Genomic DNA, 63,008 nt, shown 5'->3' with positions numbered 1-63,008 from the left:
GCTGCTGAATGCCCCCTGCACTTCTGTGGGATGCTCCATGCACCCCAGCATTGCAGCCTGCTGCCTAGAGATATGTAGAAAAAACGTTTAAAGCTGTCTCTATGTCCGAATCTCCAAATCTCTATGAATCCATTCAGAGGGTTCCAATTTAATTTGGAGAGATTGAAGGGTCCTCTGATACAATTCAGATTTGGAGATTCGGCCACCGAATCGGGCCGAATCTCCACTGAATTGAATCAGGACTGAAGCTTCGCACAGCCCTATTGGCCATTGCCTTTTTTTTTCAGCTCCAATTTCAATAGTGATGGATGAACTACTAAGCACTGCCAAGAATAATCCAGAAGTTCAGATGCTTTCCCATATCATAGCTGAACTACCAGTCTATTTGGCTTAGTGAAAAAGTGCAGTACATAGGGATTGAGAAGGCTGAGGTTCTATTTTCCACATCTACCTCTGTGACCCTGGGGAAGTCACTTTACCTCATCTTCCAATTCAGTTTTTGCAAGTTTAGAGGGTAAAGTCCTTGAAGCAGGCACTCTCTTTTTATTATGTTTGCATAGCACTCAACACCTGTATGTGTATGCAAGTGTAAGTATAGCAATATGATCATTTTGGCTCAAAGCTGGGATGAAATGCCAGAGCTCCTGTCTCTTTAAGGTTTGAAACTTTTCTGAAAGGGTAAGCAGGACCTGGCTCAGATGAGCTGGGTGTAGCTGCACTAGAGGGTCCCTGGAGACATTTAAGTTGGGGGATTTTGGAAAATCATGTTTGCTAGATTCTGGCAAACTTTTTAATAAAATGCTTCAGCTTCAAACAGCACCCTGGTCTGGGAGTGAAGCATTTGCACAGAACATAGCACAATAGAGCCCTGTAATAACTCTTCTAACCCATTCAATATGCAAAAGTAGACTAGAAATCCCGTGAGAATGAGTTTCCTCACAAGACTTCTGGTAATTCTGGCTTCCAGTTAGGCCATAAATAGTGAGAAATGCCTTTCTAGCACTTTTTTGGGGGAATTTGGCTTCCAGCCTGTGCTAGAAAGCTAGAGGCCGTGATTGAAATGAAAAATAATGAGAAAGAAAAGTTGTCCAGACCTTGGGAAAGCTCATGTTCAATACAGGGAAATTGTTTAGGTAGGTTCTTTTGTCTTTCGCCTGAGGAATTGTTCTGTTTCACAGCACAGGCCCCATTGCTGGCGACCGAGGGCCATGGTACCCTGGGAGTCTACTCCCAGGCTACTTGTTCCTGGACTCTCCTGGGTGCTTTTGGTGTCACCACATGGCTGACAGTGATGCCTTTCCCATCCTCTCCTCTTGACAGCAGTCTGAATTGAGTCTGCTCAAACTGTCAAGGTAAGAATATTAGGCAAGTGCTAAGGTCTGGGGTCGTAGCCACAAGTCTGGAGTGTCAAGCTGAGCCTGGACAACACAGAGCAGATGGATGCTGCTTCCTGCAAGTTCATTAAGTGTTTGAGTGTCTTCTGCTTCCTCTGTGCTGTGGACAATAGAAATTGCAGACAGGAGAGCCAATCAGGCCATATACTATGGTAGAAAGAGTCTTCCTAAATGATAAGCCCTCATCTTGTGTGCACAAAGTCATACATGACACAGTCTTGAATAACACAATCACGTGGTATTTTTCTATAGGACCCTCCCTCAGTCAGCTTACAAGACACACAGATAATAAATTTAATAAACTGACACAAAAATTGACCTGAGTGTCTCTGGCACCTAAAGCATATACTTTTGTTACTAAGCTATCCAGGTTTTAGACTGAAGGTGCTAGGACCTTTCAAGTTTTACTGTGCCTACATGAGAGCTTCCCACACATTGGTGCACCAAAAAATAATATTGCGGATAACAGAAAAATGTAGGCAAAACTGAGCATAGTTCTCATGCAAACACTTTTGATAGCTCGTAGACCTAAATTCATGCAGATCACTATAGAACCTAATTCCCTCCTTCCTTTCCTTCTGCAGTTGCAGCGATTTAGGGTACAAAGATTCCCTTGTGCTGTAAAGCAACTCTGCTGAAGCTGGGTGTAGTGTTATCATTTACTGTAGCTGAAGCAAAACTGGGACTGTTGATACTTATGAATCTGATTGTTGTGCCCACAGATCAAAGATTGCATTGTTTGAGCCTTTGATTCTCAAAGGTATAGAGATATTTGAATCCCACAGGTTTCAATGGAACTTAGGTGCCTAAATACCTTTTGAGGATCAGGGTTTAAGAGACTGAAGTGCCAGTTCTGTACCGAACTCTGCATAGGTGCACCCTTCACCAATATAAAGCCCCATTGGTTTCAGTGTGGCTTCACAGTGGCAAAAGGGTCTATGAATAAGATATTGGAGGTCTGAGGCACAGGACTTGGTGTAGAACAGAAGCCTTAAATTGCAAACATGGATCAATCAAGAGAAAATGTTTTGCATTTACAAAATGCTGGAACAAGAATGCTATCTAATGTTTTAAAAAATGGCTCTAGATTTGGTGAGTTATGTTTCTTGATTTGAAAAAGAGATTGAGCTTTCTTCCTTTTCATTTATGCCTAAATGGGACTCCTGTTGAAATGATTTTACGTATGTCATGCTAAAAGGGGTTGTGTTCTCACTCACCCTAACAAAAAAAAAGGTTCTGAAGCTTTGTGATTACAAGACTATACCACAGCCTTTCCATCACACTCTTGTTCTTAATTTTATTACAGGAGGTGAATGAATGCTGTAAAAAAGTATTTGCAAACATGTGTGGGAACAGCAAATATGCAAAGCAGCAGCCACAAGAAAAAGTTCACAAGCAATCCACTGAAATACGCTTGCATAAAACCCTTGTCAAATAATCTTGGTGAGTGAACAAATTTGCAAAGCCTGAGGTTTTCACAGGCAACTTTTGCAAGCAAACAAATGGAACTGTCTGTGATAATTGAGTAAATGATTTCCTATGAATCATTCAAATTCTAATGACAGCTTTCTTTATAACCCCCCCTGTAAAAACTTTGTAAAAACTTCTTTAATATCAATGCTTCTATACTCTCCTAGCTTTTGAGGGACTTGCCCCCTTAAAATGGTTGATTCTTCAGCTTTCATCATCACAGATTTCAGAGGCAGCCACATGGGTCTGCTGGAAGGCATGAGGTGTAGTGCCAACACTTTTTTATGAGAAAAATCACTATGATGGGCTTCCATCTGCAGCCAGTTTGAAGGTTATTGTTATAAGAAGAGAACTGGAAACTTGCTTTGGAAACAATAAAAAGTTTTGTGATTAACAATTTATTCCTTGACAGGTCTTATTAGCATGAGCCATTGTGATATTAATAATGGTCAGATCCTCAGTTGGGCTCACTTGATGTAACTCCACTGGGGACAATGGCACTATGATAGCTCATACCAGCTCAGGATCTGGCCTTACAGCTCTGTGTCTCACTTCCTATTTATATACTGGTCAGGATAGCCTTTGAATGTCCTTTTCTTGTTCTACCTTTAGGGAGTTATCTACTGTAACAGATACTGAATTGTACCAGATCAGTGATCCATTTAGTCTAGGATCCTGTCTTTGGTAGGTGCTTGGAAGAACCCCCTCCCTCCTCCTCTCTCCATGGACAAGGTTCAACAGAGGAGTCTTTTCTAGCCTTCCCCAGCCAGCTAACTGATGCTCCAACTACTCATTCTGGGCTTGGTGGAACATGCTGTTTCCCTATGACAAGGTGTTGAAAGTGGGAACAGTACTGAGGAGGTTTGAAAGTGCTCCCTCCTGACTCTACCTCAAGGACCTGGCTGGGCACAAAACAGGGAGTCAAGATACCTCAAGCAAAGGTAGGCAGTGATGAACTGCTTCAGAGCAAAGAGAGAGAACAGGGCTGTAGTTTTGACAGGGCACGTTCCCAGCTCTGCTCCTGGAGCAATGCAGCTCCAAGTTATAAACTGAGAAGTTGAAATGTTGCCTGCACTGAGGTGCAGATGAGCAGGGAGTAAAATCTGGAACTCCATTAAAAATTGATGACAAATATCTTTAGGATAAAATTAGGACATTTGCCCTGCTGGCTACAGCATCCCACTGCCAGCTTATATTCATACTGTGGTCTGTTATTACCCCCAGGTCCCTTTCATTCGTGGTGCTAGTCGGTTTGGTGCCACCAAGCCTGTAGATGTGTTGGGGGTTGCTCGTCCTGAGGTGGAGCACTTTACGTTTCTCAACAATGAACTTTATCAGGTTCCAATCTGCCCTACTTGCTAGCCTATCTAGGTCTGCAAATGCCTGTATCTGTAGCCTATTTTCAAGCATGACCACACTTCCCCATAACTTGGGGATGTCCGTGAACTTAGCCATTGAGCTCTTTACCCCCCCCCCCCCATCTAAATCACTAATAAAGATGTTGAAAAGTACTGGACCGAGCACTGACCCCTGTGGGACACTGCTGCCCACTTCTTGCCAGGATGACACGGATCTGTTCACTATGACTCTCTGGGTCCTATTCTGCAGCCAGTTTCTCACCTGACTGTCTCGGAGTTAAGCCCACAATCCTCCAATTTTCTTGTGAGGACATTGTGGGATACTAGATCAAAGGCATTTTGGAAGTCTAGGTATACAATGTCAACCTGCTCTCTCATGTTCAGGTGGCGAGTTACCTGGTCATAGAAGGAGATGAGGTTGGTAAGGCAAGATCTGTCCACAACGAAACCATGCTGGCTGTCATTCAGAATCTTACCGTCTGCAAGCTTATCACAGATAGACTCCTTGATGAACTTTTCTAGGATTTTCCTTAGGATGGAAGTTAGGCTGACTGGCCTATAGTTACCTGGGTCCTCCCTCCTGCCCTTCTTGTGGATGGGCACAACATTGGCCCTCTTCCAGTCCTCAGGGACTTTTCCAGAGCGCCACTTCAATGGGCATTGGATCAAGCTTAGTATACGTGCTCCCAGTGAAGCCAACTGGATTCTTTCTGTAAGTAGGACTTATTCACCAGAATCAGTATATGTGGGATCAGGCTGTTAGTGTATCTTATACAGGGTAGACAGGTGTGACATGCTTTTATCCTGTGTGACTAATGTTCCTGTATTTCCTTGCAAGGAAGTTCAATTTGGGGCTGAGATCACATGGAATCCAATACTAGAAGGAGGTATTTTAAAGAATGCAGATTTTTGATAGATGAGTCTCGTTATTAAAACAGACTCTGAAAGGGAAAAAAAAATGAACATCCTTTGCTTTGTACTAGATTTAATTGAACAGTTGACCCAAATATGCTAAAATTTAGATGTATTTTCCTTTCAGTCGGATTATCCTTTGAAACTGTGAACAAACCCTGCCTGACAACACAAAGGAATTTTCCCATGGATCAGCTAAAGCTGACTCACATGAAAGACTTGCCCGAAGTGGTCATGCCCTCTGAGCAAATACCACAGGCATGAGGATCTCTGCTCTTGGCCTAACAGCAGTGTTAGAATTCCAGCGACCCAACCTGAAAAGTGAAATCTTATTGGAGGATGGTAGGTCATTTACCTATGACCTAGCCAATCTGCTCCTCTATTTACTCATGTTGCTAACTTCCAACGGGGTTGAATGTTTTGAGCTGTCACTGCATGTTGGGAGAAATTTCCTGTTCTGCCCCTGGAATACACCACAGAGCACTTGCTGTTTGTTTAAGCAGGTAAAGTACAAACAAAAGTCACTTCTATGACTCAAAGGGGAAAGAAAATCATCTGATTGGGAAAGCTTTCAGCACTTGGTTTAATGCCATAGTGAAACGCCAGAGGAAGCTGTGTGCCTGTCTAAGATGAATGTTTCCTCTGCTGCAATTGTCTAGTGTATCACAGATCAACAGCCAGGAAGGCCTGATTACTCATCCTTCCTATACACTTTTTTTTGGGTTTATTTTTTTCAGTACTGTTTGGGAAAGTATCAACCTTCTTTGATGCATTGACTTACTGGGAAGAAAAACACGCCTGCTACAAAGAAGTGCTAGAAATAACCTGCAAGAGTATTTTTCCCCTTGGGTTATAATACAGAAGCAGCTACATTTTTACAGGATTTTGAGACCTTCACAAATATGGATGAAAATTTCTCTCCGGGTCTCTGTGTTGTGCACACAGAATTAAACCTCCTAACCAGTGTTTTGTTAACGCTGGTTAATAAAACTGGTTAACCTTAACACTAGGAGCATTTTAAAATAGAACTTGCTTTTCCTTCTTTCTGCTATTTATTTTTGCTATTTTGCTCGATGACAGTGAACTGGCCACTTTCAAGTCAAATTCACTTTCTGCTTTTAGCTGGTTTCTATTTCTGGTTCCTTAAAAAAGGTTCCTGCCCTAGAGTGTTCTCCCTTGCAGAATGCCATATTAATTGGTTAGGTCTTCTTGTCCATTTTCCTTTCCCTCTCCTGTTTTGTTTTAAACAAAACCAAATGTTGTAGCCTAAGCTGCTTGCTTGTTTCATTCCCAGTGTTCTGTGCAATAATGAAGGGACTCCTTTTGGACTGTCAGCTTGGATCTTTAGTTTAAGTGCACTGGATTCAGTGCTGCTGCTTGCAGGTGTGTCATGCTTTGTCTGCTCAGAGCTGTGGTGCAGTTTCCCAAGCACATGGAGCTTGCGGCAAGCCTCCTGGCATCACCTTCCAAATCTTCTCCCCTACAGTTCTTGTTTCAACCTGCAGAGAACCTGCAGGCTGTTACATTGATAATGTCCTGCAAATTATCTCTTGTTCCAATTTGCCTCATTTTTATATTTATCACTAGCAGGAAGCAAAACTATATGTAACACACGAGAAACTGGAGCTAAATTCTTTTTCATTGTTCCTCAGTTCTGTGGTACTTTGGTGGAGAGGCTTGGGAATTATGGGGCAGTCTCCTTTACATTTCAAAAATAAGGGATTTTAATGAGTTGTATATAAAATAAAGCAATCAATTTTAATGCTGCTGTTGTTTGTTTTTACACCACGTTCATTTTATATTACTCCTGTCTTTTCTGTTTTAAATATCCAGCAGAATTTTGTACCCACAGAAATGCAGCAGTTTTACAGGAATGGCTGTGGGGAGTGTTGGGAGTTTTTGCCAGCTGGACTAGGAAGGGTTTGTGTTTCTGACTTCTAGGAAGGCAGTTTGAGCTGGACAGGTAAGTCTATTACATGAATGTTTCTATTAAAATATACCAGCAGAAATAATTAGATTGACATTTAAATTTTCATTTTTTAAGTTTCAGAGTTAATGCCACAGATTGGTGAATGGGGTGGTTTATAATTCTCAAGGCTTGTTATTGACTGATTGTAGACTTGGACAGACACTACTGCATTTATAACAGTTGATGGTTTACAGGGTGTGGATAGACATTCATTTGAAATGTTCCAAATTCTGCTCCAGTTTGGAGCACTTCAAATCATGAGTGCTTTGTGTGGACATGTAGCCATGCCTCCTTCTACCTGCAGCACTTCAAAATGTCTGCAAAAGCAAGCAATGGTAGTGTTTTCCAGCCCTGGGGCTGGAAAACAGGAAATCCTTTCATGTCTTTCAGCCTCCAGAAGTTTCTGAGGACAGCCATGCACACAAGATTGCTCACTAGCTGCCTGCCCTGCTTCCTCTTGAGGGGTGGGGAGTGGAGCACTGTGGGATGTTGGAAGATTGAGCAAGCCCCTATCATCCTCAGGGTGAAGATGTTTCAGGAACCTCTTCAAATATGTTCCTTTTTTTCAAGGATTATTATTTTTATGTGCTTTGGCCATTTTTGAACTGCTTCTTTGGAATATCTGTACCCTCACTGCTTGGAGCACTTTAGAGGCACTTGGAGTGCTTCAAACATCATGTCTGCCCGTGGCCACAGATACCTTTACAATGACAAGTGCTAGAAGAATTGTTTTTACAACAAAGCTTAAATTTTAGGCCCCTGTAACCAGTCTCTGAGGACAGATCAGACTTGTATTAAAAATAAAACAAAGCAAACCCCAAACAGTTTGGGGGGGAAACATTTTATATCTTTTTACAACACAAAGGAGATTTAAAAAAAATAATGGCACATATCTCATTTTTGTTCCATTTAATGCTTTGCAACAGTAAGAAATTTGCCCTTCAGAAACCTCATTAACAATTGGTAATCTCTGTACTCTTCCCAGCTCTTCAGACTATGAGATGCTGGACTGGACTGTTCTGTTGAAGCTGGGGGTGCACTTTGTCCCTTCGGCTGAGGTTGCATTTTGGTTTCTGGCAGGTGGGCTTGCCTACTGGAGGCTGGCTTTTTGGTATGTAGAACATAGGCAAGGGCTGGAGCCAAGCAACTCTCCCCCATGGTGGAGAAGCTGGGAGAGGCTAGAAGTGCTTGTCCCAAGGAAAGCTGATTTATCCAAGGCAAAGGCTGGTTTGTTGTGGAAAACCAGAAGTGCTGATTTGGTCTGCAAATCTGTGAGTCTGTGGGATCGTGTAGGGGAACAAATAACCTTGCCTGATTATCCTTAGGGCAACAAGCCATCATCATTTTTTTTTTTTTGTAAATGGTTCTTTACTGAGATGGAGCTACTACCTGCCTTCAAACTAACATGACTTCCTGCCTTGCTCTACTCATGAATATCAGGATGAAAGAGCCAGGGTGAATTCTACTACTTATCTCCTTGCAGAGAGCCACCTGGTGCTAGGAATGCGGCATGACCACTGGTTCATGAAAGGAAGGGAAATGATACTCGATTTATAGGTTTTTGCTGGTTCTGTGCTTTTATAACTTCATGGGGATAGGTTTTCTGGCTTCTTCCTGGAAGGTGGAGCTAAAGCGGCCAAATGTTTTTCAGCAGCTAACATGCATGTACACACAGCTATTCTTAAAAAGAGGTGAAAGGTGAATTGTGGGGAGAGAAACAGACTAGAAACGTCAAATGTCTGGCAAAATGTCTCAAGTGACTCGTGGGGCAGAGTTCTGGTTCTGTACAGAAACCAGAAAGGTCCAATCTGGGCTTGTGGAGGAGATGATTATCTATATAGTTATCAACTAAAGCTTGGGATGAGAGGTTTTCTAAGTCAGATTAATTTGCTTTTAACCAATGGCGCCCCATTTCAATGTACACCTAACTCCTTTCTGCGTGTCCTCTCTTGACTGATTTTAAATACAGCCTACATTTTCAGTCTATAGTGGAAGTGTGACAGCTACCATCCAGAGAAAGGGAGATGAGCCCAAGTGAAGGAGAAATAGAAAAAGCAGGCTGTCTTCTAAACAGCTATTCAGAAAGCCACACAAGAAATGGGCTGAGCATGGGTGACTGTTGCCACCTTAGTCGGGGGGGGGGAGGGCACATGCCCCCCCAGTGACAAGTCAGTGACTGGGGGGGGAGGGTCCCACCACGGCCAATCTCGCCAACTGGGGCAGGGTTGCCCAGTGGCCAATCTCACTGACTGGGGGAGGGGGCAGAGGGAGGTCCTCCCATGGCTGATTGTGAAGTGGCCGCGGCGCTCTCACCTGCCCCCCGCCCATCACCTAAGCGGCATGCATGGCCTGTCAGGGGGTGCACTGGCACTGGGGCTGAGGTGATGATTTTTAAGCATTATCAGTATTTACTTGTTTTGAAGTGCTTTATGTGGGGAGACTTATTAGGAAACCCCCTTTGAACCTATTTATTACTATTCTTCCTTCTTAGTTGTTTTGTTCCTCCTGGTTTCCACAAGTCTTCACTATCCATTCTGTGGCACTGCTTTGGTAGGCGAACATGGCTTTCTTTATACCTTTAGTTCATAGGTAGGGTTTTCTTCCCCTTTTACAGCTATTCCCATGGTCAGTTTGTTTTTTTCTCCACATCGCATGTCAAGTGTCTGATTATTAGCCAAATATGCTGGTTGGTGTGGTTTAAACAAAATAAAGGAGATGGGATTTTTCTTTACAAATCTACAGAAATAAGAAAGAAGTTAAAATTGGTTGAACAAGAGCATAGGTAGATGGATACAATGAAAAGCCTTGCTAAGTGCCCTAAACTGAAATGTACACAATATTGCTAAACCAGCTGGATTTGCATTGTGTTAGAAACCTCTCTTCTGATCCCTTTTAGAGGAAACTGCAGTGGGAGGTGCTTCTGTGAGTGTAATTCTACAGAAAGAGCGTGCCTGTGTGCAGTGCCCTCTGCTTTTCAAGTGGAGGTTCCTACTATGGTTACTTCCTTCCTTTCTTTTATAATAGAGGCTAGGTACAGACATTTAAAAAGCTGAAGGTGGAATCAATCTAACTTACGCGGTTTTCTGTCAGTGGCGTAGTTTAGATTGATAGGAACATTCACACTTTGGTTGGGGGTGGAAAACTTAGTCCAGGTTCTGCCATTCTTAAACCAGTCTACATGTGCTGAACTTCTGTTCTGTTACAGGTATAAACCAGTTTCCTATCACTTATACTGGTAAAAGTGTAATGTCTGTACCTGGCCTAAAAGTAAGTAAAAAAGATGTACTGTTTTCAGCTTCTGACATGAATTGAAGCTAAACAAGGTATTTTCCTGGTATATAAATGCATGCCTTCTGAGATTTGTGTCATTTGACATTTATCACTGGAAAGCAATAATCCCCTTCCATCACATCCCACCCAAAATATCTTGCATATAGAGGGCTAGTGATTTAATTGGAAGGTTAAATATTTAAAGCAGCATCTTTAATATGTCATTACTGGAAGAGGTCCTTGGTACATCATTGTTTGGGATATCATAGCACACATTCTTTTTCTCTCACTAAGGGGTTTTAATGCCACCTGATGCCATAATATCTGTACGCCTTCCACCTATTATTGATAGTAATAAGGACAATTCTTTTCTGAGACGATGGCTAAAATATTTAATGTAATTCAACCCCTGCCTTTGGCCACTGTGGAATAGATCCAGCACCAGTGCCTCTATAGGCATGAGGCTGCTTGGGTCCATGTGCAGTACCCATAGAGAACATTTCATTCATACTTATATAACAGAGAAAATCCTTATCGGGCAGGCTGCTTGCAGTCTTCACCAGAATGAAATATTACAGTTCTCAGAGACAAGAGTTAAAAGGGCTTCAGTAGCTTGATCCATGGCAGCAGGGTACAAGAAATTGCTTTTATCTTGACTATGCCACCTGGCACATTTGCTTTGTTATTGTTCCAAGTACTGATTGCCTGCCCTTTACTTCTTGCTGAGTGAACCTATCAAGAGCTAGGTTAGGAATCAAAGGTACAAATGAGTCCCAAGCAATTGCCCAGCAGCTTCCTTCCTTTTATGGGGAACACCAGCAGAGAAGAGTCATCTGTCATCTCCCCAACTCTGTAACTTGGGTGCAGCCCCAGGAGCCCAGGCCATGAAGTAATATCGAGGGGAATCCCTGGGCTATAGAGTGACTGCATGGCTAGCTCTATGTCATGGGTTTAAACCTGCTTCCCTGAGAGGGGAGTGTATCCTGGGGACTGGAGGCCATATAATTATAGTGTGTGATTTGGACTCTTTCTGTCTGATGCTGATTCAGCCTCAGGTTCAGTAAGGAAGCATATTGGCCCCTTCTGGCCAGTAGTGTAATGTTGCACTAAAGATTTAGAATCTGGGCCTTTTTTCTCATTTCTGTATTGCCATCAGTCAATGCTCTGCTTCCATCTCACTCAGTTCCTTATTACTTGGACTACTTGGCTGTCTGGTACTACTTGGCTGTCCAGTCCAGTACTACTTGGCTGTCCGGTACTTGGCAAGTCCAGTACTACTTGGCTGTCCAGTACTTGGCTGTCCATGTACTTGTCCTAATACTTCACACCTTCCTTCTTTCTTGGTTACTTTCTCTCCTTCCCCTCACTGTTTCCTTCACCTCAGTTTCCTTCTCTTTTACTCACTCTTCTATCTACATTCTTTCCCATAGTTCCTCCATTCTTCTTCAACCCCAACAAGGTCACCAACCAATTTCCCTCTCCCAAGGGAGGATCCACTATTCCTATATAGTTTCTCAGAACAAAACAAGGCAACAGTGGTACCCAGGGCAGCAGCAGCTCCTGACTGCTGGTGGTGGTGGCGGCTGGTTTTTTTGCATCTTCCTTCCCCAAACACCAAGTTGTAACTCTCCCCATGACAGTGTTACAGTACTACCATTCCTGACTGTCTAATCTGCTCCTCATACCCTCTGATGACAGAAATTCCACTTCTGGCCTGCTCTTGTGTTTAACTATCTGTTCAGTTGGAAAGCTTTTTCTGTGACCTACTCTGCATTTCTTTGGCTGCAGGTTGTTTTTGCTCTGTCCCCAGGGGACATGGAGAACAATGAAGTGCTTTATATTTTTGGAACTGTTATGATTTCTCTCACTCTCCCCTTCTCTAGACCAAAGAAACTCAGTGCTTTTGGTCTTTCCTCATAGGCCATTCTTATTATACCCCTTGATCATGCTTGGTGCTCTCCTCTGAACTCTCTCTAACTGGTCATACTCCTCTGGAAGTGTGAAGTCTAGAACTAGGCAGAGTACTTCAGTTGAGACCTTACTGATCCTGAGTAGACTGGTATAAGGTTACCTTGTGTGTCATACATATGGCACCTCTCTTTAAAGATCCCAATATGATGATTACTTTTCTTGCAATAGAATGACATTAACTTATGGTAAGCTCGTGATCCACTAGAACCCCATATCCATTCCCTATCTTGCATTTGTGCATTTGATAATTCCCATATAAGTATGGACTGGAAGGTGGATAGAAAATGGGCTGGATGGTCGGGCTCAAAGGGTAGTATTCAATGGCTTGATGTCTAGTTGGCAGCCCATATCAAGTGGAGTGCCCCAGGGGTTGGTCCTGGTGCTGGTTTTGTTCAATTTCTTTGTCAATGATCTGGAAGCTGAGATGGAGTGCACCCTCAGAAAGCTTGTAAGTGACACCAAGCTGGGGGGAGTAGTAGATATACTGGAATGTATGGCTAGCAGTAAGAGAGACCTAGAGAAATTGGAGGATTGAACCAGAAGAAATCTCATGAGGTTCAATAAAAACAAGTGCAAAATCCTGCACTTAGGATGGAACAGTTCCATACACCAGTACAGGTTAGGGACCAACTGGCTAAGCAGCAGCTCTGCAGAAAACAGACCTAAGGTATTACAGTCAACAATAAGCTGAATATGAGCCAAAAGTGTGTCCTTGTGAAGAAGTTTTATGGCATACTGGGCTGCAGTAGTCTGAGCATTGCTCGCAAATTGAGCAAAGCAATTATTCTACTCTATTCGGCACTTGTGAAACCACATCTGAAATACTGTGTATAGGTTTGGGGCCCCTACCACAGAAAGGATATAGACAAATTGGAGAGGGTTCAGCAGAGGGCAATGAAAATGCTTAGGGGGCTGGTGCACATGACTTCTGAGAAGAGGCTGATAGATAACTACTTTTTAGATAACTGCCATAGATAACTCCTTTTTGAGTATTGTTTTCTAACCAGCTGTGTACCCATCTTATAGGGGTTTCATCAGGACCCCATTCCTTAATTTCTTATAGGAATGTCATGTGTTACATTGTCAAAGCCTTACTAAAGCCAACATATAACACATGCACTGCTTTTCTACAATCTTCTAGGCCTGTTACCCTGTCATACAAGGAGGTTAGTTTTGGTTAACATTGACTCATTCTTTACAAGTTCAAATTGGATGTAACTTATCACTATGTTATCTTTCAGGTGCTTAAAAATAGTTTGCTTATTTGTTCCAATACCTTCCAGGAATTGAAGCACAGCTGACTGATCTGTAGCTCCCTGGGTCCACCCTTCTTCCCCTTTTAAAGACAGATTTCTGTGTTTGCCCTTTTTCAATCTTCTGGAACTTCATCTGCCCTCCCTAGTTTCTAAAAAATAATCACTAATGACTGAAATTGCTTCGGCCATTTTGCTAAGCACTCTAGGATGAAGTTCAGAAAACTTCTACTTTCCCAGTAACCTGTCCCTTCTTATTGTAGCCTGAGCACTTGACCTTTTGCCACTGGCACTGACTATATTAGCCATCTGATCACAGTTAACCAGTATATTAAAGACTGAAGCCAAAAAGGTGTTAAACACTCAGGTCTTCTCAATATTATCTGTTATTAATTTTCTCTTTACAATGAATAATGGACCAAATTTTTTACAAGGAATTCCTCTTATTTTTAATGTCCTTAAATCATGTTGTTGTCACCCTTTATGTCCCTTGGCAGTTGTATTTCAAGTTGTACCTGGGCCTTTCTTATTTTTGTCCATGCAGGCTCATGTTGTTCTTTTATGCTCCTCCTTAGTAATGTGCCCTGGTTTCCACTTTTTTACACTTCCTTCATGAATTTCAGAGTCTAAAGAGTTTAGCCAAATTGGTGCCATCTTTCCTTTGCACTGGGATAGTTTGAACTCATACACTTCATATTGTCGCCTCTCCTGAATTTCTTTTTTCCCTTAAACCTGCCTCCCATGGTGTATTACCTACCAATTCTCTGAGTTTTTTGAAGTCAGCTTTCTTGACGTCTGCTTTCTTTATTTTCTTCTAGTTTCTTATTCTGATGCTCCCCTGCGTAAGAATATCTCCTCCTCAGAATTCTATAAAATAAGGGCCAGATAAAATAAGGTCTGATGCCATTCCACCCATTAGGTGTGAAAGTGAACTTAAGTGAGTAAGTTCGATTCCTCCCTGCCCAGGTCCTTGAAAAACAGTTAATACAAAAAATGGGTGGGTCTTCCATCTGCTCCTTGCTTTTTAGTGACTCAGTCTTAAGGGAAAGATGATGATGTGTTGTAAAAGTAGTACATTGATGGACTTTCAGAACTTGAAAAGGGCAGAATAAAATCTGTAAATCTGTTTGGACATCAAATAAGTGAAATAAAATCTGGCCTTGAGTGTATAAGCAGAATTTGAGAAAAGTAACAATTACCTAAATGTACAGATGGGTGCCTAGTGAGATACAAAAAAAGACACTTAAGTGAGTTACATGCTTAAATCTCATTTATTAATTGGTGCCTAAATACTTATATAAGTTTGGTCTAAAACTATAACTGACTGGTTATGCACCCTTTGCTTCTTCCCATCTCTCCTCCATTCTTCCAGTATTTATTAACATTGTAAGCTCTTCAAGGGTTGCATTGTGTCTCCCTATGTATTTGTACCATATCTCACGATTTTTGGGGTAAATTAATACATTATAAACATAAATATTCATAAAAATCACAGTCTTACAGTCCAGACTTTCAGTTGGAGAAAGCTGCCAGCCAAGAAAATCCTGTCAGTTCCAGCACTGCAAATCAAAGTAAAAAAATAGATACTCATGTGATAACTTGAGATAATACTGGAAAGTATTGAAGGGTGAAACTCAGACTTTGGTGCTTTGTCTCAAGCTAAGCACCCAGAAGATGCTGGTAAGGTATCAGGTAATAATAATGGCAGAGTTCATGGCCAGCAGAGGATTGATTGACTGTGGATGTAATTACATACACTTAAGAAACCAACCCTTGTACTTTCAGCGTAGATCAAAATCTTTTTTATCACTGTGATGAAGCCAGTTGTCACCTGGTACAATTTATTACTTGCACATTTCATACTTTCTTAGCTGATGCGTAGTCACATTGTCCATGCTCCTTTTTGCCTGTAAACCTGGGCTGGGAATCTTATGAGAGCCCACTATAATTTTTGCTTCAAGAGGACCTAGGAATATGAATTGAATACACTAGTGATTCTCAGCCATGGTGTTGTGGCAATATTAGCACTGTTAGGTGTGCAAACGCCTACCTATGATTTGTCAGATAAACCTAGACATTTCAAATAGGAATCCATAATGCCCAAAGTATTCTGACTTGTTGTGCTCTTTCTGGGTTCTTTACAGCAGGATCGCTCTGTTATTTTTCTGCAGTTAAAAAAATGAGTGAAAGTGAAGAGCTAGAATTCTTCAAGGGATGCCATGAGTCTAAAAAGGTTAAGACCCACTGGAATACACTTTCATAGGGTATGTTGGCACTTCCTAATATCAGATGGTATCTAGCATTGCTGAAGAGTTAGAAAAATAAGTTATTTTTTAAAAGAGCTCATAACTTTTAGGTTGGGGAGGAGGGGGAATGGTTCTGATTTGTAGCAGGTCCAACATACTAGGCTAAGTAGATCTGTGTCTAAAAGCTACAACTAGCTTTAAGGAATGAGATACTCTGAAGATCTGGGACAATATGGCTAAGATTAATTGCAATGGGTACAATACATCTGGCTCTGAAGCACACTTTTTTGTGTTCTTGGGGCAGAGTTAAGGCCATTTGAGGAACCTGGACTCTGAATTCCCAGATTTTCAAATGCTTGTTTTTATATGCATCCTACACTTTCAGTTTCTTTGCTTTGATGCCCTACAAGATTTTTTTTTCTAATGCAACTGATCTTTCTTTTCAGCCTTTGGTTTTATCTTGATGACATTTTGTGTCAAGCAAATGGTATTCCTTGCTATACCAATCACTTTTGTGGCTTGAAGAGAGCCAGGGACTGAAATACTCTGTTACACCTGCCAGCTTTCCTTAGTGCCAAACACCAGAGGCTGGACTTCACCTGCTCCTCACACAATAGGATTTATAAATATATAAAACAAAGATCACCTAATCAAGGGGACTGTGAAACTCAGCAAAGTTACCTATTACTTATTAGCCAGCCAACAGTTTGGCCTGTCTGTCTCTGTCCTTGGCAATAAAACACAGATGAAAGGGAGCCGCTTATTTGGAGGCAAACTTGAAAGTACAGTAGCTATCACAGTCACTAGCCTTATCAAAGGCTGGGACAGCAATCGTAGCACTATATGGAACAAGGACACAGCGGGCTAGATGTCAAACAGTTACACCCTATGTATAAACTGCATTTACATGTCCAAGTGTGTGCCAAAACATAATGGGGAGCTAAGAGTGAATTTCAGCACATGGCGCCTAATAACAATACATACCTACATCTCAAAGCATGATATCTGGGGCAAGGTCTGATGGGGCATGGCCTCCTAGGACAGGTGAAATTTTTATGATTAGTCAGTCGGCAAGGATTAAAGAATTACTGGAGTCAAATGCTCCTGATCAGGGTCGGTATAACAGCCCTACATTGATAAAGCTCAGCTGCCTCAGACCTCTTGGTTCTGCAGAGTTGTAAGAGAAATTTTACAAGGACAAAGTTTGTTCCATGACATTTCCCCATCCAGAGTACTGCAGGAGCAGGCTTTCTTCTATTATTTACAGCTGCCCTAGTTAGTCCCTGGAAGTGTACAGGCATGAGAAACCTAACTCCATTATTTTCCCTTGTAGGTGACAATGAATAGAGAAGGCCAAAGACATATACTAAACACATCACCATGGTTCCAAGTGTCTTCCGAGGACCTAACTTAGTAAATCAGGGGCGTCAGAGATCTGGTCCATGGAGCTATATCATCCAGCCCCTGGTGCTCAACCCAAGCAGGGCCAGTCTGGGAAACCCTCCTCCACGCCTCCTCCCCCCCAAGCCAGATCTGGCACCTGCTGTGGCTGGCATGGTCACCATGTGCAGTGCAGGCCCCAGAGAGGGTGCTGCTTGTAGTGTAGACATGCCAGAGCACTTGATGGATATGACATACAAGGGTGGTGGGGGGTGGGGGAGATGCCATCACTGCTTCTGCTCACTACCTGACTGCAGCGTGGCAGGGGTGAAGTTCCCTGCTGCTGTCTGTATGAAAACTTAAAAAAAACCAAACAACTTTGGACCCCTGCTAAACCAGTTGGGGCAACTGACAACTGACGCCCAGGAAAAAGCAAACTTGCTAAATGAGTACTTTGCGTCAGTTTTTCACCAGTCCCATGGGACGGCCCTGCCCACTATGGGTCAGGGGGGCCCAGGTGAGGGAGATTCCTTGCCCTCCATCAAAGCTGACCTTATGAAGGAACACCTTGACAGGCTGGATACCGATACCTTCAAGTCAGCCGGCCCTGATGGATTATACTCCAGGGTACTCAGGGAGCTGGCAAGCATCATAGCTCAGCCCCTGGCACAGATCTTTGAGAGCTCTTGGTGCTCTGGTAAACTGCCTGATGATTGCAAGAAGGCCAATGTGGTGCCTATCTTCAAGAAAGGGAGGGAAGTAGATCCGGCAAACTACAGGCCCATCAGCCTGACCTCTATCCTGGAGAAGGTCTTGGAAAAGATTATCAAAGAGGCCATCCTTAACAGACTAGCTGACAGCAATAGCCTGAGGGATACCCAGCATGGGTTTGTTGCAGGTAGGTCTTGCTTGAGCAATCTTAGTTCCTTTTATGATCAGGTGACTTATCACCTAGACAAGGGTGAAGAGATCGACATTGTACATCTTGACTTCCAAAAAGCCTTCGATCTGATATCCCATGATCACCTCTTGGCTAAACTGGCTAACTGCGGCCTCGACCTCACCATGATCCACTGGCTGGGGAATTGGCTCTGCAGTAGGACCCAGAGGGTGGTGGTCGACGGGAACCAATTGTCTTGGTGTGCTGTGACCAGTGGGGTCCCTCAAGGCTCTGTCCTAGGGCCTATACTGTTTAACATCTTCATCATTGATGTGGACATTGGTGTGAGAAGCGGACTGGCCAAGTTTGCCTACGACACCAAACTCTGGATTAAAGCATCCACACCTGAGGACAGGAGGGTGATTCAGGCGGATCTTGACAGACTCATGAAATGGGTGGATGAGAACCTGATGGTGTTCAACACTGAAAAATGCAAGGTTCTCCACTTTGGGAGGAAAAACCTGCAGCATGCTTATAGGTGCAGCAGTGCTACGCTGGTTAGCACTACAGATGAAAGGGACTTGGGGGTCATGGTTGACCACAAGAGGAACATGAGCCTGCAGTGCGATGCTGCGGCTAGTAAAGCGAGCAAAACGCTGGCTTGCATCCATAGATGCTTCTCAAGCAAATCCCGGGACATCATTCTCCCACTGTACTCAGCCCTAGTGAGGCCGCAGCTGGAGTACTGCTTCCAGTTTTGGGCTCCACAATTAAAAAACTATGTGGAGAAGCTTGAGAGTGCAGAGAAGATCCATGCGCATGGTCAGAGGTCAGGAAAACAGACCTTATGATGAGGCTGAGAGCCATGGGACTCTTCAGCCTGGAAAAGCGCAAGCTCAGGGGTGATCTGCTGGCCACCTATAAGTTTATCAGGAGTGCTCATCAGGATCTGGGGGAACGTCTGTTCACCAGAGCCCCCCAAGGGATGACAAGATTGAACGGTCACAAACTTCACTGCAACTGATTCAGGCTGGACATAAGAAAGAACTTCTTCACTGTCCGAGTCCCCAAGGTTTGGAACAGACTGCCACTGGAGGCGGTTTAAGCACCCACTTTGAACGCCTTCAAGACATATTTGGATGTTTAGGATCCTATGATCCCTGCTAACTTCCTGACCCTGGGGCAGGGGGCTGGACTCGATGATCCTTTGGGGTCCCTTCCAGCCCAAATGTCTATGAAATCTATGAAACTTGAACAAGAAATTGCAGAAAAAGAATTCCTCCAGAAACTGGCCTTTATTAACCATTGTCTCAACAGGGATTATGGTTTCTTATTTCATTACCTCTTGGCTGCTAACTTGTTTTCCCCCAGATGCTATCTACCTAATTCATATTAACTGATCTAATAAGCCCACATATCACCCTTTTTAGTTGGGTCCTGTCCCCCTATACTTTCCTTTTCTATATAATTTTTTTTCTTTCTTCCAGTCCGTTCATAGCGTCTGATGAAGTAGGTGGTTGCCTACTAAGGCTCTCTAAACCAGTTAGTCTCTAACAGAGGTGGGCAAAATATGGCCCACAGCCCAGATCCAGCCTGCATAATGACTGCATCCAGCCTGTGGCTGCTCTGGTAGCATTCTGCATGGGGCCGAGCTCCACCCACTCCCCCTGGGGCAGCCTGCATCGTGTTCCTGCCGGTGCCAGCCAGCCTGGGCCCTGACCAGTGCAAACAGCTTCCAGTGGGGCAGTTCCTGGTGCTGCTGTGCTCCCCTTGCATCCAGCGGGAGCTGTCTACCTGAAGCTCCCCCCTGCCCACACACACCTGCCCACACACCTCCTGCCCCTGCCCCTGCCCCTACCCCTACCCTTACAGTGCTGCTCTGAGCAGGAGCGGGGAGAGAGCTTCAGCCAGGTGGCCCCTGCCCTAGGGTATGAGGCTCCAACTCTTCCAGCTGCCTTCCACCCCCTCTGCTCATCCAGAGTGATGAGCAGCAATTTGCGGGTGGGAGGTGGGCCAAAGGGAAGCTTCAGCTGGGTGGCTCCTGCTGGAGGTGAGGGGAGCAAATGCACCCAGCTGGCAAATGCACCCGCTGCCCCAAAGCTGTGCACTGGCTGGGGCTGGGGCTGATCTGGTGGGCACAGGCAGGAGTGCAGTGTGAATTGACCTGGGTGGAGCTTGACCCATATGGAGCACCATGGGGGCAGCCATGGACCAGGAGAGCTCTGCTTCATCCACCTCCACCTCCTCCCCTCACCTCTGGATAGCTCCTGGCACCCAGTACCTGGCCAGCTCCCCCTCCCCACACATGCATATATGGCTCCCCACACACACCCTCCTACAGAGCAGGATGTGCAGGGTGCGGATTGTGCCCATCCTGCACCCAAACACTGCTCCCCACCTTCCCTTACCCCATAGGGAGTTTTGGTGAGTTTTTTTGGGGGGGAGGGGATAATTACCCATCCCTGCTCTAACAGGTACCGTCCTGCCATGTTTAAATGTTGTTGTTCATTTTAGTGACACAAGTTGTCTAAGTATATTTAGTGTTCTGTGTCTTACATAACAAAATCATGAAATGTAGCAAGAAGAAGAAAGAACTTTAAATGATAACAAAGAACTGGTAGATTATCCTGAATATACTTTGGTCAAACAACACTGGGTCCAGGGACCAGAACCCTAGGACTTCACTTTATGGAGTTGCATAGCAAGGGAAATGAAATAACTCTTATGAAATGGGGGTGATAAAGACTGGTACCATGCTGGATATGCAAGCTGACATTTTTTTTTCAAATTATTTTTCTAATCAGGGTTTGGAAGCTGTGAGGAGCACTTCAAACTTGCCCTTTTTGCTCTCTTACTGGCTCTCTAAAGAATAGCCTGTTAAGTTCAGGTTCTTGTTCCTTATCTCTCAGGTGCTAAATACCCGAGGCCCAGCATAACTAAAAAAGGTTCCAGTCAACAACTCTGCTTCTCTGTTAGAATGGAATTGGATATAAACCTCATGTTGTAGAAAAAAGAACTTTCTTGAATGTCCAGGAGGTGAGAGAAGTAGTTAGTTGTGTTAGTCTGAAGTCAGGAAAGAGACACAGCAGGGTGGCATCTTAGGCTAAGCACAGGCATTCAAGGGTTGTGTCTAATGAGATGCTGTACTGTGAAGTAGAGCAGCTTACTGCATGGTAAGCATCCATGTCTACATGTGCACATGCATGTCACACAGTAAACTGTGCTACTTATGAATAAATTTGCTACCTGCAAATGCAAATAGCTAATTTACTTACGAGTAGTTACTGCACAGTAGTGCATGTGTAGACACCAACCAGAAGCAAATTTGCTCCTGGTCAGCCCTGCCACTAGGGGGCTAGCCTCAGGCTAGCTTCAGGGTCCCAGGGCTGGGAGCCTCACCTGCTCCAAGGGTAGGCCGGCTTCAGGGAGTGAGGGTCTGTTTACGTGAGGTCAATAAAGTGTTTTTCTGAGAACTGTCCACAGTGGAGTGGGGGTCCATGGGCAGCTGTCCAGGTAGGCTACAATGAGGAGTGCAGGAGGAGGTGGTAGGCCAGCACCTCTTGCACCCGATGCCCTGAGCCCTGCTGGTGGATGTGCAGCTCACCTGGGGCCTTGGCAGGGAGGGGGATCTACTACTGTAGCTGCTGCAGCAGCTGGTGCTCCTGCTGCCAAGTGTCCTCTACCCGCTGCACCTCCTCCACTCCAGCCTCATTCAACAGATCCCCTTGAGCCTTGCAGATGTTATGGAGCATGCAGACTGTGATGATGACCTGGTGATGTTGGCTTTAGCGAACTCAAGGCAGGAGGTGAGGGTGTGCCAGTATCCCTTCAACTAACTGAAGGCATACTCTACAAGGGCATGGGTCCAGCCCAGGCACCTGTTGGAGTGGGCCTGGTGGGAGTCCAGGTGGCAGATGTAGGGCAGCATGAACCAGGGGATGAGTGGGGAAGTGGGGACCCTGATGAGCAGGGGAAGGACCACCGTGGCACCTGGCTGGAGGTCTGGCACTTGCAGTGTGAATTGCCCACTCAGTACCAGGCCTGGCAGGGCATGAGTCCTGGAAGACATGGGTGTCATGGCCGCTGACCACCCAGCCAGCACTCACATCGGTGAAGGTGCTGTGGTGGTTGATGACAGTCTAGAGAATGACAGAGTGGAAGCCGCACCAGCTGTCATAGGGGCGGTCACCATGGGGTGGATAGGTGATGGGGATGTGGGTCCTATCCAGGGCTCTGAGGCACTGGGAGAATCCCAGGGCATGGAACCCCACCACCACCACCAAGGGGTCATGCATGCAGAACACTATGTGCCCCAGAACATCTTGGAGGGCACTACACATCCCCAGGACAGCCTCCCTGGTGGCGGCCTTGCTCATGCCAAAGAGGTGGCCAATGTAGCACAGGCTGGTGGGCATGGCCAGCTTCAGCAGGGTGATGGCCCACTTGGTGTCTGCAGGGAGGCACTGCCACAATGCGGTGTGCTGCCACTCCAGGTGTAGGTGGAGCTGCTTCAGGAGATCCAGGAAGGTGGCCTGGGTCATGTGAAATGCCTCCAGTCACTGCTCATTGCCCCAGGTGGCCTGGATGATGTGGAGCCACCAGTCTTGGCTGGCTGGGAAGGCCCAGAGGCAGAAGGGCTGGAGGCCCAGGAAGGCATGAACGGCCCTGGTGGTGGCATCCAGGAGCATGTCGTTGGTGCCCCTGCTGGGGTCCAGGTGGCAGCTGTGCAGTGGCTGGGGCCCTAGGATGGTGCAGTGAGGCCAGCCAGATGATTGCTGAGAGTGGGGGAGCTGGCAGGGCCCAGAAGTCTGTGGGCCAGATGGTAGTTGCTGTGGTGGGCCAGCAGGGCTAGCATGATGGGCTGGGGATACTTACCAGATGAGGAGTGGATGGCAGGGGACTGGCAGGACTCATGGGGGCCAGGGGATCTGTCCCAGGAAAGCTTTGGTGCCAAGTAACCCCAGAGGGGAGATGGCAGCAAAGAAATGGTGAATGGGGAGGAGAGCAGGGAAGATGCCACTCAGCAGGGCAGCGGGATCACTGCTTCCTAGTTAATGAGGTAATTAAAAGCAGTGATTACCAACTGTAGCCAATGCACAATAAAACTTTATACCTTGTTAACCAACTCCTGGGTGGTTTGTGGTGCTTTAGCCCCCCAGGGATTAGCATCTAACCATTTTTCCCATCTTCAGAGTCATGGCAGGTGAGACCCTGAGGGGAACAGCGAGCGCAGCAGACACACACCCACAGTACCTCTCCTTTTGCTGCCCATTTAGACTTGTCCAAGCATGCGGGCACGGTGGCCCTTTCAAAGCTTTCTAAGAATGCGTCAGGATCATCTTCTGATGTCATTTTCAGAATTTGCAAATCCACCAGACTCTGATTAACTATTTCTTGCTGCTTCATCAACTGCTCATCTAGGGCCATCCATCAAGCTGTCTGTTGCTGCTGTTGCTGTAAAATTTGATCTATTAGATTTAAAGTCTGTTGTGTAGCCTCTGCACCGTCCATGGCCCCCATCTGGGGTTCCATTCCTCCACTGCGAAGCAGGGTCAGTTCATCCTTCCCGGCCAATGCACCAATTTGTCACTGGTATGTGTTGTAGGGCTTGGGTCCCCTCTTGACTGGTGCCCTACTCACTGGCGACAACAGGGTGGGTCCCTGTGTGAGTGCCACCTGTGTGTTCTGGTCGCTGTTCCTTCTCACAGTGGCAACACATAGGGGGTGCACGGGGGTGCACGTGCACCCCCTGAGAGCACCGGTGCTTAGGCGATGGGCAGGGGAGGCAGGCGGGAGTGCCGGTACCCCCCCTGCAAGTGCCGGCTGATCATTGCAGCTGCTCCCAGAAGCAGCTGCAGCCACTCCTGGAAGTGGCTGCAGCGATAGGCCATTGCAGGATTGGCCGCGGGGGGGTCCCCCTGGGCAGCCCAACTGGCTGTGGGAGGTCTCCCCAGGCAGCGGGACTGGCTGCAGGGGGGCATATGCACTGCCTGACTAAAATCTTATCTTCTTGGGAGACAGTTCCCAGGTGGTGACTCTCTGGATCCCACACCCTGGTTTCTTCATGGGGTTCCACCCTCCCCTTTATCCCACTCTTACTACATTCAGGGCCTGAACAGAATTTGGTGTCTTGAGGTCTCTGTCACAGATGATACCCTCTCATCTGTAAGTCAAGTGGTCTTTAGTATGAGCCCAGACCAGCGGTTGAATCCTTGTAGGCCCTCTCTTGTGCCTTGATTTACAGTCAATAACCATCTCAGTCCTGAGATAATAGCTCTATCATGAAGAAGCCCACAGGTGAACTGTATCAAAAACTATCAGCGTCTGCTTCTGTGTGACCCGGGGCATTTTTCCAGGCCCACCTACTCCTGGTTTGGAGCCTCTTGTCCCTTTTTTTCAGTTATCTGGGGTCAGCAGACCCTCAAGTTCCTTGCTTCTTTCCAACAGTATTACTGGGGCATCCTTGAGTGGGTTGCCACCCCTGTCTGACCTGAGTCTGGATCCTTCCCGGCTGCTTCTGCTGCCACTCCAGCCACCCATGTTGACATCCTTGATTGGATTCCGTCTGGGTGTGCTGTCATTGCTCAGTGCTGCCATACCACTGGCTGCTCTGCCGCCTAGCTCAGCTCCAGCCTTCTGCTGGGGCCCTTCTGCGGCATGCCTCCACCGTGGAACACTGCCCTCTCTCCCTGGCCTCTGTGCTGCGCATCACTCTCCCTTGTCACTCAGTGGCATCCCACGGCCCCGCCTCTGGGGCCTTTCTGCCAGATGCCTCTCCCACAGGGCTCTGCCTTAGCTCAGGGGTTTGCCTGCTTCTTCCAGCTGTGGACCTCTCTCCCATTCCCAGGGTTTGCTCGCTGCCACTCTCCCTCCCATGTGGCCCTTTCCCTCTGTCCTGTTCCACCTCCTGGTGTCCTCCTCCATGAAATGCTCCACAGCCTGCCTTTTCACAGCCCCACTCTCCTGGCAGGCCCTGCCCCTTTTGCCCCCTGATCTGCAGGGTCACGGGGATCTGGAAGCAGTGTGGCAGAGCCTTCTGTGCTGAAGTCAATCCACTGCTGGTGTTTGCTGCCTCTCCTACAGTGAGTGATTGCAGGAGGGAGCATTGGGGGCTGTCTCTTCCCCCTTCACAGATGAGCAGGGCCAGAGGGCTTTGAGTGCCTGTGCCTTAGCATTGGGCCATGTGTCTCCTACCTCGGACTCCTCTGGCCCTGTCACAGGCAGCGCTGTCCACAGCACAGGCTGCCCAGGCACTGTTGCACTTCCCTTCTCCTCACCTAACCCTTCCCACAGAGGCATTCACTAGGGTGTGGGGGAATGCGGTGCAAGGAAGAGATTTGACTTAGTTTAAAATGTTGTGGTTGCCAAATTTTTCCTGTGCTCCATGCCTCTGGGAAGGCTGCAACCATATGTGATAGCACCTGCTCTGGAACAGCCGCAGTCTCTGTGTGGGGAACAGTGTCCCAGGGCTTCCCTGTGTCTCCTCCTCCTCTGGCGGAGTTCCTGCAGGCGACTCCCCCAGGACATCCATGGTCCCAGGGGAGTGGGGGTGTTGACTGCCCCTGTTCATGCCAAGTAAGTGGCACAGGGCCTTGTAGAATAGCATGCTCTGCCTCCAGCACACAGACCGCTTTGTAGCATCAAGCACACAGTGATAATATTTATTCATCAATGTGGTCTTGGCAAGGCATTGGGACCAGTTTCTGTTGTGTCCCCACGTATGCTTCTGCTGGTTGATGCTCCTGAAACATCTCTGATTGCATGCCCTATTTGGAGCTGCCACTGGATGTCTTCCTCACCCCAGATGGTGGTGAGATCTTTTATTTCCATGTAGTCCCAGTTCTGTCCCCAGGTTTGGCTGGTGGCAGCAGACAGAGCAGGTTTGTCCATAGTCAACAGTAGTCCATGGGGTCTTGGTGTCCGTGGGTGGGTGGAAGGCTGGAAGGGTGGATGGATGGATGGATGGAATAGCAGTGGATATGCAAAGGTGCATTTGGGGCACATGGCTGTTGCTCTCACTTCAGAGGCTTGTGGCCACTGCTCCTACATCACCTGAGCTCTGCTGCTGAGGTCACCTCCAAAATCCCAAAATTCCGAGCGGCTTTCAGTAGATGCCCCGTGATTCTGGCAATGCCACATACACTGCTCAGGCTATAAAATTTCGGGGTCCTCCAACCCCAAATCTAGGAGGCAACTGGCCATGCCCCACATGTGTGTCTGTTTGCCCCAGCTTGGAGGTTCAGTGCCCCTCCACCCACATCCTCCCAAGTGCTCTAACAGTACAGGTATATGTAGCTGTAGCCAAAAAATCCTTTCAGCATGCCACATGCCCGTGGCCTGGGTGCTGCAGAGCCCACAGGGTTGGCTCTGTGCATGCTGAGAGCTGATCTCCTGTCCCCTGATTCTTGCTCACGGTGGGGGCCATGCTGGAGTCTGCATGGCAGGGTGCATGGCCCTGGGGCTGCCTGGAATGAGGTGCAAGGGACAGGATTTTGTGGGCCTGTACCCCTGTGCTGGGCCTTCTCATAGGCTGTGTCAGGTCTGCAGGGTGACTTCATGATGGGATGGCAGGGTGGGGCATGGGCTGGATAGGAGGGTGGCCTATTGCTTGGTCTGATGCATGGATTGAGACCCCTTAACCCTGTCCCTCCCCCTCCCTGTCAGGGTGCCCATAATATGGTTGGCCATAATCTGAATATAATAGATGAATGATTGCACATGTGCCTTGTGCACAACAAAGGTAAAATTAGGTTGAACTAAGAATGTTTTATGAGCAAATGTACAAAGGATCCAAGGTTTCTGGGACTTCATGTCTGTGAACTGGATTCATGAGTTTCTGGACCTGCATCCTGTACTGAGCACAGGCAACGTAAATGCTTCTCCCAATCTGCACATATACACATGCATTTGGTTTCCCCAGACAAGCTGGGACATAATGATGCTACATATTAGTATGTGTAGGTGTGCTGTTGTACATTTTGGGCATGTTCAAGTATATTTTTTTATAATAATAGGAGTCGGGGTTCCTGTCTACACAAGGGATTCTGTAACAACTTTTGAACAGTACAATGTATTTTGACAGTGTAACAAAACTATTAAATGCCTTGGTAGAGGCTGTGGTTACAGGGCATTTTCATCACTAAACTTATCTTGATGCCATTCTGAACCAGGTTGAATAGTCAGGAGTTAAACATGATTTTATGTCAAAAGCCTCACGTCCATTAAGAAACTTGCCCATTGCCAGAAATCAGTGCAGATGAATTAGTTCTTAAGAGATAAGAAACGGCCCTAGTTTCTTTGAGCCTAAAATAGCAGCTGAACCGCATTTGGCATTCAGTCAACTGCACCCATGTCAGTATACAATAAGAGAAATTCAGCAATAAGCAGTTTTCTTTGTGTGCATGGATCTATGCTAACCAGAGGGTGGACATGAGTGGGTCTGGGGACAAAAGTTTCACTGACTCTTGTCAGTGACAGCCTTGAGAAGGAATGGTCCAATGCTTGGGCAGACCAGACAAGCTCTGAATAAGACTAGAGCGCTGCTCTGTGGGGGAGGAGCAGGGTGAGTGGGGTACTGCAAAGCCCCATGGGCTGCCAGCAAAATGCAACCTAACATGAATTGTGATGGTACAGATGTTTGTTATAACACTGTAACCTACAGCACTGAAGTCTGATACCACATTCAGTCCAGGTAATATTGGAGCAGGATCCACCATTTTTACAGTGTTCTGTGTGCCCAGGTCACCTGTTTGGTTACAGCTATAGAGTACTTTCTGTGTGCTTACCATGCAATAAGTATAATGTCTGTACCTGGCCTTGAAGACTAACTCTCACACTCACAAAAGCTTATGCCTTTGAGCCTTTGGCTAAGGACAGACATTACACATAAAACAGTTTAAGTGATCAGAAACTGGTTTAAATCTGTAACAGAACAGATGTTCATTGCACATAAACTAATTTGAAACTGGCTGAAACTGGTTTGAGATAAACCTGGTTGAATGTAGTATCAGACTTAACTGATTTGGGTCAAACTGGTTTATTCAATATCTGTCCCAGGCCCCTTGATGGTTTAAGATAAACCAGACTCCCTCAGTGTCCTGGCATGTTCTCGGGGCTAGGTGGGGCTCCCTGTTCCACAGCAGGACTGGTCCCTCCCCTCTGCTCCCTGGCTGGAGCTCTGACAGAGACTGCAGGTACAACAGGGTCTGCCTCGCTTACCCCTGCCCTATCCTCCCCCACCCCATTACTGCTCTCTGCTCAAGCAGGAATGCCCCGCTTTCTCCCTCCCATCTCCCACAGCACAGACCCCAGCCCCACAGACCCTAGGCATGTGGTATGCTAGCTAATGCTGAGAACTGTCTGTGTGTGTGTCTCCAATTTCACTGGGACAGGCAGATAGAACAGTGACCGTTTAGGGCTTTTTGGAGCTAATTAACAGGCCAGCTGGTAAGCTGTTTAAGAAGAGTTTGAACTAATGAAGAGAGGCTATTGTTTTGCTGATGGGGTGATAAACACTGTTATTAGCCCCCTGCTGGCTTGCTTATGTGTCAGTTTGCTGCAGACAGTATAAAGAAGCAAGGAGGGAGATTGAAAAGCTCTGTATTATCAATAGATGCATACACTGCATGCCCCCCGCCCCTGCTTGTCTCATAGTGCTAGCAGAGGGTTGGGGTTTGGCAACACTTTTACCCCTTGAGCAGTCAGTGGGGAAAAGCCTGGGTGCAAGCAGATCTCCCTATCCAGAGGTCCTGTCGGGGTCTGGTCACACCCCACCTTGAAGGGAAGGGAGGGCTGCTCTAGTGCCCCCCAGCTTCTAGTCTGAGCCACTGCAGGCATGTGCCTGAATTTCCTCAATCCAGAGAGAATGTCTGTCCAGTTACAAACCAGTTCCACCTAGCCAGGTTAGACTAACCTGCAAAGATTGAATCAATTCAGGCTCAGGCTTTTTGAATGTCTGTCCCTAGCCCTAGAATTAGTTTTTAACATCCTGCTCTGCCTTCTGCTCAAATATCCACAAATAGAACTGGTTGGCCTCTTTTTATTTTGTTATTGTTGTACCATCAGAAAGATTTGGTAAAAATAAAAATAATAATTAAAATTAAAAGCCCCCCCCCCCCCCCAAAATACCATGGAAATTTTAAGTTTTGTTATGTGAAAAATTTGAAAACCAAAAATTTTGGAATAAAAACAAGATCTCTTTATTTGGAAATGCATCTGCCAGTACCTTGCTGGCTTTGTAGTTTGGAAGCCTAGTGCTTCCACTTCTTTCTTTTTCCCCACTGGACTACATATTCAAGGACTCAACATTCTTCCTGGAGAGAAGAACTGAGAAAGAAGTAAAGAACTACATGTGACAAATGCTAGTCATCTCTAAAGGTGTAGAGATATTTTGGTAAAAAGCACAGTGAAGAACCTGATCTGAATAGTACATTGGTTTGTTTAAAGTTATGTGGGTGAGTTATCTGTAAACTAATAGATTAATTAAACCAAATTTACCTTGCTTAAAAGTTCAGTTGTCTTACCAGTGAAAGGTACCAGTTTGGCTTGATCTACCTTTGGCTGTATCTGCCATGTTACGTTTCCCCCTTAATTCCCCTTGCCACTATGCCTTTAATTAGTCTTTTACTCAAAATTTGTTCAGTAACCCTGAATACTACTGAGGTCAGACTAACAGGTCTCTGGTTGGTTGGATAACTTTTTCACCCTTCTGCTTAAATGTAAGTAATATTTTTGCTATTTTCCAGTCATATCATAAAAGGGAGATGTAGGTAGCCACATTAATGTGAAGGCACCAGGGTAGTGCCTTCTAGAGTGACTAAACGAGAGATGCATGAGCTTTTGGAAGCAACAGTTTACTTCATCAGTTGCTATGGAGAGACTGCTGTTTTGAGCTTGAAATGAGTCAAGATAGTGTCAAATCAAAACAGCCAGCAAAATTTTGCACAGCCTTTCCAGATACCCCAGCTGCCCCTTTAACCAATTTAAATATCCCTATTGCTTATCACAGGGGGAAAGACCCTCCTCCCCTGTGGGAATCCCCTTCCCAGGCAACTCACAACTGGTCAAGGCTGGTCTCCTTCCTCCCGTGAGGTGCCTTCTCCCTCAGCAGGGGGTCCTCAGTTCCTCAGTGCTCTCCTGGCCTCTGGGCTGCTTGGGGCCCTGCGCACCACTCCGTGCACTGTTGGTCCTGCCTTGTGCCAGGGATTGGAGACCCGAGCCGCCTGGTGTGGTGCCAAGGTCTCGGCCCACTCCTGGCCCCCCCATGCGCCGGCTGCGCACTGCGTGCCCAGCCTCACACTGGGGTTGGGGACCTGAACTGCCTTTTGCAGTGCCTGGATCTCAGTCCACTCCTGGATCCTCTGTGCGCCAGCTGTGCACCAACTGCCTGGCCTCGGGCGGGGTTGGAGACCTCACCCACCTTGTGCAGCTCCTAGGGTCTCGGTACCTCTCGGACCCTCTGTGCACCAGCCACGCACTGACTGCCTGGCCTCATGCCGGGGGTTGAAGACCCGAGCCACCTTCTGCAGCTCCCAGGGTCTTGGTCCCTCTGGGACCCTCCATGCACCACTGACCAATGCACTGCTCACTGCACTCCCCTGTGGCGGGGCTGGGGGACACAGTTGCCTCACAGTTCGATGAGGAGGCTTCAGGCTCTTCTGGGGCAACAACTCTGCCCCGCTGGCCAGCTCTGCCAGTTCTTCTTTGCCCTCTCCTGAGTCCCTCCACACAGCCACTCATGTGCTGGGCATGCTGCCTTTTTATTCCCTTGGAATGCCCCACCAATCACTTTAAACATCTCAGAACTCAGCATGCTGGGCTGCTGCTGGCAAGCCCGCCACATAAATAATAAGCAGTAATTTGAGTGTGAAAGATAGAGAAGGGGTAGGAAAAGGGAGCAGTACTGAGAGGCAAAGACATGGGGAGATCTAGGATTTTGAAAAGTGGGGCTGCAGATGGTGTGGCACATCATCACATATGACACAACACATTTTTTCTCCAGTTAAAGATAAACTAGATGTTTTACTGATATGCTATAGGGTTAGTGCTATAAAAATATGGCTATTGAAGTGTGCACTAAACCAGATTATATATAAAGTTAAAAAAATCATGAAAACCTAGTCAGTAAAGAGTCAAAAGATAATGTTTCATTAGCCCTGTTTACATCTCTTATTCAGATTTATAAAACAAAATCTAGTCCTCTTGAGCATCTTGACAGTGCCTCCGATATTCCACTGAAATTAATTTCTACACCTGTGTTAATACTACCACATGTTAGTAAAGATTTTTAGCTAGAGCTAAAACCAGTCTGCAGAGCTGAAAAATGGCTATCCAGGCGTGACTAACTGATAGCAACATTGCAGAAGAAAGGACGGTTTGAACAGTGGAACATCAAGACCATTAAAAAGAACAGAGGGTTGTTAACACCTGTGGAGTGAAGAGGGATTAACAGGAATCAGGGTGCCAAGAAGCCATGAAATGAACCACATAGCCAATTGACTTTCTCAGCGCTGTCTAAATAGAAATGTGAATAGAAATGTGACTGCCCCTCCCAGGGTGCTGATTTTAAAGTTTGGGTGAAGCAGGAATCAAAGCGGGGTGCAACTGCACCACTGCACTCCTCCTGGATTCACCTCTGGGCAAAGATGGGTAGAAGAGGGAAAAACAAAGCAGTTGGCCCAGGGGGCAGAAAGAGATGTTGGCTGACGTTTCTTTGTGTTGCCACAAAAATTTTTATGGCGCACAAATGGTGAGCAAATGGATGTTCCTACCCTTTGACATACCACATAAGAGGAAAACTAGTGTCATAATAGAAGTAGTAGTAGACTTCTCTCATGGGGGGAGGGTTCAGGCTGTCTGAGCTAGCTGCTCATACTTTCTAGCTATCCCGAGCAGGTACTCTGGGAGATTGAGGGCGCCTCAAGTCCCCAGACTGCCAGCCTGGCTTTCCCCACGTGCAGAGAGGCACCCTGGGAAATCTCAGGCCACCTCTCCATAAGTGGGGAAGTCGGAGTTCCCTGCTCACCCAGGTCTGTCCCTGGCAATCCCAGGAGTGACTCTGGGTGAGTGGGAAAAGCCCCGCTTTCCCTGCTGACCTAGACTTACTCCTGGGATCACCAATGGGGCTTTACCCACTTGCCCAAGACTGCCTCTAGAGATCACATTGCCCCTTGTCCTGCACCATCAATGGGTAAGGCAAGGGGCAATGTGCATTTTGCCCAGTGAGGCATATCAGCTGTGCCATGACACATCGTGGCATAATTGATCCACTTATTTGCTGACATCTATTTCTAGCTATAGAGCGATACAGGGATTATAAAAACTAATCCAAGCAATGGGGTAAGAATCCATAGTCTCTGTTTAACCCAATCCAGTTTGTAGATGATTTCTTGTTCTTCAGTTTCCCATTCAAGTTGGTTTTTAACTCAGTTTGACAGATCCATTACAACAACTTTCAACTAGTGGATTTGCCAGTTCTTTCAGTATTTGGGGATGTAGATTTTCCACCTTCCTGCCCCTCTCCCACTTCCCTATTTGGACAGCATTCTGCACTCTCATCCTACTTTTGCTCCTATGCACAACATCACTGCCCTTACTGAAAACTGAGAAATCGTATTAATTTATCTTCTGGGCTGCACCTAGTTTATTTTTAATTTCTACCCCAGCCTAACTGTATAGAGATCCCACACTTTTTTTTTTTTTTTAATTTGCAAAGTTAAAGAAGCTTTTACTGTTTGTTCAGCCTTCCTTCCAGTGGTTCTCACTTTGCTCTTTCCAAGACATAGCTATCTTTGCTGATCACATCCTTGGACCTGTTTGTTGCTTCCACCATGTATCCTTTTGATATAGAGTTTATTCATGCAGTTAGATGCTGATTAGGTTACAGATAAGGTGCTAAGGAAGAAGAATCAAGGCAGTACCCTCAGGACCTATATATGTACAGTTAAGGATACAAAATACATTTAACTCACATTAATGTGATAAGTATGGCTGCTTGGGTGTGTCTTCCTAAACTACTTGAGTGTATGCACTTTGGTCTGACCCTCCCACTCTAATCTATGGCTAAATTATGGCCTGAGATGAATGACTCAAGTTTCTCATCAAGCCAGTGGCAGTTGTGTACATAATCCTGAACCTGGCCCTTAGTGATCATAGTTATGTTGACAAAAACCAAAGCCAGTTAAGATGACCTTGAGGATCTTTCCTTTGTCACTGTGAACAGCCAGGGCCAATGTTGTTGTCTTTACTAGTTGAAATCCAAGTAATTTCACAGAGGTCATTGACGTCACTTGGGTTTGATCCTGGGAGCAGAATCTAGCCATAAATCTTTAATCATGACTCAGATACATAATTAGGTAACAAAACCAGTCCTGAAAGGTGTGTGAGACCTAGGATCAAACTTACTTCATCAGCCTTAGAACTTTTGTCAGGTGTCTGAATACACATATAATTAATTAGTTACTGTTTATATAGGATGTTGAATGCATAAAGCCCTACCTACAAGCTAAGTGTTATGAGCAAGAGTGTTCTGTACTGGTGAAAGTTACCACAAAAGCAGCTGAATGAGCACTACAGCAAAAGATCTAAGGTATGGGATGGACCATCAGAACAATCATATCAATAAAACAATATCTCTTACTGGTTACACCCAACTCTGCCATAGCAACATCACCTGAGCAAAATTCCTGCCTGGAATTGTGCTACACAATGACTGGAGTGGTTGCAAGCACAGGGCTTAATTGTGCCATATAAACACAGCTTACAGGAATGGGTCCTGTAGCTTTCCACTGCAGGGTACATACGAGAGAATCCTGCATCATCCAGGACCAGATCTTGATGCCCCTTGCTCACAAAGCAGCTCCTTGTTGCAGTAGCAGGAAGGTGGCCCAAGCATGTCCAGCAGCTTTGGATAGCATACTTCCTCACAGCCAGATACTGATGCTTTTGTTTATCCTGGCTGTCTCCCTGACTTATGGCTATCCCCAGACAAGTGCATATGTGCAGTTTGCAGTGCTGCAGACCCACCTGTGGCACTGCAAAGCATATGTGCTACAAATGCAGGCATTTGCTGCACTGCTAATTTGCAACACAGCAGGGTCTTTTGACTCTGGGAGATCCCGGTGTCAAAAATACCTGTGGCAGAAAAAAGTGGGGCAGTGCACATGGCGGCAGTGTGCACCACCCAAAACCGGAGCCTGGCCAGTCGGAGTCACACTCCAGCTGCTGGCTAGGCTCTGTGCACCCAGATTGCCACCACTGGAGCCCTGGGCAGCCCCTAGGACTTAAGTGCCTTTGTCTCTCAGCTTTACCTGTGGCACAACAAGGGTGTTTTTGATATTTTGGGCATTATGCCTGGTAGTTGTGCATGAACGTTCTTCCTGGAGTTTTTAAGAAGGATGGCATGTACACAACTGCCATCTGTCTAGGATGGTTTAGACAGGGATGCTCCAGCCTTGAGTAGGGGGTCGGACTAGATGGCCTCCTGAGATCCCTGTCTTGTCCTTCCTTTCTATGACTTTATAGCTCTATGCCAAACAAGTAGCAACAGTCATCATAGTTGCAGCCTACTGCACCAGGGATCTGGGTTAGACCAGGTAAAGGATGAACCTCTCTCAATGTGTAAATTGTCTCAGGATCACCTCTGTGGCTTTCCCCTGTTCCCTCAAGCACACAGCTTGTAAATGGAAATAGTGCTTGCTATACACATTTCCCCAGGCTTTAAGTAACGCATCAGCTAAGGTACCATGTTTGCATCAACCATTATACTTGACTTTTCTGACAACCTGAGAGTCCTGATTTCTCTCTCAGTACATAGTTACTTAAGCCAATATTTAAAGCTTGTGCTAACAACAGGACATGGCTCATATACAGCTGGTGGTAAGCTCAAATACTCATCCAAGTTGTAACACGGGGTCAAACCTAGTTAAGAGGGTTGCACTTTTGCTGGGAAGGGTACTTGGCTCTGTTCTACAGTGTTGCTATTGGGGAAACTCACAACCAATTTGTCATCAAGTCATCCTCAAAGGAGCCATCCTTTCCCTTTTTCTCCAAAAATATTGAGAAAAAAGACAACTACCTTAGAAGTATACTGAAATAATGATACTCTTTGGTCCTCCTTTGCAGGACTATGAAGCGGTACTACTGTAAGTGTGGCTCGGTAGCAATTATTTTCCCCACAATTGTCAGATTTCTGGCAACAGACCAGAGCCCAGAAAGTTTTAGGACAGGAAATTTTGAATTGCTAAAAACTGCAGATGTTCTGGATTTTATGTTCCCATTCTCTGACCAAAAAAGTGCATCGTTTTGTTGTTTTCATTAATTTCTTTTTTTATTCATCCTAAAACTTGACTAGTACTAAATTGAAAACTTATCAATATCCTTTTCCCCTCCCCATTTTTCTTTCTCCATTTTTCTTTCCTCTTTTCTCTCCTGTGTCTGACCTATTCTGTGGATACTACCATGGTAACAAACTTCATAGAATTATCACAAATGTATAAAGCTTCTTCTTTCCCTTCCCAAATCTATTTCACTCAGACTTGTGACTACTCTTTTAAAACCATGTGATGCCTTCCACTGCTTAGATACTTTCCAGGTTTCAATAGAATCCAGACCTTGCATTCCTTCAATCTCCATCCTGTGTTCTTCAGGGAGATGGTATTTGTCTTTCTTATCCATTTGTTGGGATTTTCCAAGCTTTTTCCTGGAAAACACACATTCTTGGGGTGCTCAGTGAGCAAAGTGAGGCAGTAATAGGAATTTGTGTGCATCCCTTTAGTTAAGGGTGGGGAGCCTCAAATACTAAAGGAAATGCTTATATTTGTTGGTTTTGATTACAATAACTTCAAATCACCAAACTGAAGAGGCAAGGCACAGGGGTAGAGCTAACACAGAGCCCTTTGAAATAGAGGAAGCCAGCTGCTTTTTACCTAAAGAGATGGAAAAATAAAAATATTTGTGTGCGTGGGTGATAGTAGCAATGGCAGACAGAGGCTACTGAATCATAACTAGGCCACTCTCTCAGCAAAAGGCCTTCAGAGATGCAACCTGTGGGGAAGATTAGCCTGTCACTCGGAGGAGGAACCTGGGTGCATTTGCAGACTTGCAAAGCGTGCATTTAGGTTGCTGAAAACTAAGTTTCAGATTTGCAAACAAAACCAAAGCCTGGGTATTTTTTACATGGGTTTGGGTTTTGTAATGAGAAGCTTGCAAAGCTGCAATAAACCTTGCACTGTGAGAAAAGGCACTTGCTTTCACCAGTGTGTGAGGGGTGACTGTTTTGAGACTATAAATTGCTTGCATGCTCATGATGACAGTTGTGATTTGGATATTTTCTCCGGTTATATATATAGTTTTAAACAAAGGTATGTTTCTGGTTGCAGCCAGTAGAGCATGTAACCCAGGGTTTGGAGAATAAATAGTCCACATCTAAAAACAGACAAGGGAAATTGGATAAACTTTCATAAAGGCATCAGGGCCAAACTACCTAACTTTTAGGTGGGTTCTGTTCTGAGTCTGGGCCCTATGTTCAATAAAGATCATGTGCTTTTAGAGCAACCTCTCTTGGTGCCATCGTAAATGGATTCCATATCATTTACAGGAAAAAATAAGGTTATATAGGGCACAGATTATCAGTGTCATGGGTTTCCAGCCTGCTCTTGTAGTTTTGGTGAAATAGTTCCAGAGCATGAACATGAAAGATATGTAAATGCATGCCAAGCCCTCCCTTTGCAGGTATGGACTTGGACTAGTTGATCCAGCGTCTGTGAAGGGGAGGGTTGAAGGAAGGAGGAGATAATCTAAAGCGGGGGTGGCTAGTGGCATGGGTAGCCTCTATGTGTGGCATGCAGTAGACTGGGATGGGAGCAGGCAACACACTGGCAGATAGGGCAAGGAGCAGAAAGCAGAGCAGCAGATTGGACAGAGAACATAGGGCATAAAGAAGAAAGCAGAGTATGAGATTGGGCAGGGAAAGGGATTGAAGTAGCACTTGGGGAGGGCACAGGGCTTAATTTGTGGCATGCCTGCTGTGGCAGGGCACTGTGTGTGCTTGCCACTTTAAGGGCCTGGAGCTGGCAGCCACCAGGTGCCTGATGAGGGCAGCCTCATCAGGGGCTGAATCAGGGGCTGTCTATATAAACAGGGCAGTTTGACTGCTGGAGGTCAGGCAACAACATTGCCTGGCTGGAGGGCTGCTGAGATCAACTGGAGGTAATGGAGGAGCTGTAAGGGATGGATAGGAGGCTCCTGCTCCTGGGCATGACCTAAAACTGCACCCTGCTGGGAGTGGGTGGCCTGGTGGGGCTCTCAGTGGCGCGGGAGTCCCCAGGAAATGCCAGGCCAGTTACCACCCCAGTGACAGGTGGGTCAGGGTGCCAGTCGGGGCTAGGGCTACCACCCCTAGCCCCCACCACTGGGTGGGTAACCCTGTTTGTGTGAAGGGCCCAGAGGGCAGACCCCTGGAGAGAGTGAGGGGCTAGAGACTCAGACCTGATCAAGAGAGTACCCTCAACTGGCCCATGCTGGGGCCAGGACCAGGATGGTCAAAATGGCCAGGGGCCCTCCACGAGGGATGCCCAAGAGCCGGGGGCCTGGGGTCCTGACTGGCCTGGAGATGGGCCAGGGCTGGTAGCCAAAGGTCCTGGGGGGACCACACCCGAGAAGGGAAAATAGTTTCGGGGAGCTAGGTAGCCTGAATGAAGGTGGGGTAGGCCGCCTGAATGTAGGGATCTTGGAGGGGTCCTGATAGGCAGATTCTTGGGCCCAGTTTGGGGGCCGGTGATTGATGAGAACATCTAGTGATTGATGAGAACATCTAGATGCCATCTTGGGCTGTGGTGTAGGGGAGGAAAGGAGCCGCCAAGAGTACCCCCTGGCATTAGGGCAGCAAAATGGGCAGCCTCCCGCTTAATTGACATCTGTTAATTAATCAATTAACATCAAGGTGTGGTGGGTGAGAAGGCAGGTGGTTGGCTCAAGAACAGGTGGGCGGGCCACAGAGATCGGCCCTGACCAGGCCTCCTGTTACACCTTCCAAAATGGTTGGCCCTTACTCCTCTATTGTAAATGATGTTTCCCTGAGATGGCAGTGGCAATGGCATTTATCCCAGCAATCATGCAAGCAACTTCAGAATAGCTTCTCCAGTTTGGGGGAATATCTGCTCCATTTGGGAACACTGAAGTTCACAAGGCATTTATTCTGTGCCACCCATCCACCTTAGCTGTGATCTTGTTAGTTCTTGTAAGCAAAGCATGTTTAGGCTTGATCAGTACTTGGACGGGAAAGCAGCAGAGAAAAGCCAGATGCTGAAGGAAATTGTGTTGGTGACTCAGTAGGTGGCATTCTTCCCTCTTCAGTCGGTATTGAACCTGTTGCCCAAGTATGGTGATAGGGGCCCTGGGCTGCTGGAGATGGGGATGAGATGCAGAAACCAGGTCCTAACCCCATGTGGTCATTAACGAACTCCCGGTCTTTTCCCAATAGCAAGGATGTTAATCCTCATCTTCTGGCCAAACTGCAGTTTGGATTATGTGTTTTACTTACCTACAATTACTATAATCAAATGCTGTAGCCTTCTTCACTTCCTGTCCTATGGTATTATCATGCATCATGGGGTAGGTGCTGCATTTCACCAGTCGGCCACCTTTCAAAGGAAAATGAAGGGCAAAATTATCTGCTTATATCCATGCTGTGGGTCTCTGTGTGCTTTAAACTCACATTGGTACTGATGAAGCATTTGCTTAGGTAGGAAGATCCTCAAGTTATGATGCCATGAGGAACATAGAACAGAATTTAACCCAGGGTAAGTAACTCAAGGATGCAGGGCTTAAGCCTACAAGATTCTTTGCACCCTGCCCACATAAGTTGCCTCAACATCTAAAAGCCAAGGGAGCACTCCGATAGCCTTTGGAATAATAACTACTTTGGACAACTGGGGCCAATATATTTATAATGCCCAGTGTTGCCATTTATACCTGTGCTGGGTGGGCATGAAATGCTACTCGGTCTGAACAACTGTCTTGCATCTAATCCACAGCTGCTTTGCCAAGGATCGTACAAGGCCAGAAGCAGGAGGGCATCAGGCCTTGTATCCTATAATCTAAATAGGTAATTGTTTGACATTTGCTTTCTTTGGGTAGAATTGTTGCAACAGCCCCAATGGTCTGTGGAGAAGAGAGAAGCGAGATTGATGAGGTGAGGTGATATCGTTTTTGGACCAACTTGTTTTGTTTGGGACATGCTGCCAATGGTTTAAAGATGCTTGAGAAAAACAAATGAACAAAAAGGCACTTCCTGGAGGCATCTGCCTTCTCTTGGTAATACCCAAGCATTTTACTCTCCTGAAACACACCCAGTGCTTTTTGTAGAGAATTCAGTGTGTGGGTGTCATATCAATCATTTAAAAATAAAAAAGTTGCTCAAGGGCAGGAGCAGCAACTGTGAGACTTCTGAATGTTTTGTTTCACAAGGAAGCTGTGTCAGAATCCTTGTTCAGTGGCTTATACAATTTATAGCCACATTTGTTTCATGCACATTAGCAAAAAGTTTCAAGATGTATGGAGTAGGGTCTAGTATTGTTTAATATTTTCATGAATGAATTACAAGATGGGATTGAGTGCACACTTAGGAAATTTGTAGATGATTCCAAGTTGACTCCCAAGCTGCAGATACTCTGGAGGGTAGGCTTAAGATCCAGAATGACCTTGACAACGTAGAGAAATGATCCAAGATTAATTGAATGAAACTCAATAAGGACAAGTGCAAAGACCTGCACTTAAAACAGTCACAAGCACAAGTATATACTGGGGAATGACTGACTATGCAGAAAAAGCCTGAGGCATTACAGTAGACCATCATCTGAATATGAGCCAACAAAGTGCTCTTGTTGCAAAAAAGGCGATAGTGTACTGAGCCATAGTATTAGGAATGTCACTTGCAAATAAGGGAAGTGATCCTTCAGTTCTGTTCAGCACTGGTGAGGCCATACCTAGAGTAGTGTCTGCTTTTGGGCCCCTCACTTCAAGACGTGAACAAACTGCAGGCTTCTGAAGAGCAATGAAAACGATTAAAGGTCTGAGAAACATGACGTATGAGGAAAGGCTAAAAGAAATGGGATTGCATAGTTTGGATGTAGTTATATGGAGAATAGTGATAGACTATTATCTGTGGCCATAGGGTACAGGACAAGGAACAATAGTCTCACATTGCAGCAAGAGAAATTTAGTTTGGAGATTAGGCCAAATTTTCCCACTATGAAGTTTGTCAACCATTGGAAAAGGCTACCCAGGAAGGTGGTGGATTCTCCAACCTTGGACATTTCTAAGAGCAGGTTAAATAAACACTTGACTGGGGCGGTTTAGTCAGGGGTAATCTTGCCCTGGACAGGGGATTGGACAAGTAGCCTCCTAAAGTCTCTTCCAGCCCTACTTTTCTATGATTCTAAAAGTGCGTGCCTGCATAAGATCACAAATTCAAATTTTTAAATGCATTTGTTGCCTAAAAACTGGTACCTGGATCTTTATTTGACACCCAAACCAATGGTCTCCTGGTGTTTCATGACAAATACTGTTCGGTTTCTTTTCTCCACTACTCATATTGGAAGACTGGGCCTGAACCTTGTTCCCCTGATGGTTATGTTTTTTCCTTTTACAGTATTTGCATTTAGAGTTCAGATTTTCAAGCTTTTCTCCAAAACCATGAGGGCTAGAAACTTCTTTTATGCACAAAGGCTAACATTATCAGGTAATCATCTTCTTGCAACCACATTTAAGGAAAAACTTTGAACATTGTGAAACTTGTGAGAAAAATCATGGGAACTGGCAACCCTGGAATTGCTGGGTGGGTGCCCAGTACTCTCGAAAGTCAGGCCTACAATTCAGATTAGGGCTCTTGGCAACCAATTAGGTGTTCAGATAAGGGTTCTTGGCAACCATGTTTGAAAATGCTAGTCTAAGCAGTTGGCTGAGTAATAAAAATATCTCCTGTTGCATCTGATAGGAAAATATTTATAAAGGGTATCAAATCCCATCCTTCAGAATTTACTACCTATTGTTGGAAAATAATTTTTACAATTGGAATATTGTATAATCACCAGTGACCAGATTTTATGCCTTCCTTTCTGACATCTGGTAATCTTTTTTTTTTTTTTAAGGAAAAAAAAAAATGCAGCGCTAGATGGGCCCAATGTAGCATGATCAAATTTCCTGTAAATTCTTGTTTTTAAGTAAATGTCTACAGTGTTAAGCAAAGGAAGGAAAATACCAAAGAAACAAGGGGTAGTGGATTCCTTTCATCCCCAAAATTGCATGGATTTAGTCAAGAATGTTTTACTGGCAGCCCCTCTCTAGCTGCTGCTTTTTCATTACTTGGGTTCCCTCCTCATTCTCCACTTGTGATCCACTGCATCCTCTGGTTGGATACTCAGATCTCCTGCATCTTTCCAGACATTTGTTTTTCCACCTCATCCCTGGTGGCCTCCTGACAATTGGAGTTATCACTCTCTCTCCTGCCTCATCATCTCAAGCATTCCTGAAGCTGTCTTGTGCTGATTTTTCTCCTCCTCCAGGATATGCACAACAAATCCCCTAGTGCTTGCATAAATTCCTCTTGCTTTCCATCACTGCATCCTATTTGTGGTGCACAGGTAGATATGATGTTCCAAACCTTGGTTTTCTTTGGGAGCTTTGCTGCCATTAATCAATTTGATGCCTGACGATGCTGTTGGTGTGAAGTTTAGTATCCTACTCACTCCATTTTGCTTTGGCATTTGCTGTTGTAGAGTATTTTGTAACTAAACAGCACTCAGTTCTTTAGCACTACCACTTTTTTGCTTTGTCTCCTGAACACCTATAGCACCTGAGCTCTAGACCAGTGGTGCCCAACCTTTTTGTGTTTCAGGCCCGATGGGCAGTGCTTGATTTGTCTGTGGGCCAGATCTCACCAGTGGTCATTATCTGCTACTCAGGGTGAGCGCAGCCCCATCAGGCCATACGAAGTCGGACATGGGGCAGCCTAGCTCTGAGCCAACCACTCAGGTGAAGGGGACTTGGCCTGGCCACAACCCAGCCCTGGGTGGTGGGGAGGAGGGGGCATGACCTGACCCTGATCCAGCTGTGAGGAGTGGGGTGTGGTCTGGCTCTATGGGGAAAAGAGGGCATGGCTTGGTCCCAACCTGGCTGAGTGGAGGGAAGGGGACATGACCTGGCTTCAGCCCACTGCACAAGACTTGGGAATTTGGAAGTGGGGGAAGGGGGGGGGAAGTATTAATTGTTACTGCTCACCCACTGCCAAATTTCCCAACCTGTGGAGAGCCCTGCAGCCCACATCTGGCCCATGGGCTGGAGGTTGAGCACCTTTCTATGAGACCTTCTCACGCTGCAGCTGCCTATCCTGAATACGCCCCCTGCCCTTAACTAAAGTCAGCCTGCACCTAACTGTGATGAAGGGATGAAATTCTGGAAAAATGGGATAGCTTCCTGAAGCTATGCCATCCATGACAGCCCTTTGCACTGGCCATAACCCTGACCCACTAATTTCTTCAGCTACATCTATAGATTTTGCAGTAACCTTTGACTATTTTTCACAACAGCTACGACATCCTGCTGCATGTTGCTTCCAAGAAATACTCTAACCTTATTTTCTTTTTGTAATCCAAGGTTCATTCAATAAAGCTGGAGCAGGTTTTACCTTCAGATGCTCTCCTTGGTGCCAGCCATAGTTACCAACCATAATTGTTAGTACTACCTTCATTAGCCAGCTATTACCAGAGTTCTTGCTCTTTATCTTGCCTGCTGCCCAAGTTGGTACATCAGCTGTGAGCATTCCTCATGGATAGCATCTCAGGAAGCTATCCCGTACTTCTAGAAGTGTATTCATTCAACACAGCGAGGTGCATGCTGGCTTTAGTTGAGGGTTTGAGGAGAAACCCTTCTATTTGAAAAGACTGTAATACCTGCACATGTCATTCATTTAGCCACTCTTTATATACCTAATAGTAAATATATCTTTAGGTTGAAAAGAGTTCAATAGCTCACCTTAGTAATGCTGTCATAGTATCCTGGATCCATTGGGTAGTTCAGTTGCTTGGGACTCCCATGATGTTCTGCCCCCTCTTTCCAAGAAGGGTAAAATCATGAGAAATGTAGCTCAACCATGGAACATGGCTTGCTGGTCTCTCAGAGAATTGGAGTCCAAAGCACAGAGGTCCAAAGGCACTGACAAATGAATTGGATCCATACCAGGCCCTCTTTACTGAATGGATGGTCCAGGCAAAATGTCAATGCTGGGACATGAGTGGCCACATTTGGGGAATCAAGGTTACCAGACTGGAGAACTGTAATATCAAAGCCAGAATTGCCCAGACACTTCCTATGCCTCTCCCTGGTCTTAAATAGATGTGGCTGGTCAGATGTTATGAACCAGCCACTTAGGTCCTAGGAAGAGGATGGAGTCTTAGGCATTGAAGGAAGTCTTAGGGATGCACCATCCAGGCTCTGGGAGGAGCAAAACAGGTAGAAGGCTGGGATAGGCTGTGGTGTTGGTCAGGCCATGGCCCTGAGCTTGAGGGTGCAGACCTTACACTCCAGCTTCCTCTAGACCACAGGTTCCCAAATTTTTTCTTCTAGATTTACCAGCTGCCTGCATATCCCTACCAGTGTACATTTTATATTTTAACCCCTTAAATGCCAATTATTATTTACTGAAAATTGAATCTGCTATTACACAATTTCTCCTGCATACTCTCCAGAGATATTTGTGTACCTCAACACATACCACAGTTTAGGAAACCCTGCTCTAGACTCTGGGTGTGGAGGGAGGGGTTCATTCCCTCCAGCTGTTTCCTGTGGAATCTGGAAGGATTTGAACCTTACTGTCGGGGTACTGGAAAGGGGCCATATAGGGGAGGGAGGGAGGGAGCCCTCTTCTGCCATGTGTCGATGAGCTGGGGAAGTGACCAGAGAGGGATCCAATTCATTTGCATGTCAGTAATATGCAGTGCATTATGGGACACTTTTGTTGACAGGTCGATAAATTCTGGAATTGGGTAAAATACTATGAGTCATGTATGAAAATGAATGAGAAAGAGAATGGTGTAAGATGTACCAGCAGGCTGTATCATGTAGTACGATGAGGCTGATACTATAATACCATGTAGTATAATATTACCCTAACCATACTGTAGTCTGTAGTGATTGGGTGAAAGGGCCCTGCTCAGGCTCTGGTTAAAAAAAATAGCGGGGAAAAAGGAAGAAAAAGATTCCCTGTAGGACTGATCCTATAACATGCTAAGGATGGAGTGAAGCTTCTGAATGCCACTGATTCACTTACCAGAAGAAGAGAAAGTGAAGAAGGTCCGTCTAGAAGAGCCTTTGGGCACATCCCAGGCATGTGGGTTTGCAGCAGCTCAAATAGGAGTGGCATAAATTTGAGCTGGGGATTTTTGCTTCAGTGCATGTGCCCCAACATGCACTTCGTTGTGGGGCAAATTGTGCCACTTGGGGCAAAATAACAGTGCCCAGTTCCTCTTGGATCTGCAGTCAGAGGGAGCAAGTGCCTGGGGCAAGCACTTTGTATGAAAGACTTTGGGGAGGGAGAGTCTTCCTGCCCAGAACTATAGGGTGGCATTGCTTCTGGTGTGACAGTATTGCTCCTAAAAACTGCATACCATATGGAGGCAGAGACTGACTTGCTCTAGGACCTGGACTCCTCTGAGCTACAAAAACAGAGTGGCATGAAGTGGAGAAAAGTGATTACTGGCAGCTATTTCACAAGCCTCACAACTGTGGGAGGAGGGCTGGGTTCAGGACTGCTGCCAATGTCCTTTGGAGGAGCCGACTCACCTACTAGTAAATTATTATTCAGGTTTTTCTATGCTATCTTTATATGTATTTCTCCCTTTTTGCATTTATTAAAGTTTGGTTAACCCCAGGGACTCCCTGCTTGTGGATGGGAAAATTTTCATCCTCATGAGCACCTTAGTGGTGTCATTTAGTATTTCCAGATTTCGAAGTGTGTGTGTGTGTGTGTATGTATGAGGGGTGGGGAAGGGTAGGGGAGTGGAGCTAGCTGGTATGATTTGAGTTTGCTAGCAGAAACCCCTAGATCCTAGCCCTTCATACTGCCAAACAGTGACTGACAGAGGGGTTACATATCAAATAACTTCAAAGTGCAGAGCTACAGAACTGTTGCCTTAGACTTCATGCTTAGTTGTCTTGTACAGATGTTGGAAATAAAGTATCATGTTTAATTTATATCAAGCTATTTCAAGGTAGATAAACCCAACCTCTATCCATATCCTCAGAGGAAAGGAATGAATGATAGCAATGACTTGACTTACCAAGCATAAAATAGGCTCCCCTCTCTTGTTTTCATGAGAGACAGTTTGAATCAAATAAGGTTTATTTCCTGACCTGCCTTGATGTAGTTCCTTCACTGAGCAAGCTAGTTTTAATAGATTCATAGACTGTAAGACCAGAAAGGACCTTGGAAGATCATTGGGTTCAGCCCCTTGAACCAAGCAGGAAAGATAACTCTGACTTTGAAGAAGTTTTTCCTGATGTTGAGTTTGAAACAGTCTTCCAGGAGTTTGTGGCCATTACTCCTAGTTTTCCCCTTGGGTGCCCTGGTGAACAGTTGTTCACTGAGCCCTTGATGTACTCCCCTACTGTAGTGGTAAGCTGCTACCAGGTCCCCTCTCAGCCTTCTTTTCCTCAGGCTGAAGAGCCCCAGATCCTTCAGCCTTTCTTTGTATGGCTTGCCTTTTAAGACTTTGATCATATGGGTGGCTCTTCTTTGGACTCTCTCAAGCTTGTACATGTCCTTGTTAATTTGTGGTGCCCTGAACCGGATGCACTACTCCAGCTGTGGTCTCACTAGTGCTGAGTAGAGCAGAAGAATAACCTCCTTGGTTTTGCTGGAGATGCACCAAATGATTCATGCGAGAGTATTACTTGCCCTACTGGCTACAGCATCACACTGATGGCTCATCTTCATACTTTGCTCCTTAGTTTGCATGGGTACCACTGCCCCCTATGGGTGAAACAAAGACCTACTGAAATGTCTCAGCTTGCGACTAGAGGTGCATCCATCTTGGACTGGAGTCAACCAGTCTGGAAGTAAATACAACGTGATATATGAACCTAGGCATTCAGTTACAAAGTTAGAGTAGTGACCTAAGAGGAGCAAGGACTTGCTGCAGAAATAGTGGCAAAGAGCTGTAGAGTGGTTCCGAAGGCTGAAATTCGTTTTCTTAAACCAATCTTCAAGTCACTTCTAACCAAATGTACAGGTATTGCATTCGCTGGCTGCATCTACATGAGATGCTGACTGTGCAGTTGTTAATGCACAGTCATTTAGTACTTGTATAAACAAGTACTAAATGACTGGGCAGTAACCCAAGTACTGTGCAGTAGTGCCAACAAATGTCTTTTTTTGTGACACTACTGCACAGTAGCCTAATTGTTGCCATGCAGTGCTACTGCATTGTAGTATTGGGTTACTGCACAGTCAGTGTTTTGTGTAGACATGGCCACTTAATAGATACTTCCTCAAAGGCTTCACTGCTCTGGAAAGCTGAATTGCTTTAAGCCTACTGGGAGGTGTTAAAACTATGCCAAATGCAAAATGGGGCTGCAATTATACTATGAAAACTCTTTACATTGGTATAGGCTATTGTTATGTGGGAAGGGCAATAATCTATATTAGTATGTAGCATTAGTATACCAATATGACTGCATCCAATCAGATTTTGTACCAGTATGATTCTATTGGTAAAGGAATCAACCCCTCCATGCAAATATAGTGATATCATTACAAAAAACTGCATACAGATGAAGCCCAACAGAACAGCGAGTAAAATTCATCTCATAAAATGATGTGTTGCCAATAGTCAGTCCAGTCCATTATAGTCAATGGGCCTGACCTAAATGGCATTCTATCTCAAGAAAAAATTCCCAATCCCTTTCATGGGAGAGAGATTAGTTCTCAGGGAAATGGTACCTAAGAAGCGTCAGGAATTTCTTTGGGAATAGTATCAAGACCATAAGAAGAGCAAGCTGGTCATGGGGTGAGAAATAGAAGGGTTTGGCAGTGCAGTAGGTGATGCAGATGGGGTTCATTTGGTGAGTGGAGGAGGATTCTAGCAGACCAAAGGACAGGAAAAGTTGGGAACAGTTGTCACTGAAAGCCTGCCTCATTAAGCATTTGCATCAGCTTTCCTATCCTTTGTGAGCAGGGAATATCAGCCTTTCTTGGTTGCTTCACCAGACTGCTGCTTCTCACATCCTTTACCTACCACAGAGCTGTCTCCAGGCTGGGGCCTGGTGAGTATCTCCTGTGAGTCCCTGTGTTCAGTTGTGCAAATGAATTCAGGGCCTTCCAACTTCCCCTGGAGTCCAGAGAGGCCTCACAAAGTGCCATAATTCTGTTTTGAAGACAGGAGGGGACCTGATGTGGGGGAAAAGGAAAATTTGCAGTGGAGAAACAGGAGGCAGAATCTGAATCAGTCTGGAACACAGACTTTCCCACAGGCTACCTGAATCCCAAGGGCTGCCAGTTGGCCAGCATTAGACTAAGGTCCTGACCCCCTGCCCTCTAGTACTCAGGCATGCAATCACTTTGCAGCTCATAAAATCAGCCACGATGCCTGACATGAACTCGCATATGAGAGGGGAGCAGTGACCTCTAAGTACTGCCCTCAAGGAAATGGTGCAGGCTGCTCATTTCAGAAGACCCCTTTAGTTTTGACCTTCTATTGTATAAAGGCCATAGTGTTGCAAAGCCCTGGCTGCAAAGCCTGAGCTATTCTCTGTTCAAGAGTGGCCACATGCACTCATTCAACCCTTCGTAGTTCCACATTTTCTTTTATTTATTGAATACAGAGGTTTGTGTGTATGTGTGCACGCATGTATGATATAATTGTAAAAGTGCATGAAACCTAAGCCGTTAAGGTGCATTTACACAGCAAAAGAACTACTTGGATGGATTTACCTGATTTAGTGGGTGACTAGACTGCTGCAGATGTGGTAGGAACAGAGCTTAGTAAAGAATCTCATATACTGTTTCATGACTCTTGAATTCTTTAATTTCAGCTGGCTTGGTTGTTAGTACAGTCCTGTAAACTGCAAACTCACTACACAATGGAAAATGGTCAATGGTGCATACCAAACTGTAGACAGATGTCAAGGAGATGAGCTCTTATGGTTAGAGTTAACACTGGTTTTAGTGCCATTTATAATGCAGAAGAAGGTGTGAACAACATATCAAGGACTAGGATGTGATCTCCTTTGTCAAATATTAGTGAAGACACAGAGAGTTTGATTATATTGAAATGACTCATGAGTAGCTAATTTCCAGGACAAGCGAGGACATATTAATTTGGTAGAAGGTACTGATATGAGATGGGTTGTGCACAGTAGTGTAGGCAGAGAGAGAGCACAAAGAGATAGAATAGTGCTTAGGAATATGATCATTAAATAAGCTAATCCATTTGGGGGAAAATATTCTGAAACGACTATTTGGCAGGAAGGAGAACTTTGGGAAGTAATCATGCTGAGAGACTTCAGGGTGATGAGAGCAAATTAGATGTGAGTCTGCAATGCTGTAAGGCAGGCAAGGAAAGTAAATAAAATTTCAGGCTGTGCACAGAGGCATCAAGTGATAAACCAAGGAGGTGCGAGTCCACCCCTCTCTCATTCTGGTGAGACCACATCTAAAACACAGCCTACTTTGCTGTGGACAGGATGGCTTGTGCAGAGGATGTTGATGCAGGCTCAGTGGGGAGCATGGTCACAATTGCTAATGGTACAATTTGGAGGAAATGCTGAGCCTCAAGTAAGCAAAACACATGAACACCTGCTTAACATGTGACCCAGGCCTAGAACTCCAATAGACTTGAAGTTAAACATGTACTAATGGGTTGAGACTTTCCAAAGCATCTAGGCCAGATTTTACAAACATACAGGTCCTCTCTGCCCGCTCCACACCGTGCCCTCCCTGGCCAATGCCTGCCTGCTCTGTTCAGTAGGGGTAGCCATTCTTTCAGTTAAACATGCTTGAGAAAACTGTCTTGAGTATAGTTGACCCAGGATTGCACCAGAAAAAAGGCAAGCAAAATACTCTAGAGATCTAGGGTCAAATGCTGCTCCTTTGAGCAAGTGAAAGTCCAGAATGATGCCACTGGAGTCACTTGAGTTATTCTGCTCTAAGAAGGATACGCCTGGGAGGTGGTTTGCATTTCTGTGACAACCTTCCTCCAAGAATTGCTTCAGCAATCAGTGCAGGAGCTCTCCACCTTCAGATGAACATTATGATCCCCATCAGTGTCATAGCAACTAAGTTTGGCACTTGGTGCAAAGCCTGCAGTGGCAGCCCATTTTCACCCTATACACAGATCTGGGGGAAATCCAGGGGACACCCCCCCACCATGCTTGCCCAGGAGTGCAAGCAGCAGCGGGAACCACCTTCCCCCTATCCCTGCGCCCCCTCAAACGATCCGCTCATGGCTCTGTCCCACGCCCTACTCGGGCTGCGCAGCACCTGTTGGTGCTCCTTTGCTTTGGTGCCTGGGGCAGTCTCCCTGCTCACCCCCACCTTGCTACGGCACAGATCCCCATTTCACAGGGAGCGGCACTGCGGTAGAGGAAAGATTGTGCACAAGTTGGTATCAGAGCTAGGCGCAGAAATTCAATCACCTTGGCTCTCAGCTCATGGCCTTTATCTATTTTACAGATAAAGGGAAGTTTCTGAAAAATTCCGATGTTGGGAGATGCCGGGATTCCCCCCAGGGTCAAAGAGCATTCAGTACAAACTGGACTCTAGCGAGTATAGCCAGGGATAGAAAACCAGAGAAATACCATGCATTATTCAGATGCTTGTGAACAATTCAGAATGTGAAGGTTGGGAGGCAGGGGGGGAAAAATGGAGACATGAACAATTCAGGTGGAGGACTGGCAGGAATTCAAGAAGAACATGGGAGGGCTGGCTATACAATGTGTCTTTCACTAGAATTGATGGCTCATACATACTTCAGGCAGGTAGTCGGGCCAAAGAGCACTGCTAAGTGCCAGGATTGCCTCAAGGGAGCTGCAGTTCTCTGTGAAAAGGACACAGTGTTTCTTGGGGTCTCAAATCCACCCAGTCATCAGCTACCTCAGAACCTGACCCCAGTCCAGGGGTGCTTAGTTTTAAGCACATGTCTCCCTGTTCAGCAAAGCTCTTCAAGACATGCTGACATTTAAGCAGTCATTGAAGTCACACTCAAGTTCACCGACTTTGTCTCCTGGCTCTGAACATAGCACAACACGGAGCTTAATCAGTGGATTAGAGGGATTTGATGTTGTTGTGGCCCAGAACAGCAGGGGTCTGACCTCAGTGATCCAGGTCTCTTCCTGTCCTGGGTTCTTTGAACATCATAGCAACAATACCAGGGGAGGTATAATCCTTCTTTTTCAGGTTATAAATTAAAGCAGAAAGGTTAAGTGACTTAACCAAGGCCATGAGGCTCCCTTGTTCTGAGTCCTGGCATCAGTTCACTAGACCAGTTGCATCTTAGACAACTAAGCTGCCACTCCTTGTGGCTGGCAATAGAGGGTGTTGCTGGTTGGTTCAGGGAGCCATTTAGCAGCCCGGAGGTGGCTTGTAGAGGTCTTTACACCATTTGTAGCATCACTGACACCACAGTTCCATGGAGAACCCGTGAGGAGATTTGGAGCAAACCTGAAGTCAAAGGAGGTTGGCCATTGATGTCCATGTGACCAGGGTTTTATCCTGGGTCCTATTCTTGGGTCTTCCATGGACCATGAGTCCATCCCTTTTTTTTTTCTGTATCTCTCCCCTCACCCGACACTGTCTGTCTTGTCTGTTTAGGATGTTATCTCTACAGGTTAGGGGCTGATCCTTCTTTTACATGTGTATAGCACCAAGCACAGTGAGACCACTGCTCTTGGTTGTAATCCAAAACACCATGGCTTGGAATTCCCTCAATAACAGAAGGAGATGTATTTCTCCAAGACTCCTCCAACCCTCCCTAAAATGAAGAAGCTGAGGATACCTATAGTGTGAGTACGTAAATAGGGATTTTTTTTAAAAATTATTATGACATGATGGGTGTCTCTCTAGGAAGAGAACAAAACACATTGTACTGCAGTGCTGTGCACTGGCTGGACACATAGGTTCTGGTTTAGTTCAGGCTGGTCTTCAGATTGCCATGCATAACAGGAGAGTTAAGTATATAGTTCCACTGGTCTACTTTTGCATTCAAACATCATTTGTGATTGAACAAAATAGATTTCCCAGAGATCTTTGGTGCATTGCTTTGTGTACCATGTTGATAAGTTTTATGTGTTTCAAATGTTCTTACATGACAGGAACTGCTGCAAACGTTGAGGGGGATGGAGGAAGTGAAGCACCCGGAGAAGGTGAAGATTCCTAGGACAATAAAGCAGCATCATGACAATGCTGCAGAGCACCTGGGGTGGCTCCTGTCCACAGGAGCTATGGCAACTTCTACCTGATGCTGCCATTGCAATCTACCCTGCCATCCCCGTTGGTGTCTGGGGCAGTTGCCCTGTTGTCCCATCCTAGTTACACCACTGCAATAAAGATGACTAAAAGTAATTGTGGAGGATTTGGGAAACAGAATCTTTCCCTGCCCAGGAACAGGAGTAATGTTCGTGAAGTCTGTGGAGCTATGCTGCTATAAATCTGGTCTAGGGATGATCAGAACTAAACCCTAAGCATATGGTTCACTATTGTTTCCTGCACCAGCACAAAGACTTGGGACACTGTTGATATTTTGGGGGGCTAATGGATGGCCCTAATGCCCACAAAAGTCAATGGAAGGATTCACAGTCTTCCTGCCAGCTTCAGTGGACAGTGTGTATGGCACTATTCCCCACTGCTTGCGTAAGTCATGGGCTCCTTAAGAAAGATGTGGTTAGTACTCATTGCAGTGTTCCCTTCCTGGTACAGCCCACTGAGTCACAGAAGGAATGAACATTGGTCCATCCTCAGCTCACCAGGCTTGGCCTCTAAGCTTTCTGTAGCTCCTGGCACCATCAGCCAGCTATACTTTACAGGGCTCTCCAGAATGCAGTCAACTAAATTAGAAAAGCATCTTGCATGGCAATGTTGGAGAAAAGGAGTGCATATGCTGTTCTTCCTCTTCTGTTTAGCTCACCTGTGCAGTGCTTGGTGGATTCTGATTTTTGGTGGGGAGTGAAACTACCTTGGCATCTTGGTGTTTATGCCATAGATCAGGGTTGGTAACCTACAGTCTATGAGCCAGATCCAACCAGCAGACCTTGAGGGGCTTCTGTGATGTTTCAGCAGTGGGGGTTTTGGCCTTGTGGAGCTTTGCCTGTGCAGCAGTCAGGTGATGGGAAGAAGCTGTGTTGGCACTGGAAGGGAAAGTAGTGACTGTGAGGGTGGTGGCATGGATTGGGTTGGAAGTGACCTCCGCTTACAGAGAAATTCTGTTAAAGCTATCTCCCACTCCAAAATGTTGCTGACCCCTGTTTTAGACAATACAGTTGCTTGGGTCAATCAGCAAGCTTTACAATACTTGGAAAAATTGCCTCTGTAATTTCTTTTTTCTTTTCTTTTTTTTTTTTTAATTCCAGTGCTCCCATAAATTTTGGCTATTTTGTTTAGTTGGTGTCTCATGGTGGTACAAAATACCCACCCTTCTTCCCAGGAAGAAATGCTATGAGTCAGATGTAGTTAGGCCACTGATTTTTGCCACCTGGATTGGCCCATACTTACAAAGATACCTGCAGTCATGTTTAGTACAGAATTCATCTCGTGGAGCAGTGATGAGGGCAGAAAGAGACCTGGATTCTCTCTCAGGGCTCCATTACTAACTCACTGTGCCCTTGGGAATGAATCGTTTATTTGTGCTGTGCCTTGGTCTCCCCAGGCATAAGGTGGAATAATAACACCTCCCAACTTTTTTTCTTTGAGCATCCTTTGTGCTGTAGAATTGCCTGAGATGACTAGGGGCTGGGCTTAATGACCCGGAACGTCTCTTCTAGTCTTATAAACCATGCTAATGCCCTTGAACTGCAACAGAGGAAAACATAATTGTACTGTGTCAACCAGTTCATGACAGCTTAGTCCTCTCATGGGCCAGATTTAGGCATCAAGCCAGAATAAGGAATGATAAAGAAATATGAAGAAAAAAAGAAATAGAATACAATACAATATATGTGCATGTGTGCATGCATCTCTCTCTTTCTTTCTCTCTCTCTCTCTCATTATATTATTTCTTTTTCATACATATATATTACATTTCTTATATATATGCACCACTACCAAATGTGGAGCTAACTATTTAAAATATCAAATATGCAAATATTAAAAAAGAGGTAAAGATTTAGGTAGGTGCTGATACACAGGGATGTAGGTGTCCTAATCACTGTCAAAATAGTGGTTAGCCATTGGCATTCCAACCCCAAATTTTCTCATAGACTAAAAACTTGGTCGTGTGTAGCATTTTTGTAAAGAACCAGTTCCTACACAATTGTACAGTTTACAAAAGACTCACACCTGGAAAATTAATTTAACTTTTCTTCCACTCCAAACCAGAAATGTTTTTGATTGGCTTCTTTTTGTCCTGTTCAAAAATCTTCCAAGTTATTTTTCTATAAACCTGTGTAAGATCTCCATCAAAGCCACTTGCTCTCATTCCTCTGAGTAGCTCATGCATAAACTTACACCTTTTTATTATTATTTTGGTTCTGAAATTGACTTTGGAAAAAAAAAGAGCAGCTAAAATTCTTGGAGTTATTAATCTAAATCTCCTAGCTCAGGAAAGGAGGGGGAAAAAAAGGGGGGGGGGGCGCAGAGAGAGGAGGGTTGGCTCACATTTCTGTTAGAGACAATAATCAATGCCCTGACAAGCATAGATGAAAAAAAATGTGTCAAAAACCCGCTTTATATTTTAAACAGACCATGAAAGACGTTCGAATTCTTCATCTGGACAAAAAGAGTGAGTGAGAGAGAGATTTCCTGCTACCACTCAGCGAGAGGGCGCTTCACGCTTCCCTTTGGGATGTTACACGGCCAATTGTAAAGCCACGTCATGTGAACAGATGGCAGCAAAGGATCTCAGCTTTCACTGAGAATGGGTTAAAGATCTGATGCCTGGAATGGTGGGCTAGACAGGGCCCAGCAGCGGGGGCTTTCTGTCCTGTGACAGCAAGACGTCTCCAAGGCCTGCTGGGGTGGCAAGAATCCTTACACCAGCACCTCGGCAGGTTCTCAGCAGACCGGCACCAGCTAAGCCTCAGACTTGTATAGGCACTTCACATTTAAGAGCATGTCTAATCCAATCACCAGCAGATTGGAAGCTATCTGTGTACCTCCCAGATAGTTTATTCTTGCGGGCTTGAAAACAATCTTCTCCTCGTCAGCCTTCCCTGTTGTCTTCCTATCAATCTGTGTAACCAGTGGAGCTCCCCCCTCGGGCACAGGGAGCTAATCCTATTTATTCAGTCCATCAATTTAACAGCTTTAAATATTTGCATCGGTTAGATGGACGCGCCCGAAACATTAGCGGCATCACTTGGTAAGTCAGAGAAGGGGGACCGGTGGGAGGCTGCCTTCCCATGCTGGCAGGAGTAGAAAAAGAAGTCATTCAAAGTGCTGAAGATGCAAGGCAGGCTCATATACACACATGTATGCCTGTGTACGAAAGTACACTACACATATGCAGCTCATTACCCTCCACTATCCTCATGCACATAAATGCCAGCTTAGTTTTGCTCAGTGCAGCACCCCTTTCTCTTGGCAGTCTGGCACCTTTATACTCAGGCTTTAAAGTAAATGGTGGAACAAGCTTCTGTCCTCACCTGATCCAAACCATTCCGAAAAGCTCAAGTCCACTCACTCTTTAGGAGCTGGTTCTTGGTGGTCTGGCGGAGTGTGTGCCTGCCTGGGCCCGTGCAAGCTCCTAGCAGGTAAAGTGCCTCATACTCAGAGGATCTGTGCTGTGGTCACATACGTGTAAATGGAAGTGCAGTGTACAGGGTAATAGGGAATCTGGTGCAATGGGTCTTTGTTTCAGAAATGATTCTCAGCCACCCTCTCTGAATGTCTGATTAAAGCAGCCACATAATTATGAAGTGTATTTGCTGACTATGCTCCATACTCCTCCTGGCAACTCTGGCTTCACTAGGTCACACCTTCAGGGGCTCTGTGCATTTCCCTGTTCCTGTCCCCTGCAACCTCTCTGTGTGACACGCTCCCACCCCACTCTGCATCAGGGGCTGCCTATAACTCTCTCCCTTCTCCCTCATGTTTCCCTCTCCATGTGCAACCCTCCCATTATTTCCCATCCTCACCCCTATGCTGCAGGCTCTGTGTGATTCCCCCCCCCCCCCCAAAGTTTCTCTTCTTTCTAGAGTTTCCTTTGCCCTCGTATCTCCCATTCTCTCCCCTGCCAATGGCTCTGTATACACCCACATTGCCCTCCCCCAGCCAGATTCACCCTATCCTTCCTCAAATCCTAGGGCTCAGTATAATTCCCCATCTTCTTCTTGCCTTTGCTGTTCTTATTTCTTCTCTCTCTCATTCTGGGTGCAAACATTATCAACTCAATGAGGAAAGTGGGGCTGCGCTATGATGGGGTGTTATGCAGGTTGGCATGGAAGGCTGCCATCAACCAGTTCTTGGATGCCCAGAACTAGCACAAGCAGCAGGTGGAAGGGGAGGAGGAAAGGAGCCACTGTACCTCCTATTACTTCCTCCCAGTGTTTGACTTTCCCCTGACCTCTGAGCTTTAAGGACTAGGAACATTTCCCAGAGTGGGAGAACTAACTGAAAGCACCATCCAAAAGCTGTGGCATCACATTCAAACAGAGCAAGGCCACTGGGTTGATTGTCAAGCCCTGCAGGCTTGGCCAGTGAAGCCAGTGGAGCTTGCTTACTTACTGGAGCTGTGTAGATTCCTATTTTAGAAGTTCCAGGGTCAGCATCCTTTACTTCAAATGTGAGGGCTCTCATGTCTGCTTACACTGGATTGGGTTAGCTTCACTGCCTTGGTGCTGGTCAGGCAGCGCACTCATAAACTGCCCTCAGTTGCCTTGCTAGGGACTCCCATAGGGTTAGAGGAATCCCAAGTGCATGTAGAGCTACAGCAGAGGTGTGTGTTAGGGGTGTTTCCTATGCCTGCTGTGCCATGGCTGGCAGACCTGAGGGGACCATTACCAGCTAGACTGGCACTTGGGCAGCTGCAGATCCCAGGACACTGGGGATAACAGGAAGCGAAGAAGAGAACCAAGTAGCCCTAGGATGTTTTCCAACCATTGCTGACTAGAGCTAGGCCTCAGCAGAAGATATAGATTGACACCATCAGCATGGAGTGATACAGAGGGAGGCTCAAAAAGGGCAATGCTGCTTCCAAATGGTTCTTGTGCCCACTCCAGTGTGCATGAGGCAGCCTTTGTCCTTTGTTAACACTGTGGACTTCTATAAGCTATGCATGTGCCCTTATGTCTTTCAGCAGTTCTGCAGTGGGACTTTTGTCACGTGTAAGACAAGCCATTCCTCTTTTGCCATAGCTCCAATTCAGCCATACAAACTAGTCCTTTAAACCATGTCTTAGGCCAGAGCCATGGGAACTAGCAGAAAGCCAAACCTACCTCAGATGCCTTGGATGCCTGCAAAACCCACAACCATCTAGGTAGATTCAAAATTAAAAAAGGAACCTTCACATCAACATGAAGATTGATTTGCATCTTTATGAATCCTTATCTGGTAAAAAGGGTCTTGATTCTGCTTCTGAAGACCTCCAGGTTCTTTTTAAAGAGAACAGTAGAAATTAATTTTTTTTCTAAAAGCATAACTCGAGGCTATTTTAGACAGCAACAGGACAGCATATTACTGTGAATCAGAGAAACATCAGCAATGCACCAAAAGCATCGCAGAGCCAATGAGATCAAACAAACTCCCTCTGGTTTACTCAAGCTCCACGGAAGAATTCAGCAAAGGATAAGGTCCAAAGAGTATGTTCTCTTCAGCTGACTGCATGCTGTACGCCAGACACACCCCGTGGAATCCTGAAATAATTCTTGAAGCACAAAATTATTTTCCCTCTAATGCTTCTATCCCATATGGAGCCAGTGTATGTGAGCCTGATCCAAGATGCACTTAGTGTTCTTTGCATTAACCCAGGGAACTTTTGGGCTCTGGATGCCCAAAGGCAAATTTTTAAGAGTGCCTGGACAGTGAGATGCTCCCTTCACAGCAGGAGCCACTACTAGATATTTAATGTGGCATCCTTTTAGCTGCCACATTGTTTTATATCATAATCCCATGCACTTGAATAGATGTTTTAAAACATGGGAATATAAGCATTGCTATATTGGAGGAGGTGAAGGTCCAGTTCAGCATCCTGCCTCACTCTGTATCGCATTGTGCAGTTCCATTTTCTGCTCTTCTTCACTGCTCCCTTAATACTCTACCAGTGCATAGCAGCAGAGACTTTGTTTCACTCATCTTTTCACATCTGGTCCCAGTAACATTTCTCTCTGTTTGTTATACCCAATTCCAAGAGGGGTGCTTCATTAGATAGGGGATTCAGTGGGTTCTTGCTCATTGATGAGTGTTTTTGTATCTTGCCCATGTTCCTAAATTAAACAATATGGGAAGCGGGGTGGGGGAATCAAATTCAAGAGCATTCTGGGCAGGTCTGAAATCTGAGGTTGCATCTAGTGTGGAACTGGGAAAAGGGAGCGACCCTGGGAATGATGGGGCATTAGAAGAGGAGAATGGAGCGGGAGTCGTGCTAGGGAAGTGACTGCACTAGAAAGGGAACCTCGCAGGCAACTGGGCAGATGTCAGAGGTGAAGATTAGGAAGGAAATCGGTGGGAGCCCCAAAGAGAGAGAGGGGTATGGTTGATGCTAGTGGGAAGTGAAGGAAATCAAGGAGACTGGGACAGAATGAAGTTGGTAGGTAGGAGACATGGAGGGTGGGTGAGAAACGTAGCTGGGAATTCAGGAAAGGAGAATGTGGGAAGTATGAATGTAAGGATTGAGGCCACTAAGCTGAGGCTACCCTCACTCACTAAAAGTAGATTAAATAGATTTCTAGGTTTGGAAGGGACCTGTTAGATCATTGAGTCCGACTCCCTGCTCTGGGCAGGAAAGAGCGCTGGGGTCAAGTAATCCCAGCCAGGGGTTAGTGTGGTGTAGAGTTAGTGTGGAGAGAACAAGGGAGAGAAAACTACTTAGTGAAAGAGAGTGAATGACTGAGTGCTGGGGCTTCACTTACATCCTTCTCTAAGAACATGAGGCTACCACAACTTACCAAGTAGGAGAATAGGATAAAACCCACCAGAGTATTGATGCTGATGTAAAAAAGAGATTATAATGAAGGTTAAAAATATTTTAGAAACAGAGCAGACACAGACAAATGCTATTAGTCACATATCTAACACAGTCATTGCTTCACATGTTCTGTGCCACATGAGTCATGACCACGTGTGAAAGCCATCAAGATAATCTGATCTGGAAGGGCTAAAAACCACCTTGGGGGGGGGGGGGGGCCTGTTCTGTACCCCATGTTCTCTTGGAAACCTAGGCTGAATTTGGTTTCATACGCAGAGACTAGTTCAAACTCAAAGAAGGTTTGGTTTCTGTGACTTTTGAATTAGGTCCATGGTGAACACAATAATGGAGTTGAAGCCTGTTGTGTGAAGTTCAGAATAGAGTTTTGCTCATCTTCTTACTCCTTAACATGACTCAGCTTATTTCATCATCTTGATAGTGTCATTCTTCAATTTCTTTCAGAGATGGCCACATAGACTCCATTTGTTTTTGAGAGTAATCATATACTGACGACCAGCAATTTTCAGTTATACCAGCATAAATTTAGAGTTTCTCCAGAGTTGGACTGTGCTTATGAAGCCATAGTATGGGACCAGAAATGAGGAGAATCGGTGTTATTTTTTGGTTACAGCACTGCTACATAGTGGGTGCATCTACATGTTCTTTAATGCGCCTTAGTTACTGTGCATTAAGTTTAGTACTTGGATAACCAAGTAATCAATGTGCAGTAACTGGCACTACTGGACAGTAGTACCAGCGCATGGGTTTTTACAGATGCTAACTGTGCAGTAGCGTATTAGCATGGGTTTTGCCCAGCACACTACTGCGTACTGTTATTAGGCTACTGCGCAATTAGCATCTTGTGTAGATGCACCCTATGTGACCATTGCTAATTTACTTAGGGTATGTATACATGATACAATGCAGAATTTTGTAGAGATGCCCATGCTAGCTCTGAATGATTTTCCACAGAGCTCACTAGGCCTGTCCGAGAGCCACACTAATGCAACTATACTGCTTCCAGTACCCAAGCCAGCTTGGGTGTGGCTAGATGGCAGTGCATTGTGTCAAGCAAACATACCCATACATTGCTGTTCACAACATTGCTGAATGGATATCATAAGTAAGTGCTCTCTGCATAGTCTGAATTTCATCAGTGAACACATTAGTCCAGCTGTGATATATAATTTTGATATTTTACATGAAGGATGGCAGGATACTTTTATCAGCATTTTGCTGGGAAATTTGATCTCTAAAGGGCCAAAAAGGGAAGAACACCATTTACATAAACATCAGAGCTTCAAACATTTCCCAGATGTTCATTAAACACTGAAAAATCAACCCTGTTCCTCTGCTTACTTTGAGATCTAAAGAGATCACAGCCTAAGATCAGGTTATGGCTATGGTAAATCATGTGATCCTGTTAGTCAAGGGGGCTATGTTGAACTTTGGGTATGGGTTGGATATATGCTTAGCTTTGAGGTACAGGTTGCTTTTATAATGGCTGGTGCTGAGCTTTGTGAATAATTCTTGTGGGTTTTCAGGCAATGCAAATCTCCCATGGTCAGCTGTACTGGCAAAATTTTTGCCACTCCAAAATTAAGCCAGAATAAAAGTGGTATAGTGAATACAGATTTCAGAACCTGAGGAAGCAAAAGGGTTGGGACTTGAGGTTCTAGTCTTGCCCCATCGCTTTTCAACATAGTTTGAAATATGGAAGTAGTTAACCATAGCCTAAAAAATACCTTTTCTGGTTGTCAAGCCCTAACCCCTACTCAAACTGAAAATCATACCACTAATAAAATCCTAATAGATACAAAGTCATAGAGCCTTAATAAATCTCTAAAGAGATTTGAAAAAAATGGATTGAGCCTAATCTATGCACAATTTTGGACCAATTCAAGACACCAATACAGTTAAAACAGTAATAATCTCCCTCATCAGGATGCAGCTTTACCAGTGCAGAAATTGTTATACTTTTTCAAATTTTGGAGAATAAACTATACTGCTGAAAGTACCTTTACACCTGTATAACTCCAACCAGACTAGGATTTAGCAACGATTTTACCATATAAATTTCTAAATGGGCATAATTATTTTGGTTAAAATTATGCTTAGCCAAGCCTTAAATGGAAATAGTGATAGGGAGGCTAAGGAGACGTAGCTCCTTAGAGTGATCAGAGCATAGGTAGACTATGGCAGCGGCAGCAGCAGCAGCTGGACTAGCAGCGCAGCGGCTGCTGTTTTTGTACTCCTATACCCCCCAAGTTGCCCAGGGCTGGTGCTCCCTTAGTTAAGCTACTAGGTAGACTGTTTAGAGCTGAGACAGAAAGCCCTTACATAAGCTTGCTTTTCTATCCTATGGGCCAAATTCTCAGCTGGTGTCAATGGGCCTGACCCCATTGCCAATTGCTTATGAATCCTATGATTTTAGTCAGGCTGACAATCCAGCCTATTGTCTTGATGACAATGCTAAGCACTTCCACATGCCCTGTGCATGCTCCTAGCTCCAGTAAAGTCTGCAGCCACCCCGTAGGGAAGGAGAGGTCAAGCAGGCAGGCACTTTTGCCGCCACACAGTAATTGAACAGGAAGTTCAAGAAAGAGAATCCTTCCTGGAGCTGTATTCAGTTTTCTACCCAGTTCATTTGCCTTTGGTTGTAAGTGCTTGATCTCCATAGGAAAGAGATTGTGGAGCAGCTGAGTCACATGCTCCTATTCTTGGGAAGCTGTTTTCTCAAGTGCTTTGATGTGAAGAGGTAAAGGTCAAATGCCCCACACCCTTCTAGCCATCCCTCAAGCACATTTAGTGCCTCACATTGCTTGAAGCAGGGTTAATCTCCTTTCCTTTCCTTTCTTCCCCACCTAGCAGACCTTGCTATCAGCTTTAAGTTTAACTGGAGCAAGATCAGCCATACCACAGGGCTTCCCTTCCCTGAAAATAGTAAACCAAGTGTCCTTGGTTAGCCGCAGAAGAAAAGACACAGCCTACAGATCCCTGATGACTGCGGTGGTTCTGCACACTGCTGTGAGCCAGTACAAGCAGGCAAATTCCAAGAACATGTAGTCATCAGCAGCTCTGTGAAGACAGGAAAGTGGTTGCAAATGCTTTCTGCTTTGCACAAGAAAGAAAGAGAGATGAAACCACAGTCTGGCTGTAACCTCACTTCTGGCTTTCTGATAATCTGCTGGTTAGAAAACTTGCTGAAGCTCTGTTGTACCAGTAGCTAGGTAGGTGCAAAAATAAACTGGGCAGATGCAGAAGGAAGTTGTTTTATTACTGGTTAAGTCATGTGAAGGAATACAATAGTAACAGATACAAGAGAGAATGGAGAGAGAGAGCCCTCCCCAACTCTGTCCCTTCCTCCCTCTATAGCTGGGTGAATGTGGTATGCTGGGATACAAAGACTTCTTAGATCACATGATGTAACCATCCACTTCAAGCCAATGCAGAACTGGTTTGCCACAGCACGGCGCTCTTTAGGACATTAAGCAGTGAAATCTCTAGTGACTCAAGTAATGGGGCATCCGCCTCATCCCTTAGGAGATTATTCTGAGCACTAAGAGACCTCATTGTTCAGAAGATTTTTCCTGATCTTTTGCCTAAATTTTCCATTTCTTAGCAACAGCTTTGTGCTCATTGGTATTTGGTATTTGTAAGCAGATGAGGAAACATGATATATTTTGTCATCAAGACAGAAAAGCTAGAGAATGAGGCTGACTCTTCTTGAACTTGAGTCTCTAGTCTAAAGTTTACCTTAGCATTGTGATAGCAGCAGGTCATCCACCCTACCCAAATGTGAAAAGAGGTGAAATTGGGGAGCAAAGGTGACTTTAAAGCTCCTTTGGTGTTTTAGTGTATTCTGGATCTCAGAGAGGAACTAGTTTGGTTCCCAGGACAATTTAAAGCAGCCCCAGGGCTATTCTAATTTGAGCCAGTTTGTGCCCGTCTCTGTGCCAGGTGAGATCAGTTGGATCACAGCATGCTGTAGTTGCAACTCTGCTCTCTCCTGCATGCCCTAACCTGGGAGCTGAAGGAAGAGCTTCAGGCAGCATGGAGGTGGTACCACTTGGGAATCCCCCAGTACTAGGATATTTCCTTAGAAGCTGGTTGTGCTATGCAGCCATGTAAAGGGGCCACAGAACACAGAATCTGGACACACCTATCAGAATAATAGATTTCATATTTTCATTATTAGGAGAATTTACTGAGATCTGGATTTGCCACTGTACGTGTCCTTTAAAAACTTGCCAAGTTTGCTTTAGAACAGCAGATAACATGACTGTGGTATTTGTGGTATTCCTTGTGCTACGCTTCCCATTCCAGCAGAGATCTCTGCATTTACATCAGCAGAAGATCCATCCCAGTGAGTTTAGGGACAGAATGAAATAAGTGAACTTTCACAACAGAATAATTAGCCCAGAAGCTAATGTACCTGTGTTGTTCACTTTCAGAATGAAAGTTTTGGTTTACATGATGCTGCTCCAGAATTTCTGGTCTTATTGCACCAAATAACTGCAAACTCTAGGGTGTCTTTCAGTGAATATAAGTTACATTTGCTGTAGAAAATAATGGCTCTGACA

The 63,008-nt window shown here is 45.4% G+C and overlaps 1 long non-coding RNA gene across 2 annotated transcripts; it reads left to right on the top strand.

Moving 5' to 3' along the window:
* Window positions 1–2,562: 2,562 nt before the first annotated feature.
* On the top strand, window positions 2,563–58,619 carry LOC109281892 (uncharacterized). Of its 2 annotated transcripts, none has more exons than XR_002088676.2 (4): window positions 2,563–2,837; window positions 5,262–5,637; window positions 6,968–7,097; window positions 54,045–58,619. It is a non-coding gene; the product is annotated as an uncharacterized LOC109281892 (long non-coding RNA). The 2 variants fall into 2 exon arrangements; XR_009461874.1 differs by lacking the exon at window positions 54,045–58,619 and adding an exon at window positions 7,494–9,208 and having other exon boundaries at window positions 2,566–2,837.
* Window positions 58,620–63,008: the final 4,389 nt, after the last annotated feature.

Source organism: Alligator mississippiensis, chromosome 4 (assembly GCF_030867095.1).
Source record: "Alligator mississippiensis isolate rAllMis1 chromosome 4, rAllMis1, whole genome shotgun sequence".
In the NCBI taxonomy this organism is placed as follows: domain Eukaryota; kingdom Metazoa; phylum Chordata; order Crocodylia; family Alligatoridae; genus Alligator; species Alligator mississippiensis.
The sequence above is the reverse complement of the archived record's forward strand: the minus strand, read 5'-3'. Positions and strand labels throughout refer to the sequence as shown.